This window comes from Eptesicus fuscus, chromosome 3 (genome assembly GCF_027574615.1).
Source record: "Eptesicus fuscus isolate TK198812 chromosome 3, DD_ASM_mEF_20220401, whole genome shotgun sequence".
Lineage (NCBI taxonomy): Eukaryota > Metazoa > Chordata > Mammalia > Chiroptera > Vespertilionidae > Eptesicus > Eptesicus fuscus.
In genome coordinates this window covers 24838147-24903939 of record NC_072475.1, presented here as the reverse complement: position 1 = coordinate 24903939, position 65793 = coordinate 24838147, and the positions used below count along the sequence as shown (strand labels likewise).

At 40.7% G+C, this 65793-nt stretch overlaps 1 protein-coding gene across 1 annotated transcript; it reads right to left on the bottom strand.

Moving 5' to 3' along the window:
- Positions 1 to 30982: 30982 nt before the first annotated feature.
- Positions 30983 to 60563, bottom strand: NMD3 (NMD3 ribosome export adaptor). Its single transcript, XM_054713699.1, has 16 exons — positions 60469 to 60563; positions 59846 to 59908; positions 58560 to 58694; positions 57154 to 57250; positions 53928 to 54008; positions 52247 to 52375; positions 51897 to 51987; positions 50966 to 51044; positions 49680 to 49776; positions 47323 to 47440; positions 45040 to 45185; positions 36352 to 36464; positions 35509 to 35581; positions 33915 to 34021; positions 32804 to 32874; positions 30983 to 32385 (listed from the first exon to the last, which is right to left on the bottom strand). Exons 2-16 carry the CDS (start codon positions 59887 to 59889, stop codon positions 32255 to 32257), a joined length of 1512 nt encoding a protein of 503 aa, XP_054569674.1. The 5' UTR covers positions 59890 to 59908; positions 60469 to 60563; the 3' UTR covers positions 30983 to 32254.
- Between the last annotated feature and the right edge of the window lie 5230 nt (positions 60564 to 65793).

Here is a 65793-nt window from a genome sequence, read left to right as displayed (position 1 = left end):
TGGCCGACCACTGGTTTAGGGCTTTGTTTTGAACAGGATTTTCTGGCTCTTGGTTTGTCCAGGTGTGGCTGAGATTAAATTTCAGTCTCATCAGAGCTGCCAGGAGCTGAAGATAGTGAACTCTCTTGCTGGCAAAGACTTCTCTCTCTCGACCTAAATGTTTTCTAGGGTTCACTATTATTCCGTTCTCACATGGTGATATTATTATGGATTGGAAGTGACATAATATGGAGGGAAGAGCCTTGAAATGATATCCAAATCATGGATTTATATGGATCTGCATCCCAAATCATGGCCTTGGCACTACTGCCCTTGGGAAAGGCAGTGACCTTATCTAGATGCATTTCCCCATCTGCATGTTGTGAGATATTTTTGACATACACTCATATCCTGTAATTATCTCTGCCCATGTAGCCCGCTCATTGACTCAGTAGCAGCCATCCTTTGGGAGGGCAGATACCACCTAGACCTGTGGTTGGCAAACTCATTAGTCAACAGAGCCAAATATCAACAATACAACGATTGAAATTTTTTTTGAGAGCCAAATTTTTTAAACTTAAACTTCTTCTAATGCCACTTCTTCAAAATAGACTCGCCCAGGCCATGTTATTTTGTGGAAGAGCCACACTCAAGGGGCCAAAGAGCCGCATGTGGCTCGCGAGCCGCAGTTGGCCGACCACGGACCTAGACCAAAGGGTCAGCATCCATGCCCAAAGCTGCTTCTTGTTAAAATGCATAGTAATACGTAGTAATTCTAAAGTTTCTAAGTTCTTTCAGCTTCCTTTATATAACAAAAGCAAGCCTTGGAGTAGGGTGACCAACTCATCTCGCTGTGCCCAGGATTTTCCCAGTGTTAGCACTGTCAGTCTCACATCCCAGAAACCCCCTCAGTCCCAGGCAAATTAAGGTAATTGGTCCCTCTACTTCAAGATCTGCACCTACAGTTTAATTATGAGCCATAATGTAGAGATTATTTAAGATAGAAGAGAAAGCCTGGTAAGAATGTGATATCTAGGAGGAGTACTCCAGTCATCTATTAACAAACCACCCAAAAGAGTGGCTGAGAACAAGGGCAGTCATTTATTTTGCTCACGAATCTGACCATTGAATGGACTTAGCTAGGTGCTTCTTGCTCAGGGTGTCTCTTCAGGTTGAGGGCGACAGTGGTTGAAACTGATATGATCTTGAAGCCTTAACTTGCATGTCAGCACCTGGGCTGGGCACACTTAAGCTAATAGCTCAAGCTCCTAGAATCCCTCCCCACAACACATCTCTCTCTCTCTCTCTCTCTCTCTGTCTATGATCTCCCTGCATGGTGGCCTCAGGATAATGGACTTCTCACATGAGGGCTGAAGGCTCCCAGAGAAAGTCCCAGAAGAAGCTGGCACAGCCTTTTCTAATCTAGCCTTATGTCATGCTGCATCACTTCTGCCATATTCTTTTTATTAAGGAAGTCACAAATGTCCACCCAAGTTCAAGGGAAGTGACATTAGATTCCACTTTTTTTATGAAAAGAGTATCAAAATTTTTGCAAATATGTTTTGAAACCAACATAAGGAGGAAGGACACTACGCCTGCCAGCTCAGAGAATTTACTAGAAAGAGAAGAGAGTTGTGCAGGGAAAGCAAACTGTCAGATGCATGTGTTATGGATCAGACGACATGCACCACCACACCTACCCAGACCTTAAGATGAGAGGGGCTGGTGTCAGACATGACAAGGGTCAAGAAGAAAGCCAAGAGTAGAGAAGCTGCTACCACTTCCCGTTTACAGCTCTGGGAAGATGTCACCACATAGGACGTCAATAGTGAATGTCTGCAACGAAGTGAAAATGGCAGCACATCCCGGTTATGCAGTGAGAGTGCTTAGTCACCCAGAGCCTTCCTTGGCTCTCACGTGGCACAAAAGAGACCTAGGGGTTCCTGCCTGCCTCTTGAGGGATGTGAGAAAAAGATGATGCCACAGAGCACTGGTGAGGCGACTCTGAAGTGCCTCAAGTTGGGAGTCACAGGAGCCCTCAGACCTTAAGGAGAAGGAACTGTGGCATCACAGTAAATGGAAGTAGGGGGTGAGTCTGCGGGAAAGACCTTCAGGCCAACCAAGCCCAGAGAAGAGACTAAGAGTTGAGTTCTCCAAAGATGGTCAACAAAGTGCCCTCAACCCCATCACCTGACTAGACAGACAAAGACACGAGACAGGAGGAGCTGAGGGCAGTAGACGACTGTGTGGAGCCGAGGCCTTTCTGTTCCCTGCCACCTTGCAAATGCAATGGAGTCATCTGAAAGCGATGAATGTGCCATAAATGGACAGGTTGAAATTTCTCCCTTTTTTCAGTCTCATCTCCTATTCAGGATGTCGGTTGTGAGGAAAATCAGGTCAGTTTAGATGGAGAAAAAAAGCAGTATTTCTTCTTTCTCATCTAAGCTATAGTGTTAAACCTATTCCTGAGCAACGTGAACAATAGCATCCACTCTCTCTGGGTGCCTCACTCCCTGCGCTGCAGCCACCGCAGCTTCTGCGGCTACCTCTGACTTGCCATTTCCTCCCTGTGCCTGTGCACCTGTGGTTCCCTCTAGCTGGAATGTTCTCTCAGCTGGCTCTTGGCGCCTCTCAGGCCACATCTCAGATGCTAATTTCTAAGTGAGGCCTTCACTTACTGCTCCACCAAAATGGATCTGCTCCTGTTTTTCCAGATCTCAATACCTATTTTGTTTTTTGGAACAAATGATTCCTCCCCACCCACACTCTCGGCAACCCATTCCCTTCCAAACTCCCCTTTCAGGAAGTAGTCTTACCCAACTGCTTAAACCAAAACCCCAGTCCTGATTCCTCTCATTTGGCCTCATATCCACATCCAATCCAACCTTAGTTCTGAAATATATCCCAAGTCCAGTAGTTCTGAAATATATCCCAAGTCTCATTTGGCCTCATATCCACATCCAATCCAACCTTAGTTCTGAAATATATCCCAAGTCCATTCACTTGTCTCGCTCCCTTGTGTCAACCCTCTACTCTAGGCCATAAGCTTCTTGCATGGCCTAACTGCAGAGCTAATCTCCTGCTTCTGCTCTTGCCTCCCTACCACTCTACATCACACTCAACAAAATATTTTAAAAATATAAATCATATCCTGCAACTCCTGTGTTTAATCCTTCGTGCCTCAGAAGTCTTCTCCCAGGGCCTCAGGCTCATCTCCCTCCCTACCCACTAGTCTGCTTTTCACTCTTTGAACCTGCCAGTCACCTTCCTGCCTCAGGGCCTGGGCACCTCCTTCACCTGTGACAGTCTCCCCCAGTGTCTCAAACAGATGGCTTTTTCTAGTCATTCAGGTCTCAGCTTAAATGTCATCTCCTCAAAAAGGCCCTCCCTGAGCTCCTGCCACCTCCAGGAGAGTTCCTTTCCTACTTTTCTTTATGGCACTTAACACTGTGATGGAATTGGCAGGTAATTTGTTTATGTTTTAATTATCAAGTCCCACCTTCACAAAAATACTTACGAAAGCTCCCTGGGAGCAGGTCCCTATAACTCTAATACCCAGAACCGTATCTGGCTTATGGTGCTCAGAGGGTATTAAAGAAATAAACGAATGAATGAATGAATGAGTGAATGAATGAACAGTTTGAAAACCACTTATTCACTGAAGAAGAAGGAACATTTTTTTCTGGTCTCTGTTTCCTTACCTGTGAAATGAGGCTGTTGAATAAGGTGATCTCCAGGGTTTCTTTCAACCAAATGCCTGGGGTTCTTTCTATAATCGCCCATGCACTCTAATGGTTGGTCCTGCAAGAGCGTCTTTTCTCAACAGCTAATTTAAAGGGCTCTTTCAATCTTCTCCTGAAGTATGCATTCATGTCTGCCAAAATTTCAGAGTAAAATTTCACGAGGTACATAATACAGTTCACACTTGCCAATAAGGTAAAGCAGGGCCAAGTAAAAGATAAGTCCCTTATCACAACAGATGATGGAATAAATTGCCTGGGCTCCAGGTCTATTTATATCTGACACATAACTTTCCTTTGAAATTTGGCTTCTCTGGGCTGGAGCCCAAATTTAAGTAAATGCAAGAAAATGTTGAATCAAGACTCTATTAACTGCAAATGGCTGTTGTGCCCCTACCCTACCAGGAGGTGGGGGAATATTCTTTATTGTCAGCAGTACTTGGCTTTCCATTTCAATTCATTTTTCAAGTTCTTCTTAATAAAAAACTATGAGGGTGAAAAAAAATACTCTTTTATTTTGGCAGGGTTCCTAACTATATGACTGCAGCTTGGTACCTCCAGGCAAATGGCAATGGAACCCAGGACTTCAAGTTCTCCCACAAAGTAATTCTGTTTGAAGAACTATAAAGTGACTCCAAACAATCTTTAAACTTCAAAACAAGCACGTTTCAATCCAGTTCCCATGGTGTATTTTAACCATATAGAAACACATCTAGCTTCAGAGGCTAAAGGCATGAAAGAATAAATGTGGAGAGAAAGTAGAAGTTTGATTAAGAAGATCCTAATCGGGCCCCAGCTGGGTAGCTCCAAAAAATCTAAGATGTACATGAAATCCCTCCTTACTCTCTTCTGGACCTTCAGCCTCAGACTCGGCCTTCAAGGCTCACTTCCTCCTCCAAGAAAATTTTCCCCAGTCTCTCAGGCCACTCTGAAGCCTCTTTCTCTCAATTCCTGTCACACTTGGCTTGGAATTACTAAATTTATTTGACTCGATTATACGTGTGTGTTTGTGAACTCACCTCCCAGTAGACAATGTTCCGCTCACTGAGTTATGTTCACTGAGCCATCTTCCCCACTGCCTGGAAGCACCTCTACCTCCCCCAGAATGTTCAGCCAGGCCTAAAATCTTACTCTCCTTTTTTATGTTCAAAATCATTATCACCTTTATTCAAATTACTAATAAAATGCAGTTTTTTTATAAGCACTTTTACTTACTACTTAGTTTTTTACACTTTTTATTTGAAACCAGAGGCCTGGTGCAGGAAATTCCATCACAGGTAGGGTCCCTAGGCCTGGCCGGCGATCAGGGTTCAGGGTCAATCGGGGGTCTTCCACTGTCAGCCGGGGCCTTCCTTCGTTCCGCACCGCCCCCTGGTGGTCAGTGCACATCATAGCAAGTGATCAAACTCCCAATCTCCTGGTCAAACTCCCAAGGGGACAATTTGCATATTAGGGTTTTATATATAGAGAATATTTATAGTGCCCTTCATCCTGCTTCCCCAAATGATAACATCTTGTATACAACATAAAAATAGAACATTTCCATTGGTACAATACTATGAACTAGGCTACAGACCGTGTATGGCTTTCACTAATGTTTACATGCATTCATTTGTGTGTGTTTGTGTGCAGTTTCTATGCAGCACATGCATATGCAATCCCATGTACATATTTACATAGCCACCACCACAATCAAGATACAGAACTGTTCCATCAGCACAAAGAAGCCCTATCATCCTTTCCATGTATATTCAATCCCCTCCCAACGCCTGTCTGTGCCCCATCACAGCCGCTAATCTGCTTTCCATCTCTACAGTTTTGTCATTCTAAGAATGTTATAGAACTGGAGTTACATTTATATAACCCTTTGAGATTGACTTTTTTCAATGAGCATAACACCCTTGAGACCCATCCAGGTTGTTGCATGTATCAATAGTTTCTTTTTACTGTTGAGTAGTATTTCATGGTACAAATTGCTAGTCACAAAACAATCCTAGGAGTGTAAAGTACAGCTTAGGGAACATAGTCAATAATACTGTAAAAGCTATGTATAGTGCCAGGTGGGTACTTAAAATATCAGGGGGACCACTTTGCAAGGTATATGGTTGTCTAATCACCATGCTGTACACCTGAAATTCATACAAAATACCATATTTTTCCATGTATAAGATGCCCCATGTATAAGAAGCCCCCCACTTTTCCAACCCAAAATTAAGAAATCAATATTTTAAACTGCTGGTTTTCGTTTTAAGGCCTTCTTTTTTGGCCTCTTAAGGAGTTGTTCTTCCTGTTTTCTCCACTGTCTGATCATACACACAATGGGAGGGGGTCCAAACTGTCTCTCTGAAGCTCTTTTCCATGCTCTTTTGCATAGCTGATCACATTCAGTTTGAATTTTGCAGAGTAAGACAATCGTTTACTGGTATTTATCTTTTTTTGACATCTTTATGGTCTCAGAATGCTTGGGTCCCTCTTGCATTTGCTCACTCTCCACCTCCAATTATGGCATCAACTGATTCATGATTGGAGGAAGCCTGTTTGACAAGGTAGGGGCAACTACACACCCACACGGCTCCCTCCTTGCCTGACTTCCATGTATAAGATGCCCCTCGATTTTCAGTCTAATGATTTTAGAAAAAAAAAAAGCATCTTATACATGGAAAAATACAGTAATCCTACCTAATAATAGACAAATATGCAAATTGACTGTACCTTCGCTCTGCCCGTGATTGGCCAGGAGGCGCGGGGGGGCGGGACTCGGGGTGGCCGGGGGGCCGATTGGGCCGGCGGGATGCTGAGCTTGCGTCGCCAGCGGCGGCTTGAGCTCAGCGTCTGCGCCATGGCTGTGCTGCGGCACAGAAGGGGCCTCTGGGGCAGCGAGCTCACGTCCGACCGCAGACCATCAAAAGCGGGGGAGCTGGGTGCCTGTCTGCTCAGCTGGGTGCCTGTCCAGCGTGGCGGAGGCTTCTGAAAGGCCTGGTGCACCAGCAGACAGGCACCCAGTTTCCCCGCGATCGAAAGCGAAAGCGTGTAGGGGACCCTACACATGCATGATTCAATCATGCACTGAGCCTCTAGTATTGAATATAAACTATAATTGAAAAACAAAATAAAATTTAAAAGATTGATTGTGCCAGACATATAGTAGGTACTTAACAAATGTTTCTTAAATGAATATACTTATTAATTCATTATCTTATAAAATATATTTCTTGAACACCTATTGTTTCATACACTTTTCTATGTGGGAGTACAGCACTTCACAAGGCATACATAGTCCTTTATATTATGATAAGGAAAGGAGACAGACAACGAATAAATACTTACATACATAAAAAGGTTGCAAGCAGTGATAAAGTAGTATGTTCACAAAAGCAAACCAAAGTGAATGAGTGAATGAATAAAGAACTCAGATCTGGAAATCAGGCCGTTCAGACTACTGCCACAAAAGCCAACTGTACTGCGATAAATTCGAATTTGAAATTACATGGATTTATTTCCTAATTTGTATATATCCTACAAATATGTATTGTCTTCTATACACCAGGCATTCCTCTAGGTCTAGAATACAGAAGGGAATTTTTATTCCTATCCTTGTAGAGTTTATATGGGCGTGTTAGCAAATAAATAGTGCTATCAGAGGCCAATAAGTGCTCTGAAAAAAAATCAAGCAAAGAAAAAGGCAAAAAAATCCTTGAGAATCTATGGGGGCGGGGGGTAACTGGTATCTATATATATAAAAGCCTAGGTGACTGGCTGACAGGCTGACCAGCCAGCCAGTAGCTATGACACGTACTGACCACCAGGGGGCAGACGCTCAATGCAGGAGCAGAAACCATAGACATGGAAACATGGAACAGATGAATCTCAGAGGGAAGGGAGGAGTGGGAGGGTGGGAAGAGATTAACCCAAGATCTTATATGCATACTAGAGGCCCAGTGCACAGATTTGTGCACTGGTGGGGTCCCTCGGCCAGGCCTGTGCCCTCTCGCAATCCAGGATCCCTCAGGGGATGTTGGAGAGCCGGTTTCGGCTCGATCCCCACAGACCAACTACCCGTGCACAAATTTGTGCACCGGGCCTCTAGTTTTAAATAATCAAGAAAGAACTCACAAAGGAATTGACATCACAGCAGAGGACTGAAGAAGGTGAGGGAGCAAGCCAAGGGGGTGTCTGCAAAATGAACAGGCCAGATGCAAAGAACAGAGAGTGCAAAGGCCCGAGGCAGGGGAGGGCCTCTAAACCTGAAACCTGCTCCTAAAATGCAGTAGAAATGCAGGTTATAACTGAGAGTGAACTATGACTGAGAGCAGGACAGACCTAGCTGTGAGCCTCACAGACCCCACTTACTGATTTTATGGCTTTAACCACGTTTTTTAATCTCAAGTCTCCAAGTACTCATCTGTACAATTAACACCTGACTAAAAGGGTGGCCATGCTACTCCAGCATCACGAGGGACCCATTAACTGTGCTCTGTAAACTGCAGAGCATCTCAAGTGTCAGTTTTAATTATCTTCTCATATCCCTGGTCTTCTAAGATTGCCAGGAATGTTAACTAGATAATTTAATAATGCAGCTATCATGATCTGGTTATGATAAAGCAGCACTTGTTATATCTAAACATGAACTTACAGAATTTTCAGCTTCTCATGGTTGCACTATGTAGCTACTTGTTATTTATATAATGTAACTTGTTTAACATGTTTGCAATCTCAGCATTTATTGAAAGAGCTATCATTTGCGATCACTAACAGTCTCTAGACTTCCTGTGTCATTCAGCTAAGCATTTTTAAAGACTGATATTTGGGTTTGTTGCTGCAGTATATGTAATAGTATATCCTCTGTCAGACTGACATTGATCCCTGATCCTAGATATTGATCAGATTATGCTTTTCATAACTTTGTGATTTAAAGTTGAATCCAGCTATTTATTCCTTAAACTCTATGTGGAAAAGAGTCCCTATCATTTTAAGTCAGATAAACAGCACAGAGGAGTTTAGATTCAAGGAGCTGGGGTCAGAGTCTTCTGGACGCCTGGGACAGGCCTGACAGACAAACCTGGTTTCTGCTGGTGCCTGGAGCAGTGGGAGCTGGTGGGACAGTTGCCTAAAGGGTGGCTTAAGCTTTCATTATAATTCCACATCAGAGTTTAATCTATACTAATAAAAGAGTAATATGATAATTAGACCAGACATCTTCTGGATGTCCTTCCAGACAAAGCCACGGTGGCAGGGGCCTAGGCAGAGGCAGTCAGACTGGCAGGGGAGAGCAGTTAGGGGGCGATCAGGCCAACAGGGGAGGGCAGTTAGGGGGCGATCAGGCCCGCAGGGGAGGGCAGTTAGGGATGATCAGCCTGACAGGGGCAATCAGGCTGGCAGGGGAGCAGTTAGGGGGAATCAGGCCGGCAGGCAGAGGCGGTTAGGGGTGATCAGGCAAGCAGGCAGGCAGGCGAGCAGTTAGGAGCCAGCAGTCCCAGATTGCAAAAGGGATGTCCTGGATTGGAGAGGGTGCAGGCCAGGCTAAGGGACCTCCCCCCACCCCGTGCACAAATTTCGTGCACTGGGCCTCTAGTCTATCCTATATAATAAAAGGCTAATATGCACATTGCCTGAATGGCAGAATGACTGGTCGCTGTGACATGCACTGACCACCAGGGGGCAGACACTCAACGCAGGAGCTGCCCCCTGGTGGTCAGTGCACTCCCACAGGGGGAGCACTGCTCAGCCAGAAGACAGGCTTATGGCTGCCGAGCACAGCAGCAGTGGCAGGAGCCTCTCCCGCCTCCACAGCAGCGCTAAGGATGTCCAACTGACAGCTTATAAGTTCAAAAGTTGGACATCCCCCAAGGGCTCTCGGACTGAGAAAGAGCGCAGGCCAGGCTGAGGGACCCCCCCCCCCCCCCCTTCTGTGCATGAATTTCGTGCACTAGGCCTCTAGTATATATATAAAAGCCTAATATGTAAAGTGTCCCCTCAGGAGTTTGACCGACCGGGAGTTCTATCACTCACTATGATGTGTGCTTACCACCAGGGGGTGGCGCGGAATGAAGGAAGGCCCCGGCTGGCAGCCGGCAGCTGGAGAAGGGTGACCCTGGCTGTAAGCCAGCAGCCGCTAGGGACCCTACCCAGGCACGAATTTTGTGCACTGGGCCTCTAGTACTATATATTATGACATATATGTATCACAATATAGGTTCATATGCAAAGCTACATTTGTACATGTTATGAGGGATTTTTAAGTGTAACTTTATACTGTACAAGTTCTTCAGAAAACAACCCAGGTATTCATGAAAAGACAATTCACAAAACAAGGCAGCATGTGATGAGTGACAAATGAGTAGCACAGACATTGGAGGGTGGAGGGACTTCAGAGGAGGGAGGGTAGTCGACTAAATTGGACAACCAGGAAAGGCATGCATTGGGTTGGGACATGATTTAATGACATTTGATTCAGAGGAGGAAGATACTTCCAGGAAGGCATGGCAAAGGCCCAGAGATGGTACAAGGAGGATGTTGGAGAGACACTGAGCAAAACAATGGAGCCGAACTGAGGGCAGATCTGAGGTAGAGACTTTACCAGGTGTACCAGTTAATAATGCGGATTTTGTAATCAAAGAAAACATGATAATTCCAAGAGAAACATCATAAGTGCTTTATTCAAAGTAATGTCCATCACTAGCTACACATTTCCCCCATCTTTCAGGTAATTTGTGGGTACCATCCCAATAGAACTTTCCTTGTTTTGAGACAAAACATTCAGAGACCCAATTTTTCCCTTCTTCGTACGTTTTGAAGTGCTGCTCAGAAAATGTGTGTGCCATCGATTGAAACAAGTAGGAATTTGAAGGAGCAAGGTCTGGTGAGTACAGTGGGTGGGTTAATACTTCCCAGGCAAGATCTTTTAACGTGTCTTTAATTGGTTTTGAAGTGTGTGATGGTGTGTCATCATAAAGCAAAATTACTTTGCTGTGTCTTCTGGCCCATTCTGGTCATTTTACGATCAAAGCATGGTTCAAATTGATTATTTGTTGTCAGTAGCAATAGTATTCACGGTTTCACCTGGTTTTAGAAGCTCATAATACACCACACCTTCCTGATCCCACCAAACGCAGAGCATTGTCTTCTTTCTAAAGCAATTTGGCCTTGCAGTTGATGTTGATGGTTGACCTGGATCAGCCCATGATTTTGTACATTTGGGATTCTCAAAATAAATCCACTTTTCATCACCAGTCACAATGCAATGCAAAAAAGACTTTCTTTTGTGCTGTTGAAGCAACATCTTACTGATGACTTTTCGGTTTTCCATTTGTCTTTTTCATTCAGTTGATGTGGCACCCATTTTCCTTACTTTAAAATCTTTCCTATTGCTTGTAAATGATTGGAAATTGTTTGCTGAGTAACGTTTAATCTTTCTGCAAGTTGTTTTTTAGTTTGACATGCCTCTTCATCCAATAATGCTTGTAATTGTTGGTCTTCAAACGTTTTCGTTGACCTGGACATTCTTTGTCTTTCACATCAAAACCATCACTTTTAAAGCATTTAAACCAGCGTTCACAAGTATCTTGAGATGGAGCATGTTCACCATAAGCTTCCTGAAGTATACGATAACTTTCAGCAGCACTTTTCTTCAAAATAAAGTAATGAATTAAAACTTCCCACGCAAATACTCTTTTTTTGGCATGAAATTTGACATTTTTAAGCGTAAAAATATCTATGATGTTAACACCTTCAGAAAATTTGATATATGAAGTTTTGAAGCTTGTTGTCAATACAACAAAATGGCATACATATCAAGTGGCATATATATCAACATATGTGTAACTCCATCTATTGAGAAAAATCCTCATTATTAACCTGTATACCTGGTATATAGGAATACATTCAGAATAAAGGGTGAAAGGAAAAGTTGGTTAGGAGAAAATGTGGAAGCCCTTGAATGATTACTGATACATATGCTGTTGGTGGGAATAGTAGATTGATAAAACTTCCTAGGGGAGAGTTCAGCAATATTTCTCAAAATGCATATACCCTTTGACTTAGAATCCAACTTTTAGGAATTTCTTTTAAGAAGATAATTAGAGAATATCTCAAAAGACTTTTGTAAAAGGATGTTTACTGAATATAATAGGAAAATAAAACTGTCTCCCATACCAAATTGATAACAAATAATATCTCCATATATGGAACCCAGTGCAACCATGAAGGGAGATTTCTCAGGGTTACTAAGGAGACGGAAAGATAACGTAAACATGAAGTGAAGACGGCAAATCACAAAAGGTCTTCATATGATATGGCTCTGTAGAGATGGAAAAACTTTTCCCTTCTTCCCTTTTAGATTTTCTGACTGAACTAACAATTCAATTGACCTAAGACAGAGTAACAACAGAAAAACAAATTTAATTTTGTACACACATGAGCCCATAAAGGAAATATGAGACCAAAGCAGGCAGCTTTTTTACCTGCCTAGGAAAAAAAACAAACAACAACAACAAACAAACAAAAAACAACAATAAATTTGTGAAGAATTGGGCTTGGGGCAGTAAATTAATGAAAAAGTAACCAAGTCTGTTTATACAATCTCCTGGGCCCTAAGTTCCCCCCTCTGGTTGTAAGGATGCCTTCCACCCTCCTGGTAGGGGTCGGGTACCTTTCACATGGGAGACTATTTCCTGCTTTCAGGGGGAACAAAGGAGGGTCAGAGAGTCCTTGTACTGTCTGTTTCTTTAGGACTTTTAATTCAAAATAATTAATATGCCAAAGTGGCATATGTGGGGGTGGCATATTCTCCTCTCCTTCAATTAATTTTTAAATACATTTTTATTGATTTCAGAGAGGAAGGGAGAGGGAGAGAGAGATAGAAAGATCAATGATGAGAGAGAATCATTGATCAGCTGCTTCCTGCATGGCCCACACTGGGGATTGAGTCTGCAACCCGGGCATATAGAACCGAATTGGAATCCTGGTTCATAGGTCGACGCTCAACCACTGACCCATGCTAGCCGGGCCACTTTTATTTTTTTTATTAATCAGCCAAAGATATTTCCCTCCTGCCCCCCCCCCCCCCCACCCCCATTGATTTGCAGAGAGAGTGGAAGGGGGGCAGGAAGAAAGAGAGAAAGAGAGAGACATTGATGTGAGAGAGACACATCAATTGGTTGCCTCCCATACGCACTCCGATTGGGCCAGAGATCGAGCATGCAACCGAGTTACTGCCTTAGATCAGAGTCTAATCTGAGACCCTTCAGTCTGAGGGGCAATGCTCTAACCACTGAACCAAACCAGAAACCATCAATAGTCACCTGTCTCATGCTCCATCACCTCAGGGCTAATCTGATAAGCAGTAATAACGTGGTGGACCCTCAGTGCAGTGCAATGCGGATGGCTGCCTCTCCCATGGGACACCATTCTCTTACAACAGACCCTCCTGAAACCAATGCCTGAAGCCCAAGGCACAGTGGCAGGCAAGCAGTGCAGACTGTTTCAAGGGAGGTAAGCTTTCAGTTTCTCAGATCACACCAAGGGTTTTAGTTGTCATTTACTTGGGAGCCAGGCCTTGTGCTTGCCATAGATGGTTTCATTTAAACCCTCAGTCCTATGAGTTAGGTTCCGGTATTCTTCTCATTTTACATACGGAGAAACTGAGGCACAGAGAGGTGAATTAACTTCCTCAAGTGCACACAACTAGCAAGAGATGGAAGCAGGGTCCAGATATAGACAATGGCAGAGTCCATATTGACTACTACATTCTCCCACTCCTTTGAATAGAAGACAGACAGAAAATACCCATCCTACACACACACATCTCTTCGTGTAGGGGCCCCACTACAGTGTCCTTGGTGGGGAGTTAGGCAGCATACCATCCAATAGGAAAATTCTGGATGGCACCTCTAGGTCTGGCACTTATTAGCTTTGTAACTTTGGGCAAGTCATACACCCCCAGGCTTGACTTTCTCATGCATAAAAGGGAAATAATATTATCTGATCTGCAGGCCTCCCAGGATAGCTGCAAAGATCAAAGGAGACAAGGCACATGAAAGCCCTGTGAACACTGTCGAGTGCCACACAAATAAAAGGTATGTTAGTCATAATACCAGCATGGAGCTCTCAGAGCAGTGAGATCGGACTCCTGATTGCTCTGAGAAACTCCCCAAGGATCGTTCTCAAGGACTCTGTCATACAATCCCACAAACAGTCACTCCAGCTGTGGCTTGATGAGTGTGATTTGCAACAAGGCACCTGATTTGCACCACGATGCACATACTGTGTGGAGACACAGACCCGCGGGTAATGGACACTGAGATGAGCTAAATAACGATTCACACAACCCAAATCCTGACCTGGAAAGCCAGTCAGAGAACTTACTCTGCTATTCTGGCAGAAGGTCTTTTTGATTCTTGAGACAGAATGATGGTAACAGGCAGATAATGATGTTGCCCACCACATACCAGGCCCTGCCTGCGCTAGGCCCCTCATAAACATCTTCTCTAAGCCTCGCAGTACACCTGCCATTATCCCCATTTCACAGTTTAAAACACTGAGGCCCAGAGAGGGTAATGCACTTGCCCTCCAGACAACTTAGGGATAAAGAGAAAATCAACGGATGATGACACAATTTTGTTCCTCCATTTCTATTCCTATAAAGTTATCTACACTTTTTTTTTTTGTTCAGTCCTTCCAAAATGTAGATAATTAATAAATCATATCATTTCCAGGTTTTCTGTTGACATGTTCCATGATAAAACTGACATTGATTCAGAAGATTTTATTATTATATCATTATTTTGAGACAAATGCATTTCTGCTAGACTCTTATGAAAATTATATGAACTTAATAGAAAAGAGTTTGATTTTTTTCTCAATTAAGAGGGAAAGGTTTTTGATTTTTAAGTAGAGAAATGAAAGACATATTTACAACAAATATGACACATTCTTCATGTCAATAATAAATAAACAGCTTATGTAATTTTATGTTTGTTTAACACATAAACAAATTGCCCCCAAAAATGAGCGAACAGCTCACAAAGAAAACAATATATAAATTTTTATCAAATACATAGGAACTCAATAATAAATTTAAAGTAAAACAATGAGAGCCCACATTTTACATACTAAATAAGTGGAGATTTAAAATGGTTAATATTTAGTGTTGGTGAGTGTGATCTTGGGTTTGTGAGTGTCAGGTGAGTGTCTGGTAGAGCTGCATTTCAGTACAACCTCCTGGAAAGGGATCTAGTGACATATAAAGACCCCTCAGCGATGCTCTTTTATTTTGCCAGGTTAATAATGGCCACAAATTATCTGTCACTTCCCCCTGTACCTCCCTCTGGGATCCAGCTTGTGACTGCTTAGATCTAGAGAGCATTCTGGAAGACAGTCTGCGCCAGTTCCGGGCCTAGCCTTTGAGAGACCTGGCAGTTCCCACCTCCTCCATCTTAAAACCCCTGGAAAAAACCCACCCGGTGGAGAACCAAGGCCCCAGCCACCAGCCGGCACCAACTTGTCAGCCATGTGAAAGAGTCACCCAGGAAGTGGGTCCTCCAGCCCCAGGTAAACCACCCAGCCAGCTAACCTCGTATTGAGCAGAAACAAAGCATTCCCAGATTACAAAACTGTGAGCCAATGAAAGATTGCTGGGGGTTACGTGACTAGGTTTTAAGTGTTGAGGACATGTGACACAGCAATAGACACCTGAGACTGACCCAATAATCTTACTTCTAGAAACTGATCATCAGGCACCAATCAGAAAAGCACACAAAGGCTTACATCCCCAAACACTGCTGGCAGAGAAGCTTGGAAAGCCTTACTGTCTAAATTAGGAAAATAAACATGTAGATCGTAGTATCCATTATGAAAGTGATTTAAATGTTAGCAATATGGAGAGTACTTACGATACACTTTTAGGTGGAACAGGTCACATAAAGAAATATGTGTACAAAAAGGAAAAAAAAAAAATTTAATAATGGTTATTTCCGAGTAATAAAATGATGAGAGATTTAATTCTGAGCTTCACATTTTTGTGGTAATTGCACAATCAGAAAAAAAATAAAACTTAAAAATGAGAAAACTATCAACTTGTGAAATCTGTCCACAGATAAAATAAACTTAAAAAAATAAAACTTCATTTTAACTATAGTTTTAAACTTTTTCATAAAACCATTTTACCAAGGCATTCAGCAATATTGATGTTGAATCATCTGCTATTTCTGATCAGTGACAGGCTGACTGGCAGTTACATTGCAATTTTAAAAATCAACCGGAGACAGACTTATTAGCAAAGGACTTTGATTATCCATAAACTGGATGTTAAAATCCTCAATAATTAAGCAGTTCTAATGATGTGGCAGAAAGTTAAACAATTAAAGAAAAAGCTTCAAAAAATCAGACTGACATCACTGAAAGTTGGTTACCTGCTAGGAGCTTTCCCACAACCAAGCCACTTAATTCTCTCAACAGTCTTGTGAGGCAGGTGCTGTTCCCATTTTACAGATGAGGACCCGCTGCCTTGACCAAGGTTCCCACAGCCGAGTATTGGGCCCAACTTCCATGTTCTCCCCAAGCACCGAGCCACTCCACAAAGGTCAGTGTTCAACATTCCTATGGGATAAAACAAAATGACCAAACATGCAGATATGGTCTGAAAAAGCCTTTTTTTTTTTTTCTAACACCACTAATTAAAATATATTTAATTGGACTTCTTAGCAGGATCATTTTCTTCTTGCAGAACTTGAAGCAATCCTAAAAAGTCAATGCCAATTTTATGAGAAGCCTAGACTATTTGTGAGCCATTGAAAGGGGCTCAGGGGAGCCCGGCTGGTGTTGCTCAGTGGTTGAGCGTCAACTTCTGAACCAGGAGGTCATGGTTCCATTCCCAGTCAGGGCATGCCCGGATTGAGGGCTTGATCCCAGAGTCGGGGGTGTACAGGAGGCAGCCAATCAATGATTCTCTCTCGTTGATGTTTCTCTCTCACCCTCTCACCTTCCTCTCTGAAATCAATAAAAATATATTTAAAAAGAAAAGAAAAGAAAGGGGCTCAGGGGAGGGGACTGGCTTACAAAGCAGAGGTAGGTATGACGCAGCTCCTCTCCTCTTTGTCCTCTCTCCTGTGGCACCTCTGCGAAGCCCTGGCTTTAGCATGACTGAGGCTTTTAGTGAGTTGGAGCCTGGCGGTGCTGGTTGGTTTTATTCTTGATTCATATTTGTTTTGTTTTGTTTCCAATAGGCCTTACCCATTTGGGGAGCCAAGCTGTGAGTGATCAGAGCCACCAAGAAGCCCCACAGGGCATTTGACAGTAAGATGGAGAGCCAGGTCCCAACCAAGCCCAGTGGTTTTCTGTTTGTTGTAATTAAATAAGAATAACTATAATAAACAATAACAGCTAAAGTTCCCACAATGTTACATGCAATCAGCTCTGTGCTGCGCACAGTACACATGAACATGATCCTACATAACCCTCACAACATGAAGAAGTAGGCACTATTATATTATTATTATTACTACTACTACTAGAGGCCCAGTACATGAAATGTGTGCACTCATGGGGGGTCCCTCAGCCCAGCCTGCGCTTTCTTGCAGTCCGGGAGCCCTCAGGGGATGTCCGACTGCCACGGAGGCGGGAGAGGCTCCTGCCACCACTGCTGCACTCGCCAGTTATGAGCCAGCTTCTGGCTGAGCGGTGCTCCCCCTGTGGGAGCACACTGACCACCAGGGGGGAGCTCCTGAATTGAGCATCTTCCCCCTGGTGGTCCGTGCGTGTCATAGCGACCAGTCATTCCGCCAGTTCTCAGACATCCTCTGAGGGTTCCCAGATTGCGAGAGGGTGCAGGCCAAGCTGAGGGACCCCACCTATGCATGATCAGGGCCGGGGAGGGATGTGGGAGGGCTCCAGGGTGTGTCCAGCCCATCTCGCTCTGTCCCGATCGGCCAGACCCCAGCAGCAAGCTAACCTACCAGTCGGAGCGTCTGCCCCCTGGTGGTCAGTGCACATGATAGCAAGTGATTGAGCGACCTTAGCATATCATTAGCATATTACACTTTGATTGGTTGAATGGCCTACTGGACAACTGGACACTTAGCATATTAGGCTTTTATTATATAGGACTAGAGGCCCGGTGCACGAAATTCGAGCACAGAGGGGGTGATCGGGGGGAGGTCTCTCAGCCTGGCCTGCACCCTCTCCAATCCGGGAGCCCTACACTTTTTTCTTATCCAGCTAACCTCTTCACATTTAAAATTAACTGAAATACCACCTACTCTAGGAAATCCTCTTTGAATCTCTTTACAATCTGTATTAAGTATTTTCATAGTACACCATTCTTTTTCTTTAGCAGCAACTTAGAGTGGATGCAATCTGATTCTCATTCTTGCCTCTGAATTCTTTCTTGTTGCTCTTGTAATAGCAAAGCTTATCCAATTTACATTTGCCCTTCAAGGGCTTATATTTGGTTCAGTTTCTAGTTGACTCCCTGTTGTTGTTTTTTAAGCAATAAATTTGAGTTGTGATAGTAAACCTCACTTGTAATCAAGCCTGTAGGTCTCCCTATCTGAATATTTCTATAATACCTATCACTTTAGCATACCAGAGATTGTATTCATTTATAGAAAATAATAAACATTGCCTGATCCTTTGATCTTCTAGTAATATTTTATAGCAAGATGTATTATTCTAGTAATTTAACTATTACAAAACTGAGGCATACAGAAATAAATCACATTGAACAATAAAGAATGTCTCAAATATCATAGCATAGTACACAGTTCACACGGAACTCAGCTTCCTTTAAAATAGGAAGGGATGCCATACTCATGAAGCAACTACTTCCACACATTTTTTAATTCATAGCACATACACTTTGTACTAATTGTCAGAAAATCACCCTAGCAATTGCCTCTGTTCCTCTCGGTATTGTTGCCTTACATTCTGATGTCATTACTGCGCTTTTATCATCCACTAGCTGTAATAAGATTGTGAATTATTTAAGGGCAGAGATCATGACTTGTGCTTCTCTGTCATGGTGTCTAGATAAATACTCAAATGCCATCCAGTCCAAATGACTGTGATGAGAGAGGTCCACCGGATCAGTTGCTGGAGACCTCTGATTTTTATTTGGGGCCTCACTTGTTCTGTGCCTTTACAGAGGGGTGAGTAGGAGCTGAGGAATTTGGGGAAACCCAGAGAGAATTCTCCTCCTGCAAGATTTTGCTAAGCTGGCGCCCGGGACCACGGGCAACCTCTTCACCTGGGACCGCGGGTGGCCTCTTCGCCCAGGCCGACCGCGGCAGCTTCTTTGCCTGGGCTGACCGCAGCCGCAGGCACCAAGGACCGCGGGCAGCTTCTTCTCCTGGGCAGGCTGCAGCCGCAGGCGCCTGGGCCCTGGCTTTGTCAAGAAGGACATCTGGAAGGTCGTCTGGAAGACGTCCGGTCTAATTAGCATATTACCCTTTTATTAGTATAGATTATTATTGTTAATCCTCACCAGAAGATATTTTCCATTGATTTTTTTAGAGATCGTGGAAGGGAAAGGGAGAGACAGAGAGAGAAACATCTATATGAGAGGGACACATCGATTGGTTGCCTCCCACATGCGCCCCGACCAGGGCTGGTCCCAGGGCCTAGGAATGAGCCCACAATTGAGGTCATGCCCTTGACCAGAATTGCACCCGGGACCCTTCAGTCCACAGGCTGACACTCTATCCTCTGAGCCAAACCGGCTAGGGTGGTAGGCATTATTTTTTATCTTCATTTTACAAGTGAAGATGCCAAGGACCTGGACCCTGGACCGGAAGTGGTCAGGGAATGAAGTTTGATCTCAGTCCATGCTCCTAACTGCCACCTGGACTGCAGCAGTCAGTGCTGGGGTTTCAGAGAGAAGCTGGCTTCTCTTCTCTTTTACCAGCTCCTGAGGGAATCAGGAATGGGCCACAGGGGTGGGCTGGGGTGAGCAAAAGGAGACATGGGCATCCCAGTCATGAAGGTCGAGCTGGAGAGCAGCTTCTCCCAGAGCCTGGCTTCCCATTTCCAAACTGCTAAGCCTTCCTCTAACAGGTATTTTCACTCATTCATCATTCCCTAGATCTACAAGGATATAGTTTATAATGACACAAAAATAGAACATGCAGTAATAAAGAAAAAGAAATGAGTAGATCTTGAAATACTCAGCGGACAAGATAAATAAAAACATGACGAGCAGTGACCAGTGTTCATTATATTAAAAAAAACACACACAAAAAAAAAACCAGCAACTCAAGACAAGCATAACTGATACCCACATTAAGGTCAGGGAGATATTTTCTTCTGAAAACAAAGTGGCCCAGTGCAACATGATGAGCAAGCCCTCACATCTGCAAAGGACTAAACACCCAGCTGCAGAGCAGCTGAGCATGAGGACCCTGGAGCCAGGCGCCTGGGCTCTCCCACATTCCAGCCACAATCCCGAGCAAGTTACATAACCTGTCTGTGCCTCAGTGTCTTCATCTATAAATGGGAGCTGGGAAAACATGGAGGACTACACAATGGATATAAAGCCTTCAGGCATGTAGAAGCTGTGTCTGTGCTACTGTCATCACCAGCCTTGTTTGGAACATACCAGACTGGGCCTACCCCAGGGCCCCTATCCCCACTGCTCCCTCTGCCTGACACACCCTCTCCCCTCATACAAGGCTCACTTTTTCCCCTCCTTCAAGCCTTTGCTCAAATGTCACTTTCTCAGCAAGGCCTTTCCAGACAATAATATTTAAAACTAGTGGCCCGGTGCACAAAATTCGTACACGGAGGGGGGGTGTCCCTCAGCCCAGCCTGCACCCTCTCCAATCTGGGACCCCTCGAGGGATATCCCACAGTGATAGGGCCTAAACCGGCAGTCGGACATCCCTCTCACAATCTGGCTCCTAACCACTTGCCTGCCGATCTACTCACCCCCAACTGCCCCCACCCATGCTGGCCTGCTCACCCCAACTGTCCCCCGCCGCCGGCCTGCTCACCCCCAACTGCCCCCCCGCCAGCCTACTCACCCCCAACTGCCCCCCTTGCCAGCCTACTCACCCCCAACTGCCCCCCCACTGGCCTGCTCGCCCCAAACTGCCCCCCCTCACTGGCCTGCTCGCCCACAACTGCCCCCCCCTGCAGTCCTGCTCACCCCCAACTATCCCCCACTTCTGGCCTGCTTGCCCCTAACTGGCCTCCCCCTCCCCCCGCCGCCAGCCTGATCACCCCTAACCGCCTATGCCTTGGCCCTACCACCATGGCTTTGTCCAGAAGGATGTTGGGAAGGTCTCCTGGTCTAATTAGCATATTACCCTTTTATTAGTATAGATGGAAACACTTTCCCTCCTTCTCTCCCCCAAACTAGCAGCCTACATTGCCTGCCACAATTCATTTTTTCCTTCTCATGCTCAAATAACCAATTATTTTATTTCCTTTGTGTGTGGTTTTTGTCTGTCCTCCACTAAGTGAAAGCAGGTTTCTGTTTTATTCACTGCTCTATTCCCAACACCTAGAACAGAGCATGACAGAGAGTAGACACCTGACAAACATGTGTAGAATGAATCAACCAACAAACTTTTGGTAATAATTCGGGAAAGACTTTGAAAATCCTCCAAATTTTGTGGGGAAAGAGGCAATCTCATTGATACTTTAGGTGAGATGTGCTGTTTTACACTCTTGGAGTTTAAAGGCAGTGACTGGGAGTCACTCCCAGCAGGGATGAAATAGTCAGGGCAGAGGAAGAATAAAGCATGATTGGAATCAAACTGTTACTCTGTCAGTTCTTAATAGAGCCCGTCCAAATAAATCGTGGGTCTTACTCTCCTGGCAGCAATGCAAGGACAGGAAAGCCAATTATTGATGAGGACATCTTATCTCATGGCCCAGAGGAATTCAAAAAAATTAACAAAGGCTAGTGTTCCAGGTGCAGAACTTGGGGGGAGACCCCGGGAAATGTGGGGCTCCCACACAGTACTGAGAGTTATGTGCCTGCACAGGCCACGAGCAGCCGTCTTCTCAAACAGTGAAAGGCAATCTAGCAGAACAGAAAACATGCCACAGAAGGGGCAACAGAGGCCAACAAAGTGAGTCATGCCCCAGGGGAAGCTGGGAAAGTCTCCCAGGCACAAAGGCCGATTGACCCGTGTCGTCCACATGTGGTGAAATGCCAGCCATGTAGCAGTGGCCATTTCTCTACACCACGCTTTGGCCAAACAAAAGGAGCCCATGCCTGAAGTGTGAGGGCCAGTAATATTTCCACGGTAAATGCGATTTCTTCACAAGGTATTCAGAAGAAAGCTGAATTGACTAAGGCTGCATTCTGAGCATTCTGCTGTTGTCCATACCTTCGTTTGTGTCAGTTGTGGCCTGAGCACAGACTGAGGTTCCCAGCATGAGAGGGAACTGTGAGGCCTGGATTGCTGGTTGTGAATGAGCCAGTGCTTCAAGGCTCACAAGCCCTCCCAACCCTCAAATCACAATGACCCACCGCTGTCCACTTAGGCCTTCATCCGCTGGTCTTTAATTAAATTCAGGCTTAATCTACTCTATTCTGTTTCTTTTTCGTTTTAAGTGTGTTTCTTCCAAACTACGGATTCCTTAAGGGGCAGAGATTACATTTTAAGATTCTTCTTTTGCACCCACAGACCTGAGCATTGTTGAGCCGACAGTTAGCACCAGGTGAGTTTAAGGTGTACAATTTGTTGTTTGATACTCTTACATACTGCACAGTGATTACCACAGCAGCATTAGTGAACCCCTCCATTCCTTCTGTTTAACTTTTCAAAAAGCAGCTCTTAGTTCCATTGATCTTTTCTACTGTTTCACTGGTCTCTATTTCATTTATTTCTGCTCTGGTCTTTGTTATTTCCTTCCTTCTGTCAACTTTGGGCTTAGTTTCTTCTTCTTCTTGTAGTTCCTCGAGGTGTAAAATTAGTTATTGAAGATTTTTCTTTTCTCTTAATGTAGGTATTTATCGCTTATAAATTTCCTTCTTAAGACAGTTTTTTGCTCCATTCCATAGGTTTTGGTATGTTGTTTTTTCCATTTTTGTTTCAAAATAAATTTTTTCCTTTTTATTCCTTTGACCCATTGGATGTTCACAAGTATGTTGTTCAATTTCCACATATTTATTAATTTTTCATCTTTCCTCCTGTTATTGAGTTCTAGACCATGCCATTGAGGACAGGAAAGATACTTGGTATGATATTAATCTTCTTAAGTGAGCAAGATTTGCATAGGATCTACCCTGGAGAATATCCCATGCGCACTTGAGAAGAAAGTGTATTCTGCTTCTGTTGGGTGGAATGTTCTGTATATGTCTATTAGGTCCATTGGTCTCAAACAGAGGTGGGAGATGTCTGGTCCTTGGGCCATATAAAGCCCTTGAAGTCATTTTAGCCCTTTTCCAGATTTCATCTGCCAGAAGCTTACCATCTGAATGTCTCCGGAGATGAATTCCTATAGCTGAGTGACTGACCAGCATTCAAAGCACCTAACTTCTTAATACCTTCATGAAAATGTCCCGGGTAGTGGTAGTGTTTGAAACAAATGCTCCTCATCTTTCTTTTCTTTATCATGCATGTTTCCTTTTGCATATAATAAGAGGAATGTAAACCAAACTTTACACCAGGCTTGTAAATGTCTAAAATCACGATCTGGATAACTGTATGTAAAGGGCAGAAAAAAACATGCTGATAAGGAGTTCTAAGGAACAATTCATTAGAACTGAGACTTTAAAAAAAAACATTTATTGCCTTATTTTAAAATCTGAATTCAGGAATCAGAAAGGATGCCAAGTAAGTTATTTACCTGTTGGCCATTGTATGGCAAGTGCCCAGGGCCTAACCCTGAGCAAGCAGGCACTCCCTTGGCACATGCCCATGGTCCGCAGCACTTCCTGGGCAGGTCCCACTGCACCACATCTCTGGTCACCAATGAGATCACCACCACCCTCTCACCCAGTGTCCCGCTTGTGGCTCTGCCTGGAGTTCCAGCTCTGGTCTCTCTTATTAGTTAGCACCACCTTGAGAAGAAGCACTGCCCCATATGTTGGATGGGTAAAAAATTTACACAAATGTCACCAAGGGACACATGGAAAACCCAGCAAAATGGCTTCATGAAACTTGGCAGCAAGCATCAAAGACAAATGTCCTACTCCACTTTTAAAATCTTTTTGTTGTTGTTGTTGCTATTTGCTGCTTATATTACTTAGATTACAGCTATAAGCAAAGCCAAAGAAGGACAGAGGAAGGAAGAGGAAAGGAAAGATAGAAGGAAGTTAGCTGACCAGAAAACTCTACCTCACCTCTTTGGAACTTTGCTCAAAACTGTGATGCCGCTGATACTTGTCTGTCAATTAGTTTAATACATTAGTCTTTTAAGAATATTGTATCTTTTTAACAGTTGAACCAGGAGAAAACTCAAAGGTCTGATACTTAGGGATGGAATTTAAGAGACTTTGACACCTGAATGGAGGGACGTAGAAGTAGAAAGTTGTTTATAAGACCTCTTATGCCATGACACCCTTTAGATTTCAAAATCAAAGCTCAATCTTGGTTATATGTCTTCAAGACAAGTTCTCACAACATTCATTCTAAAAGAAAATCCCAACACTCCAGCTGTCATGTTCTGAGTATACCCCAGTCTATCCTCTTTGGTAATCCACATTTCCTCTAATGCCAGAATGCCCAGGTTCAAATCCCAGTTCTGTGATTTACTACATGTAAGCTGTCGAGCAAAGTACTGAACCCTTCTCCCCACTCTTCTAGCTGTATAACCTTTAGTAAGTGATTTGACCCTCTTTTGCTTCAGCTACTTCATGTGAATGAAGATAATATTATTACTTACCTCATAAAGTCTTACCTCATAAAGATTACATGAATTACTATACATAAGGCACTTAGCATGATGTCTGATATGCAGTAAGCACTGTTTGCCATTATTATTTCCCCTTGAGGATAAAGACATCCTATAATAGGCCTGTGATCTCAACTAGAATTGGTTATGCAAATACCAACCATAAGCCCCAGGAGTTACTGAAGATAATGGGAAAACAAAGTAACACAAAGCCATGCTAAATCACAAGTCGCACATTCCATCTGGCAGTTTTAACTTTCTCTCCCTTCCCTTGATCATCCCTTTGATCTAAAGATACAAGAAAGGCAAGCAGCAAGAAGTAGGATAAGAAACTGGTGCGCTTCAGCCTGGATGGTCAGCCCCTTACTGTGGAATGTTTCACCTGCCCCAGGGCTGCTCTAAGGCAGAGTTCGACCTCTCCCCCACCTACTCCCAGCCACAAAAGCATGGAGGTTGGAGAGAGTTCTGTGCTAGGACTGGCAAACGTTCAGAACCACAAGATGTAGAAGAAAGGGGACCAGGCTTCTCATCTGAGTCTCTGCCAGACCTCTGAGTGACCTAGGAATAAGTCACCTGAATTCTCTCATTCCGTCTACAGGATGAGAATGCCTATGCTATGCACCTCAGAAAATGTTAAAATAGGTTGACATAAGGCATGTGGAAGCATTTTGAGAAATATAAAGTACTGCCCTGGCCGGTTTGGCTCAGTGGATAGTGTCGGCCTGGGGACTGAGGTGTCCCGGGTTCGATTCCAGCCAAGGGCACATGCCCAGGTTGAGGGCTCGGTCCCCAGTGGGGGGTGTGTAGGAGGCAGCTGATCAGTGATTCTCTCCCATCATTGATGTTTCTATCTCTCTATCCCCCTCCCTTCCTCTCTGAAATCAATAAAAATATATATTTTTAAAAAGAAATATAAAATACCATATAAGGTTTTATTAATGGCAGGGTTTGCATTAGTTTAGCTTTCCCTAGAGTTAACAGATGTTACACAAAATAAAGGTTCTATTATCCAATTAATTTAGCAAATGCTGCATTAAGAAAATTGTCCAGATTCTGTACTTAGGATAGCAGTTCCCAGCCCTATCAGATACATGGAGCCCTTGTTGTAAACATGTATCTTTGTAACATCTCCTTCACCATCCTAAAACAAATTTATAGTTATGTCCTACACAAATAGAATATCCAGAAAGCCACCACCACCACCAATGTATCCTTTATACGTAAACTAGAGGCCCGGTGCATGAAATTCGTGCACGGGGGTGGGGGTGGGGGGGTGGGGGGGAATCCCCTCAGCCCAGCCTGCACCCTCTCCAATCCAGGACCCCTCAGGAGATGTCCGACTGCCAGTTTAGGCCCGATCCCTATGGACATCCCTCTCACAATCCAAGACCACTGGCTCCTAACTACTCACCTGCCTACCTGCCTGATCATCCCTAACTGCCCCACCTGATGGCCTGGTCACCCCCAACTGCCCCCCCCCCCCGCTAGCCTGGTTGCCCCCAACTGCCCCCCCCCCCTGCAACCTGGTCACCCCTTTCTGCCCCCCCCCATGCCGGCCTGGTGGTCCCTTACTGCCCCCCCTGCCAGCCTGGTCACCCCACACAGCCTGCTGTTCAGTTGTTTGGTCATCCCTCACTAATCCCCCTGCTGGCCTGGTCACCCCACGCAGCCCTCTGTTCTGTTCAGTTATTTGGTCGTCCCTCACTAACCCCCCTGCCGGCCTGGTCGCCCCATGCAGCCCACTGCTCAGTCGTTTGGTCGTCCCTCACTAACGCCCCTGCTGGCCTGGTCACCCCACACAGCCTGTTTGGTCGTCTGTTCGGTTGTTTTGGTTGTGACAGTTGCTTAGGCTTTTATATATATAGGTGCTTGGGACTGACTAAACCAAAAGACATAAGTAGTCAGACGCTTGCATCTATCATGTTGAAGAATCGTGGTGAATATGACAGCTACTCACTGTGGAATATTTCACCTGCCCCAGTGTACAAAGTTGTGCTGTATCAGCGACTCAATTACATGCAGTGGCATCTGCTCATAATGTGCTTTTCTGAAATAGTAAAAACAATTATTTGTAAAGCTCCAAACAAAATGAAATCCAACCTTTCCTTAACTTATACGGTCATTGTATTCCTAAGACATTCAGTGTCTACAATGATAAAATCACAACTACTTTGTGCTTATACATAAAACAGCTAGGCCAGAAGCTCAATGATTAACAGATTTTCAGCTACACGACTATAGGTACAAGTGTAAGTCCCAGGGAGCGAGGAACAACTCTTGCTTTTATGGGACTGTCTTTTACTGCAGTCTATCTAGCATCCATGACCTCTTGGCCAAGCAGGGCAACAAAAACACTTTCACAAATTTATAAAACATCCCCAAGGGGGCAGTACCACTCTATTGAGATTCACGGCTTATAAGGCTTCAAAGAGTCTTTAATGTGATAACGTGAAGACAAAAGTAGCTTGCCAATGCTTAACCATAGCATACATTTTCCCCCAAATAGCTTCTGGAAAGACTATAGTTTCAATAATCACACTTTGGTAGTAAGCATTTTTAAAGAGTGGTCGAACAGTGAAAGCATACGGAGTACCTGCCACAAGTGAACAGCAGTAAAGAAGTGCTGGAGATGTTTTCCAGGGATGAAAAGCCTGATGCTTGGCTGCGTCTCTCAATGTTATCAATAATGCGGAAAAGATATCCCCCAGAAGATGAGAGGGAGCTCATAGAAACTTCCCAAAGATACACAGCACAGACACAGAGCCTGACTCATTAGTGCCATTCAGGATAAATGGTATTAAAGTTTTATATTTGGAATCCAGGCTGTTGCTTGGAAGTCACTTTTATGGTCCTTGAACATATTACTTCATAAATTTATTCTTCAAGGGCTATAAATTTCTCTATGTCCTTTTCCCAAAAGGAAATGGATTTACAGATCAATCCAGTGAATGAGGTGAATAATGTTGGCTATTCTTTTCATTATCAATTCAATATACAAAATTACAGCAATGAAATGTTTATTTCCGTTATTCCTCCAAACCTACAGGTTTCATAAGCACTGAAAGATGTTTAAATTGGAGCCAAACCTGGCTTTAACTCAAAACCTAATGTTTATTAAAAAAAATAAACAAAAGCCCCACTATTCAGGGTCTAGTGAGGCTAAAAATGTTCTCATTTCTACCCCAACTGAAAGACAGAAACTGTAGCAAATAATTAGATAAATGCTATTTAGAGCAATCAGATAAATGCTATTATAAGACCATAGAACCTTAATTACACTGTCAATATATTTTTATCTCAACAGATTTTAAGATAAGTGTGAGAAAAATGCTTCTAATTTTCCTAAGTATTTATCATGCATTGGTGCCATCTGGTGGACATTTTTAACTAAACTTAAAATGATTGTTTAAAAAAAATTGGGGGCTTTTTCCCCTCACTAAAAAAAAAATAAAAAAATAGAAAAGTACATTTTTGTTATTTTGCTACATACTTATCTTATAGTTTCTGTAATTTGGGGACCAATGCATCAGTTCTATCAGCCTGAGGTCACTTACCACATGGCCATACCTCATCTTTATGCACACTTATGAATGGATTAAGTTACCACGTTATTTGTAAAATAAATACTTAACAGTACTTGAAAATTTAATAAAATGAGTGAAGATATATGCAATGTCTAAAATCAACAAGGGCTACTTATGCAAGACATTTCAATAGAAAAGAAACAAAGCAAAGACTATGTATAAGCCCTGACCAGAGATATGAAAGGATACTCAGCATGTTATCCAATAGTTAAAATGAGATATCACTTTACACCTATTAAAGCAAAAATTATTTTAAAAGTCTGATATTAGCAAGTGCTCGTGAAAGTATGAACAGAAGCCCCAAGTATTGCTGGTAGGAAAAAAATCTAGCCGTACTTAGTGAAGTATGTGTGCATATATCCTACATCCCAAAAATCACATTCCTAGGTGTAACACATTACCCCAAGATTTAGAGGCTTAAAATGACAAACATTTATCTCAATGTTTCTGTGGGTCAGGAATCCAGATGTGGTTTAGCTGGGTGCCTCTGGGTCAGGGTCTCTCAAAAGTCGGCAATCAAGGAAGGGTCAGGGGGGCTGCAGTGATCTCCGGGATAAATGGGGAAGTGCCCAGCGTCCAAGCTCACTCAGAGCTGTTGGCAGGCGTTAGGGCCTCACTGGCTTTAGGTCAGAGTTCCCTGCCACGTGGACCTTTCCACAGGGCATTTTAAAACATAGCCCTCTTGCCGAAACCAGTTTGGCTCAGTGGATAGAGCGTCGGCCTGCGGACTGAAAGGTCCCAGGTTCGATTCCGGTCAAGAGCATGTACCTTGGTTGCAGGCACATCCCCAGTAGGAGGTGCGCAGGAGGCAGCTGACCGATGTTTCTCTCTCATCGATGTTTCTAACTCTCTATCCCTCTCTCTTCTTCTCTGTAAAAAATAAAATATATTTAAAACAAAACAAAAAAATAAAACATAGCCCTCTGCTTCCTCCAAAGAGAACGAGAAATAGCAAGAAAAACAGAAGTCACAAATCTTTAGTAAACCTCCGATGTGAGATCTCATCATATTTGCCATATTCTATTCATCAGAAGGCAATCACTCAGTCCAGCCCACATTCAAGGGAAGAGATTAAACACAGGCATGCAGATAGTAACTAAACTTATTGTGGTGATCATTTTGCAATGTATACAAATGTGAATCATTATGGTGTACATGTGAAACGAATATAATGTTCTATGTCAATTATACTTCAAAAGAGGGGACATGAATCACTGGAGCCATTTTAGAGGCTGCCTACCACACTGGGTATACACCCCAGAAACTCTCAACAGATCAACAAAAAAGGGATGAGACTGTTCATTGCAGTATTGTGTGGGCATGGGTGACAAAAAGGAATGGGCATGATGATTTACATGGGCCAAAATCAATATGCCATGAAATGAATATAATCAATTCAATTCTGTGACTCTTAAGGGCATTAAAAACAAAGCCCAAAAGACAAGGAGTAAAACAAATATGGCCCTGGCCCTGGCCAGTTTGGCTCAGTGAGTAGAGCGTCAACCCTCAGACTGAAGGGTCCAGGGCTCAATTCCAGTCAAGGACATTTACCTGGGTTGCAGGCTCAATCCCTTGCCCTGGTCAGGGGTGTGTGAGAGGCAACCAATTGAACAGCAGGAGGGGGCGGGGGCATAGGCACCGCCTTTGGTGAGTGAGCCCAGCCTGCCTCTAACAGTGCAGCAGCAGGTCAACTAAGGGCTGCAGCACCTGCAGCTTCTCATCTCTGGGTATCACCCCTTCATCTTCCTTTTTATTGCTCCATTCATCTTCCTTTTTGTACTTTGTCAGTACAGAGAATAAAGACCATCTGAAAAAACGGCTTTTCTATTAACCTCATAATAGGACCCACAATTTTAAACAACTAGAATTCCCATTCCAGAGAGTGATTCAGAAACGGTAAGTACTTGCCTGAGAGTCACAGCTGGAATTTGAACCCAGTACACACCTGGCTCCTGAGTCTATATTCTATACTTCCTTTCACACACATATATTTATTTCCCCATGATGTCATATAAAAGAAAGAAGTGTGACAGCATGGTAAAGATAGCTAAATAATGCCAGTGGCCCTTTTATTTTGTATCCTCATGCTTAGAAGAGGAAAATGTGAAAAAAAGTTACACAACAAAGTAAATGTTCCTTGGACTAAAAATACAGAGGAAGTAATTTAAAGGATAAATTAAGAGTGTAGAGCAAACTCTAGCACTGATTCAGTACTGACCAGATAGATGTGTCCCAGCGTACAGCCTCGAGTTCCAGGTTCTGCTGTGGCAAGCAAATAAGCTTGATGCTGTTAAACATCGGAATTACACAAGCAACTCTCTCCCTCAATTGTTTCCTGGCTCTTCGATTGATTTTTGCCTATAAAACAGCAGTTTCCAGTGCAGATCTGGCTCCAAAGAAGACAATTAATCATACTGACTTAGAAATTACTCCTATCTATAAACTGGGTTATCAATCAGCTTTCTGTGAAATTCACTAATACCAGCATGCCCAAATTGTAGCAAATCTGCAACATCACAAGAGTATTTTGAGACCCATAGCCTATACACTATACTCTAAAATGGCAGATTTATCAAGGCCATATAGCTGTGCAACTCCTGACAAACAGCTTTTCTCTTAGCTACATTGCTGCACCTGTCACAACCTATTTCAACCGGTAAGTTTCATTACTTAGAAAGACATGGCATCCAAAAGAGAAGACTACACAAGGTTAGTGGCCAACTATATTTTTTCAGTGGAAAAATCTGACAAATACTTAAATAATGCAATTCCAGTTTGGAAAACCACATGAGATATTGTCATTTAAATATGACACTGATGAAATCACCTCAAGGACACAAAGAAGGGGAAAATTTTTTTATTTTCATGCTTTTTAAAGTCTTGACATAGAACAAGTAAACACAGACCACAAGTGAAAACTTTAAATATGGAGACAGAAAACAAGCCATACAGTAAGTTCAGGCCTTTATTCATAACTTCAGAATTAAGGAGTTCGATTTAAAAAAAAAAAAGGAAAATGTTCCATTCAGCACTTACTCAATTTCCTTCTTTAGTGGTATACCTAGAATTTTTAAATTAGCTCTTATTCTGGCATATTTAGTAAGTATGATCTCGCTTACAAAAATAGGATCTTACTATTTCATTCTGAGAACACTTCACAACCCCAGCCAGCTCTTTTCTTTCAAGGATGTGGAAGGCGTTCCTCATTCAAATCTGATTCATGGTTTTATAAAGCATGAAGATCATTCTTACTACTTCATCATCTATATGCTGGCTTTAATATTCTTTGTGATGGTTATGTGTTCAATGATAGAAACTTATATAGAGAAAATCCCTTCCCTCTCAATTTGTAAACCAAAATTTTAAAATAAAAATCATTGAAATGAAAGGAAGACACTTTAATGACATAAGTAGCTACTGCCCTAAGCTGCTGGCACAGGCAAAAATAACAAAGGTACAAATTGTTATTTAACCTTTAAATAATTAGTCTATGTTTGCTACAAATCCACAAATAATTTATATATTTTCTTCTGATAAATTGCCAGGTCAATTTATCAACTTTTAAAGGTGTTAATAAAAATTATTAATTTTCCTCCTGAATGTCCGTCCAGTGATAAACTGAACCTTAACTTCCCTACCTACCCCAAGGACATAAAACTGATCTAAAGTGGATCAAAGTGCATAACAAGTTCATATTAAAAATGATTCGTCATATGCTCTTTTACTAAAGCAATCAATATAAAAAGAATGTAAAGGCTTGCTTTATGCTTTCAGACTTAGGTAACCTCCAAGGAATCACAACTTTTACGGTAAGCTTTTAAATCCCATGCTAATGTTATGTAAAAATACTGTGTAAGAAAAAAAGTGAACCAATCAAATCCTACAGGTAAAATAGCCTAAATATCAGTAATAAGAATATTCTCCATAATCTTTTATCTAAAATTTCTAAGCCATCTTTTTCAATGCTTTGAGAGGGCAATCAAAATAGTCTTATTTATTTAGGTTTAAAACTAAATTTCTCCTCTCTAAATATGAAGGCATAAATGAAATAGAAAAGGTTCTTTTGTCCAACATCCTGAGCCTACAGATATGAAAACCATCCACATGATCTCATTATGTCATCATCGAGGCACCTTCTTCCCCAGTAGCATCTTGAGAAATGTGAAGGTCTTCAAGCATCTCAGCCAGACTAATTCGAGGTGCTCCCTCATCATCTGTCTCACTTTCCACAGGAATGGTGGGATCTAAGAAAAAACCACAAGGAGGATTTCAAATGAATACAAATATGGAAATATGCAAATACCAGCCCCTACCATCATTACTATTGTTTAACCATATTATATCCACAGCTCTTATATCATATCTAGAGCAGACATTTAAACATTCATTGAATGACTGAGCTGCATAAATATATGAGTAAATATCTACTAGTATAGGGGTCAACAACTTGAGAGATCATCCTAGGATACAAATGTGATATAGCAAACATTCTAATAAGATTTACTGTTCTGCAAGTTTTTAAAAAATAAATGTTTAACTAGAGTAGTTTAAAAAACACACAATAAAAGTCATTTACAGAATCAAAGTTTAAGGTACCAGAATACTCACTGTGGGGGGATACATCTATATAATATAGAAGACACGAAACATTCAAATACCAACCTCTGTAAATGTTTACATTTTTTCTAATTGCCTCATCTTCTTCAAGATCTTCAAGAAAATCTTGGTATTGCCTATAGAAGAATAAAGAAACATTTAAATATTTCATCTTTACCAAGAAAGTATAAAGTCATATTTTCTTTATTTTCAGAAGTATAAGGTAAGGGTGTTACAAGTATTACAATCTTTAAAATATTATCTGACTTTCAAATATGCGTGTTAAATATTCTGATGAGTTTTTTTTAAGTTTTTCTTTCACCTGGCCAGTGTGTGGCTCAGTGGTTGAGCATCAACCTATGAACCAGGAAGTCATGGTTCAATTCCCGGACAGGGCACATGCCCAGGTTGCATGCCAGGTTGCCAGCTCAATCCCCAGTAGGGGGCGTGAAGGAGGCAACTGATCAATTCTCTCTCATCATTGATGTTTCTATCTCTCTCTCACTTTCCCATCCTCTCTGAAATCAACAATATATATATATATTTATATTTTTAAAGTTTTTTCTTTCAAAATTACATCATATACTTTTAAGACTATAGATGAAATAGTCAAATGTGTACTTATAGCTACTTAATTTATGAGTACATATTTAATACATACTTACTGGTATTTTAAATTACGTGAGATTATGTTTTAGAAATACTGCTGTTTCACACACACTTAATGACACAATTTTATTTAAAATCTTCATTTTTTTAGATATCAGTGTCTTTACCATTAAGGCCACTTTTCAAATTATCCAATACACTTTACTAGAACACAGTATCTCCATTTCTCCTTAAGTTTTTTTGAAAATAGCATATTTGGTATCAATGACCCATTTTCTTTTTATCCCAAGTCATAGTACTCATTTGCTATTACTATATTTTGTCTTTCCAAATAAACTGTTTACAGTAACACTGCAATTATTACTGTTTACAGTAACACTAGATCTGTGTTAAATGTCATTATAGTCTGTTATACTAATTCTAACAAACATTGGTAAGAAAAGAAAATTAATATTGAGTGCAAGGATCAATTGTGTGATGACTATTTCTTTCTAATATAAAAACCATAGAGACTTATTATCATAGGATTTCCTTTGAGACAACACACAGGTTGAAAGAAAAGTGGGACCTTTCATCATCTGTATCCATGTTTTCTCTATCTCTTGCAAGCTCTTTCAGTTTCCAGTTTCTACGACGCTGACGTTTGGTACGGTCATAGCTCTTCTTAATTAATACCTATAAGTAACAAAAATATTTGCAAAGTTATACAAAATGGGAACTAGGTAACACTGCCTCAAAATCCAGCAAAAATAAAAAACAAAAGGTTATGGGAATGCCAGGAAGTCACCAAACTGATGACAGTGGTTATACCTTAGGGGAAAGGAGTAGAGAGGGATCGAGAGGCAGTGTCAAGAGAACTATTAATATTTTTCTGCATGTACTTATTATTTTATGAGAATGCATTCAGCCTTTTTTGTATAATTTTTAAAATTTACTAACTAAAATTTTTCAGTAATTGAAAAATGTTTTTCTTCATACCAAAAACTTCAGGTGTCTGGTATGTTTTTACAGCATCATTCAGTTTTTAGCTACCATTCACATAAGTCATTCTGAAACATTATCACAGACACTTTTTCTCCCTTTTATTCCCACTAATTACAGAACTATATGTATCATTCACAACGTATGTCCTAGAACAGTTTAATAAATTGCAGAATGAATAAATAAAATAATTTTACACAATACAAAACCTCATAAGACCATCATGATCTGCTTTTATGACCTACTTAGAAATATCAACTTACACCTAAGCCATGCTTCTATATCTTAATCTATTAACTAACAGAAGCCTAACTGGGTGGTGAGGAGAGGAGTTATACCATGACTTTATTCTGCCTACAGCTAAAGGGATCAATGTTTATTTTAAAAGATTAAGGAAGCAGGTCTTTCACATTCACTGTTGCTCATGGCTCTTATAAACTCATGCTAGAATTTAAGTTTTTTTTTCAAAGGTCAGATTCTTTCTCTAAGACTTGCTACTGTGAAGATCACTTTCAACTGTAATTCTATTCCAACCAGAAAAAGAGTTTAACTCTAAATGCCTTCCTAACTGAACATTACATGAAATAAGCTGAGCCTAAAAGAGTGAACCTAAATAAACTATAAAAATCATCGACTTTAGCTGCAAATTTCTTTTTTTCTCTACCAATAGTTATTTTGACAGAATATGAAAATTTAATTATAAGAGCAACAAAAGAACTCTCTAAATCTTGGGTTTTCCCTCTCTAAGAAAAATCATATGAAACAGCAAACTTCAACCTTTTCATCTTATGGCACATAAAAACTAGTTACTAAAATTCTGTGGTACACCAAAAAAATATATTTTTTGCCGATCTTACAAAAAGTAAGTATATTTTTGATTCAGTCATACCAGATGGCTATTGTGTTGGCTGTCATTTTTTTATTTGACAATCTAAGAGAATAGAGGTCAGTGCATCTGACTAATAGTCAGGTATTGCAAGTTTTAAAAAATCTTGTGGCATACTAGTTGAAAAGTGTTAACTTAAAATGAAGGCCTTTGCATTATACCTTAAGTGCAATTTCAAAAGAAACCTCTAAATTGATTTGTTATTTTTTAAAATGTGAACTTGTGCATCTTACACTTAAGAGTTACATCAATCCTCTTTAACACAAGGAAAAAAGAAAAAAATCTAAAGCCTTACCACATCTGGGACTCTATCGGAGTTCATTTTGTTGACATGTTCATCATTTACGTTACAGTTTGCCAAATCAAACCTGAAATGAAAATAATGAAACACTTAATGGCAAAAACATTTTCCCTTTCCATGTAACTTTTTATTTTATGGATAATCACCTAAAAGTTCCTCCTCAGATCAAACATTTAATATGCATTACAATTTCAAAAGTTTTGCAGTGTACGAATACAGTGAACAGGCTTCTACATATCATAGTAAAGATAATGCACACTATATCTGAGTTTCACATATCTATTACTCTCTATCTCACCATGTATTTGTAAAGAAGCGAAACAGACTTATCTATCAGTCTAAAGGACTGTTAGGTTGTTCCATTCAGTTTATAGTAAAACAAACAAAAAACACCTTCAATTCTCTAGTAAAACTAACTAAAACCCTAAGCGCAAAAGTAATGCTTAAGGCATGTTGATAAGCTCTGCATCAGAAAGGGCTATCCTATGCCTGTCAAGGCCCCTTACACACATGGCTGCCATTTTGTAAAAGTGAAATATCTGAGCAGCAGCATATGCATAATAAAAACTGCCCTCAAAAAGCTGTAAATATGATGTAACCATACTACCTCAGAGTTCAGTTACTCAAAATTTTGGAACAAATAATGCTTTAAGATGATGGCCAAATGGAATAAGTATGGGTTTCTGTCCAATCCACACTTTAATTTACTTATCAATAGCAGGAACTTTTAAATTATTTTTGGAATACACTTTAGTATTTTATAGATAGCTTTGCTGATTCCAGAAGAAAATCTGCAATGCAAACTGACAGCTGAAAATATTGTAAAATAATACAAACCCCAATACCAGGTCCCCGGGATTCAGAAGATGTCCCAAATGAGTGCGACAAAAATACTGTTTATCTGTATCCATTTCAGATGTTTTCTGTACCCAGACTTCCCCAAGGGTATGCTTAACAGGAAAGAAAATGGAACTCAAAATGCATTTCTTAGAAAATTTAAATACAATGATTTTGGTTTTCTAATTTTAATTTTAAAAACAAATTATTTTATTTTTCAGATCTTTGAAACACTGTCAAATTAAGAAATCACTTAATTATGAATATAAAAAAGATTCCTAAGAAATTCATAAAATAAATATTCTTAAGATTTCAGTCAAAGCTTTTATAAAATACTAGAGGCCCAGTGAATGAAAATTCATGCACTGGAGGGGGGTCCCTCAGCCTGGCCTGCCCTCTCTCACAGTCCAGGAGCCCTCAGGGGCAGGAGGTGACCCAGAGATCAGGAGAAGGTGACACCCCATCACACCTCTGCTGCTGCCACTGCCGGTACTACAAGCCTCGGCCAGCCCTGGTTACCTGAGCCTCGGGTGGCCCTGGGTAGCTGGGCAGCCGCCATCCGAGACTTGCCTGCGCCTCGTGCTGGCCCTGGGCGGCTGGGGGTCTGAGGGGTCTGGGGGACTCCGGAGGCAGGCGTGCGGGGCAGGCCTGGTCTTGCCGCATGCCTGCTGCCCCGGCGGGGCTGAGGGGACTGGGCACTGCCATCTTGTGGCTGTGGGTGCCACCATCTTTGAGGGCAGGGCAGTCAATTAGCATATTCCCTACTTATTGGCTGTGGGTGCCACCATCTTTGAGGGCGGGGCAATCAATTAGCATATTCCCTCTGTATTGGCTGTGGGCGCCACTATCTTTGCAACAGCATGAGGGTCAATGAGCATATTCCCTCTTTATTAAATAGGATACCAATGTCACCTAAAAACAGACATATGTAGAATTTTTTAAAACATTTTAAAAACTGATTTTTAGAGAGAGGAATAGAGAGGGAGAGAGAGAAACATCAATGTGAGAAACAAGGTTGCCTCCTGCACGCCCCCTACCAGGGAATTGAATTGGCAACCTTTTGGTGCACAGGAAGATGCCCATCCAACTAAGCAACACTGGCCAGGGTGACATATATAGAATTTTCATAAGAAATGTTTTCACAGGGAGATGGGCCAATAAAGACTGAGCAAAGAGAGTAACTGGGAAAGTAGGGGAATCGTAAGCCCAATATTCCAAAATCTATGGGACACAGCAAAAGCAGTCTTGAGAGGGATGTTCATAGCTCTACAAGCCTACTGCAAAAAACAAGAAACAATGGTAACCTAACCCTACAACTCAAAGAGTTAAAAAGAGAGCAACAAGAAAAGCCCAGTGTAAGCAGAAGGAAGGAAATAATAAAGATCAGAGCGGAGATAAATGACATAGAGACCAAAAAAAAACAATATAAAAGATCAACAAAATCAAGAGCTGGTTCTTGGAAAGGATAAAGAGGATTGATGAACCTCTAGCCAGGCTCACCAAGAAGCAAAGAGAGAGGATGCAAATAAACAAAATCAGAAATGAAAGAGGAGAAATAACAACAGACCCCGCCGAAATACAAAGGATTGTTAAAAAATACTATGAACAACTCTATTCCAACAAACTGGACAACCTGGAGGAAATGGACATATTCCTAGAAAAATACAACCTTCCAAAACTCAATCAGGAAAAATTTAAACATCTCAATAGGCCAATAACTATGGAAGAAATTGAAGCAGTCATCAAAAAGCTTCCAGCAAACAAAAGCCCGGGGCCAGACGGCTTCACAGGGGAGTTTTACCAAACATTCAAGGAAGAACTAAAACCTATCCTCCTCAGACTATTCCAAAAAATTCAAGAGGAAGTTACACTTCCAAGCTCCTTCTATGAAGCCAGCATCACACTAATACCAAAACCAGATAAAGACAACACAATGAAAGAGAATGATAGGCCAATATCCCTCATGAACATAGATGCCAAAATCCTCAACAAAATTCTAGCAAATCGGATCCAACAGTACATCAGAAAGATCATACACTATGATCAAGTAGGATTTATCCCAGGGATGCAAGGATGGTACAATATCAGCAAGTCAATAAATGTGATACATCACATAAACAAATTGAGAAATAAAAATCACATAGTCATATCAATTGATGCAGAAAAAGCATTTGACAAAATCCAACACCCTTTCTTGATAAAAACTTTCAGCAAGGTGGGAACAGAAGGATTGTACCTCAACATAATAAAAGCCATATATGATAAACCCACAGCCAACACCATACTCAATGGACAAAAACTAAAACTATTTCCCCTAAGAACAGGAACAAGACAGGGATGCTCACTCTCACCACTCCTGTTCAACATAGTACTGGAAGTACTAGCCATTGCAATTAGATAAAAAGAAGAAATAACAGGCATCCAAACTGGAAAAGAAGAAGGAAAGCTGTCCTTATTTGCAGATGACATGATATTGTACATAAAAAAACACGAAAGACTCCATAAAAAAACTATTAGACTTAATAAATGAATTCGGCAATGTAGCAGGATACAAAATTAACGCCAAGAAATCTATGGCATTTCTATATACCAATAGTGAACTTACAGAAAGAGAGACTAAAAAAGCAATCCCATTTACCATCACACCAAAAAAATTAAGATACCTAAGAATAAACTTAACTAAGAAGGTAAAAGACCTATATGGGGAAAACTACAGGACACTGAAAAAAGAGATAGAGGAAGACGTAAACAGATGGAAGAACATACCATGTTCATGGATTGGTAGAATCAACATCATTAAAATATTCATACTATCCAAAGCAATCTATAGATTCAATGCACTCCCCATTAAAATACCAATGGCATATTTCACAGACCTAGAAAGAACTCTCCAAAAATTCATCTGGAATAAAAAAAAGACCCCGAATAGCCACAGCAATCCTGAGAAAGAAGAATAAAGTAGGAGGGATCTCAATACCAGATTTCAAGCTGTATTACAAGGCCACTGTTCTCAAAACAGCCTGGTACTGGCACAAGAACAGACATATAGATCAATGGAATAGAATAGAGAACCCAGATAACGACCCAAACATCTATGTACAATTGATATTTGACAAAGGAGGCATGAACATACAATGGAGTCAAGACAGTCTCTTCAATAAATGGTGTTGGGAAAATTGGACAGATACATGCAAAAAAATGAAACTAGACCACCAACTTACACCATACACAAAAATAAACTCAAAATGGATGCAGGACTTAAACAAAAGACGGGAAACCATAAAAATACTAGAGGAATCCACAGGCAGAGAAATCTCAGACATATGCCGAAGCAATTTCTTCACTGATACCACTCCTAGGGCAATAGAAACTAAAGAGAAAATAAACAAATGGGACTACATCAAAATAAAAAGCTTTTGCAATGCAAAAGAAACCATCAACAAAACAACAAGAAAGCCCACTGAATGGGAGAACTTATTTGCAAATGTTATCACTGATAAAGGTCTAATCTCCAACATTTACAGGGAACTCATACAACTTAATAAAAGGAAGATAAATGATCAAATAAAAAAATGGGCAACGGACCTAAATAGAAACTTCTCGAAGGAAGGCCAAGAGACATATGAAAACATGCTCAAAGTCACTAATTATCCAAGAGATGAAAATCAAAACGACAATGCGGTACCATCTCACACCTGTCAGAATGGCTATCATCAACAAATCAACAAACGACAAGTGCTGGCGAGGATATGGAGAAAAAGGAACCCTCGTGCACTGCTGGTGGGAATGCAGACTGGTGCAGCCACTGTGGAGACCAGTATGGAGTTTCCTCAAAAAACTAAAAATGGAACTCCCATTTGACCCAGTAATCCCACTTCTAGGAATATATCCCAAGAAACTAGAAACACCAATCAGAAAGAATATATGCACCCCTATGTTCATAGCAGCACAATTCACCATAGCTAAGATTTGGAAACAGCCTAAATGCCCATCAGGAGATGAGTGGATTAGAAAACTATGGTACATCTATCTACACAATGGAGTACTACGCTGCTGTAAAAAAGAAGGAATTCTTACCATTTGCAGCAGCATGGATGGACCTGGAGAGCATTATGTTAAGTGAAATAAGCCAGGCAATTAAAGAAAAATACCACATGATCTCACTCATTTATGGAAAATAAAGAACATTATAACCTGATGAACAAAAAGATAGATACAGAGGCAGTAAAGCACCGAACAGACTGTCAACAGCGAAAAGGCTGGGGAGTGTTGGGGAGAGGGGGAAAGAGATCAACCATAGGACTTGTATGCATGCATATAAGCACAACCAATGGACACAAGACACTGAGGGGGTGGAATGAGGGCATGCGACAAGGGGTAGGGGAGGCTGGGGGAAGGTCAATGGAAAAAAAAAGGAGATATATGTAATACTTTAAACAATATAAATAAGTAAATATCCAATATTAAGCAACCCCATGTCTGAAATCAGGTATTTTTTACACATAAACTTAAAAAAAAAAATCAGGATTCAGACAAAACATTCTAGCAAACCTAGTGGCCACACTACTTACTAGAGAACCTAAAACTTTTCAAATTTATTTTTTGGATGCCTATTTTGAAGTGTAACACTTAAAAAAAAAAACAAAACACCATTGCAGAAACAACATCCCAAGTTTGAAACTTTAAACTAGAAAAACCATTCAAGTCCCCTTCCAACACAGAATTTTACAAGCAATTATAACTGACATTCAGACTTCCAGATAAGTATAGCACATGGCAAGACCTTTTACTAACAAAAACAGATCCATTAAGATCAAGAGCAATACTATGAGTTACAGATAGAACTAAGGAAACTCAAAGAACTGAAAAGAAGTAGCGATAAAAGGAAAAATTGAAATTTAAAGTCTTAGGATTAGGAAAAAAAAATTTTTTTTAAAAGTGAATCACCAAAAAGAGACTAAATCCTATGTAACAGGATTTACTTTCTGGCTACCAGACTGCTTCTATTTACAAGAGACATATGAACCTGTTCTAGTTAAGCATATTTTTGAAAAGCAAAAATATATACTATCCGGTTTTATATTTGCTGAAGGAAAAGTGGTATTCTACATTTATTGTAAATGATGAAAGTTTGCTCTTAATCTTATTACTACATTTTTTCATTTTAAATAAAAATGTTAAAAGTAACCTGTCTTCCCTTTCCATTGATTTCCCAAATTATCAAAGTTAATTTTGCCTCAAAACACAATATTACCTCTCTAGAAATAAGCAATGTAAGCACCATTAGTATACAGATTAGGGGTATCTAAATACTAATTCGCAGTAAAAAACAACAACAACAACAACAACAAACAGATTTATATCCTTGAAGAAATACCTGATTTCAGACATGGGGTAAGAAATTATACAATGTGATTCTAGAACACCTAAACACTGTGGTGCTGTGCAAGAAACTAAGAATGCTTTCAAGACCAGGAAAGTCATGTCAAAGGGACATAGGAAAAGACCTATATCTATTAAAGAAATTGAATCAATAATTATTAACTTTCGAAAACTGAAAGCAGGAGGCCCAGATGGATTTGCTGGCGAATCTAACCAAACATTTCAATAAGAAATTATACCAATTCTCTACAATCTCTTCCAGAAAAAGACGGAATACTTCCTAACACATTTATAAGGCTACCCATTACTGTAATACTAAAACCAGACAAAGATATTACCAGGCAAGCAAACTACAGACCAGTGTTCTCTCATGAACATAGATATAAAAATCCTCCACAAAATATAAAATAACTGTATGTCATGACCAAATGGGACTTACCCCCATGTATGCAAGGCCAGTTCAATATCTGAAATTCAATTAATGTAACCTATCAATCATACCAAAAAAATTATATGATAGTATCAATACAGAAAAAGCACTTTACAAAATCCAACACACCATCCATGTTAAAAACTCTTAGTAAAGTAGAAACAGAGGGGAACTTCATCAACTTGATAAGGAATATATAAAAAACACAGCTAATATACTTAATGGTGAGAAACTCGAAGATTTCCCACTAAGATCAGGTACAAGGCAAGGATGCTCTCTCTTATCACTGCTTTTCAATATCTATTAGAAATCCTAAATAATGTAAAAAACAAGAAAAGAAAATGAAAAATATATAGATTGGGAAGGAAAAAATAAAATTATCTTTGCAGATAATGACTGTGTATGTGGAAAATCTGAATGAACAAAGGAACAACCAGAATATTGCATGGTTACAGGATACAAGGTTATAAATGAAAGTCCACTGCTTCCCTATAAACCAACATGAAAAAGTGGAACTTGAAATTAAAAACACAATTATCATTTATATTAGTACCCCCCAAAATGAAATACTTAGGTCTAAATCTAATAAAATATGTATAAGAACTTTATAAGAAAAACTACAAAACTCTGATGAATAAAATTTTTTAAAAACCAGCTAAATAAATGTAGAGAAATTCCATGTTCATGGCTAGGAAGACTCTGATGGGGGATATTAAGAATGGAGGAGGCTATGCATGTGTAGAGGAGGGGTATATGGGAAATTTCTGAACTCCTCTTATCTTGCTAAAACTGCTCTAAAAAAATAAAAGCCACTAGAAAAAAATTTTTAACAAGACACTGAAACTATTATGAAGGGGTTCCCACTGGCAAAATTTGGGGCAATCTGAGAGGGAGGAAGGAAGGAAGGAAAGAACAAAGGAAGGGAGGGAGGGAGAGCGTGAGGGAGGGAAGGAGGAAGGAAGGAAAAAAGGAAGGAAGCAAGCAAAGAAAGAAGTCAGGCAGACCAGCTAATAAGGGGAAGGGGGGGGAGATCATAATATTACAATAGAGAGATCTAGCTATCAGTGAAATAGCCAAACGTTACTTCTCTCTTAATATATCATAGAAAATACACAGCATCACCACTCAAATGTTCTGGCTAAAAATAAATTTAAGCAAGCCTTTAGATCCACTTTCTTAAAGGAATTACTAGAGATTAAGTAGCAAGTTAAATAACATCATGAGGAAACAATAAGAGATCCACAAGATAAATGCCCTACTTAGGAAGGTGGCATCATTAAAAAAAAAAGGGGGGGGGGGGTGGAAGGAGCTATCACTAAATAAAAGATTTACATTCCATGTATGATGCCCAAATTGATACTAGTTTAACTCATGAAAGATACTTGGGGACAAATGAGGAAATTTAAAAATAAATAATAATGTTTATATGTATGTCTATGATAAATGGGAACATGGGCCCCTTCCCATGCTCCAAATCCCCCTACTACCCTACGGGAAATAGTGAAGGCCATCTGTAAGCAGACTGTGAAACCTTGGGAACCTGGCCAGCAACTCGACCTAAGAAAGGCCAAAGAGAAACTACTTCTAGATATAAGCCTGGATTATAAACAGTTACTGTTTTGAATTTATGCACGTCCCCCTCCCCCTGCATGCCCTGTTTTCTGTATTCTATAAAACCTTGTGTGGCAGCAAAACAATAGCACTGGCTGCCCCTTCACCTGCCCGTCCCCCCCACCCCATGTGGCCACTCTGAAAGTGTGCATGTAAGTCCTAATAACACCTGTCTTTCACAGCCAATCCTCCAGATTATTTCTTTGGAATCCACAAACAATATGCTGAGGTCTTCTGGGACCTCAGCACTTTGCATAACAGTATGTTAACACTTCGATTAGGTAGAGAATGTTCCCATGTTTTAGAAATGCAAACTGATGTATTCAGTATCCTATAAAATAAAGAGGTAATATCCAAATTGACCCTCACAAGATGACTGCCTACAACCAGACCGGCAGGTGGGTGAGAGACGACCAAACAACTGAACAACCAGGCTGCATGGGGCAACCAGGCCGGCAGGGGTGGGCAGTAAGAGGCGACCAGGGCAGGGGAGAGGGCGGGGGGGCAGTTGGGGGTGATTAGGCTGGCAGAGGGGGCAGTGAGGGGCAACTAGGCCAGGGGGGGGGCAGTTAGGGGTGACCAGGCCAGCAGAGGGGGGCAGTTGGGGGTGACCTGGCCGGCAGCGGGGGACAGTTAGGGGCAACCAGGCCAGCAGGGGGGCAGTTAGGGGCAATCAGGCCAGCATGCAGAGGCAATGAGGGGCGATCAGGCTGGCGGGGGGGGGGGGGGGGGGGGGCAACCAGGCAGGTAGGCAGGTGAGCAATTAGGAGCCAGCGGTCCAGGAATGTGAGAGGGATGTCTGACTGTCGGATTAGGCCCAATCCCCGGGATCGGGCCTAAACCGGCAGTCGGACATCCCCCAAGGGGTCCCAGATTGGAGAGGGTGCAGGCTGGGCTGAGGGGACCCCCTCCCCCGTGCACGAATTTCATGCACCGGGCCTCTAGTTTACTGATAATACAGCTTTCATAAAAGATTAACTTGTAACTTGGTCCTCTTGTACAAAAGTAAAGCAAGAAAATGTTTTTCCATAATAATAAACTTTTTTTAAAATGTTTCACATTAAACAAAAAATAAATTTACCAGATAGTGTAAGCCTGATAATAATCACCTCAATGACCATGTTAAAAGCAAACAATATACAAACATGGAACGCATTTTTAATCTAGTGTGGTGTTAGCTTTATTTGTAAACACATTTTAGAATTACTGGGACCAAAACAATAATTTGGGGGAGAAAAAAAAAAGATGTGCAAGATAGTACTTACCTTTTTTGATATCATTCCAGCACCTGCTTTGCGTTTTAGATCTCGGACTATGCTGCATTCCATCACAATAAACTCCTCTAGCTGTTTGGGATGGCATAAACTATTGAAAGGGTGACTCCAGAAAGTGCTCCCATCAACATCTGCCACTAAGAATAAACATAGACTGTTAAAGAACAAGAGAAATAACGTGTTTTAAAAGTCAACAGGTGTTATAAGTAGGAACAATTTGGTATGTACGAACTGGGAAGCATCAGGTCAACAGGAACAACAGGGGCAACTCACTCTCTAGAGCAGTGGTTCTCAACCTTTCTAATGCCGCGACCCTTTAATACAGTTCCTCATGTTGTGGTGACCCCAACCATAAAATTATTTTCATAAAATTATTTTCGTTGCTACCTCATAACTGTAATTTTGCTACTGTTAATGAATCGTAATGTACCGTATTTTCCGGCGTATAAGACGACTGGGCGTATAGAAGATTTTCCTGGGTTAAATCTTATACGCCGGAAAATACGGTAAATATCTGTGTTTTCCGATGGTCTCAGGCATCCTCAAACTACGGCCCGCGGGCCACATGCGGGTGTTTTTGCCGTTTTGTTTTTTTACTTCAAAATAAGATATGTGCAGTGTGCATAGGAATTTGTTCATAGTTTTTTTTAAACTATAGTCCAGCCCTCCAACGGTCTGAGGGACAGTGAACTGGCCCCTGTTTAAAAAGTTTGAGGACCCCTGCTCTAGAGCAACCCACAGGTTGAGAACTGCTAGCAGGGTCGCCTAAGACCTTCAGAAAACACAGATATTTACATTACGATTCATTAACAGTAGCAAAATTACAGTTATGAAGTAGCAACGAAAATAATTTTATGGTTGGGGGTCACCACAACATGAGGAACTGTATTAAAGGGTCGCGGCATTAGAAAGGTTGAGAACCACTGCTCTAGAGTCACCATTTATTCCTATAAATCAGCCCAAACTGCTCACAGCTCAAGAGACTATCAGGTGTCAAACATTATCTTTAAGAAGTTACTAACAACATCACAATACCACAAAGCTAAGTGCCTTTAATATAAAGTCAGATACAATCAGCTGTTGTTTCATGGGTTGGCATTTTATTTCAGAAACATTATCAGTTGTCTCAGGCACTTAATTTATGAAAAATTTATGGAAAAGTTTTACCTGACAGATGTTCATCCCAATATTGTAAAAAAAAACACCTATGCCTGATGAATTCTAATCTAATTGACAAGGATAATAAATGACTTTTGGGAAAATAGCAAAATAAACTCAATTTTTTATAACAGAAAACTTATATTAGAAATAAAAAGTGAAAAAGATCAAGAAGTAGGAGATGCATGCCGAAACCGGTTTGGCTCAGTGGATAGAGCATCGGCCTGCGGACTCAAGGGTCCCGGGTTCGATTCCGGTCAGGGGCATGTACATTGGTTGCGGGCACATCCCCGGTAGGGGGTGTGCAGGAGGCAGCTGGTCGATGTTTCTCTCTCATCGATGTTTCTGGCTCTCTATCCCTCTCCCTTCCTCTCTGTAAAAGGTCAATAAAACATATTTAAAAAAAAAAAAAAGAAGTAGGAGATGCAAACAAGTCCTGAGGAGACACCTATCAATATGGGATCTTCTTTAAAAAACAGTTTTTATCAAGGAAATGTTAAAAATTATGTATAGTAATGAAATTAGTTAAAATTCATATTTAAACTAAATGTTCTACTGAATTACAAAAAGTTAACTGCTCCAAACTTTAATTAGTCACAAAAGTAAAATGAGGTAAATAAGTCAATTTCAGTAAAAATAAATGGAGTATGCTGTGGCTGGTTTGGCTCAGGGAATAGAGCATTGACCTGTGGACTAAAGGGTCCCTGGTTCAATTCTGGTCATGGGCACATGCCCAGGTTGCAGGCTCGAGATTCTCACTAAGGGGGACATGCAGGAGGCAGCCGATCAATGATTCTCTCTCATCATTGATGTTTCTCTCTCTCTCCCCCTCTCCCTTCCCTCTGAAATCAATAAAAATATGTTTTTTAAAAATTAAAAAATAAAATAAATAGTATAAAACTAGTACATTTTTAAAAGTTCACAGAATTATTTCTTCAAGTAAAAAATACAAGGTAACTTATCAAAAGCTTTAAAAATTAGGGTTTTGTAAGAAACAATAGTAAAAATGTTAACTAGTTTTTCAGAACATTATTGAAAAATTTGATAAAATTAACAATATAAATTATTACTGCTTGCCAGATAGAATTGTCAAGGCAAACAGTTCCGAAAACTTACCTTGTAGGGTATTTGGATCTATGAGATGGATGGCACTGGTTACGCGAATACACACACAAATCTGATTCATATTTCCCAGGCTTTGCGCCAGTTTTGGAGACAGACAAACAACATTATCCTAGACATAAAAACTCACATTTAGAGTGAAGCTAATCTTAAGTAACAGTCTCCAAAAAACACTCATCAATGCATACCTGATTCAAATGCATTTGCTCAAATTAAAACATTAAATTTTTAATTCTGTGTATCAAACAAAGGGCCTAAAAAAAGGAATTTTTAGAGAAGCAGAAAATAAGCTATACCTTCTTAAAATGGGGATATTTGTCTTAATAAAAATGCTTTAATTTTTTTTCAGGTCATATTCATCAAGCTATTAAGTTTATTTCAATTTTATTGAAGTATGAATGCTTACCACTCTATGTTAACATTGTACATTCTAAGCAAAGTATTAAGTATCAGAAGGAGAGTGATTTTCTAAATCTACCTGTGACTTCTTTCAATCTCCATAAAAAACAAATTTCAGGGGAGCCGCATGTTTCTCTTTCATGGCTACATTAACAATATGCCCCAAACAGTACACCTCTATGTGTACGTTGGGAAATAATACCAGTAATGGGGTTATCTGTTTATAAACTGTATCCTATCTAATAAAAAGGGAATATGCTAATTGATGGTCACGCCCTCACAAAGATGGCAGCACCCACAGCCAATTAGGGAATATGCTAATTGACTGTCAAGCCCTCAAAGATGGCGGCACCCACAGCTACAAGATGGCGGCGCCCAGTCCCCTCAGCCCCACCGGGGTGGCAGGAGCGAGGCATGGCCGGGCCTGCCCCAAGGTGGGTCTGGCCACTCCGCACGCCTGCCTCTGTAGTCCCCCAGGTCCCTCAGCCTCCCAGCCGCCCGAAGCTCAGGTAAACAGGGCCGACCAAGGCTTGCGCTGCTGGCAGTGGCAGCAGCAGAGGTGTGATGGGGGTGTCACCTTCCCCTAATCACCAGGTCGCCTCCTGCCCCTGAGGGCTCCCCGATTGTGAGAGGGGGCAGGCCGGGCTGAGGGATGCCCCTCCAGTGCATGAATTTTCATGCACCAGGCCTTTAGTTAAAATATAAAAGAATATGGGTTATATTTTAAGCTGCATCTATTCACAATCATAGATTCCTCCACTAAAAGGACACCTGCGTATCCCTAATAGCACCTAGTCCAGTACTTCCTTTTTAACTTAAAAGAGTCTCCAAAGATGAATGAAAATACTACTTTACATGGTGCATGTATCCAGTTATCTGTATGAATCACTCCAAGTACTTTATACACAAGGCCTCAGATATGCCCTCACACCAAGATTTATATTTCCCAGGCTCTGCACCAGTAAAATGTTCAGTTTTAAATCAGGGGTTTGCAAAATATGCCCCTCAGACCAAATTTGGCCCACAGTCCACTTCTATGGAGCACATCCTCAGCCATTCATTTACCTATTATCTATGGCTACTAATAGCTTTAAAGCTTAAAAGTCACAGACATAGGTACAAATAAATCTTGGCTTCATCATTTTACAGTTGTGTAACTCTGGTCAAGTCATCTAATGCCCGGAAGATTCAATTACCTCATCTTCAAAATGCTAGTATAATTTACCCCAGTTATTATTAGACATAAAGAGGTGAAATATACTCAAGTACTTAGATATTAACTTATACAGAATTCTCAGAATAAATTATGGCACTTATTATTATTAGTTTTAAATATCAACATATAAGATCCTATATTTCAGAGACCTCTAGAGACAAAATCCTTAGCACACAGTCTTCTGTACACTAGACCCTCAATAACTATTTGTTGAATTTTAATCCACTTATGTTTTTAGAAGCAAGTTTTTACCTTAGTACAATTAAATGAAATGATAACCTACACATTTTAAGTGTTATTCATATTATGTTTTTAAATCACAAAAATGATTCTATGGTCTCATTTCTACAATACTATTTTCATCATGCTAAAATCCAATTTGAACATGTTCCAAAGTAGTTCACTGATATTTATTTTAATGTCATTTCTGTATTCAAAGTTTCATAGAATTGTCATGTGTCCACAAGGATCACAAATTTTAAGGAATAAGGACATTAAAAAACTGAAATAGGCCTTTTAATTAGTACACTCAAAGAAAGGGTATGCCAATTTTAAGTGTAATTACTTTTTAACATCTTTTTCACATGACTGCATGTGTTAGAAATCATTTATGAAGGAAGTTATTCTAAAATTTTAATCAACCCCAGAAGGAAACCAAAAGCTAATCATTACATATAAACCAATTAATTACTTGTACTCTTTTATGGGCATGGATTAATTAAATAAGAAAAAGTACCTTGCATATTGGAACAATTTCCATAGAAAAAGTGCTTTTGTAATTGTAAGTGTTACTATGGATATCCTGAGAGATGAGTCTCTGTGAGGCTTTGTATCTATTAAGAGAAAAAGTTAATAGTAATGAAAAGACAAATGTCTTACTTATAAGGTCTCAAAATATCAATTTTCGTCAAATCCTATCATCACCGGCAAAAGTCTGAAACAGCTTTCTAATGTCCACTATAGTGAAGCCTAATTTCAACCATTTACATTTCAAACCTTCACCAATATGACTGCACCCTAACTATTTTCAACTTTATCTACTAAAAACCTACAAACATTCCCTTGGCTCAGACCATTCTAATCCATATGCAGTATCTATTAAAAGGTACACTAATATCCATAAGTCTTTGTTCACACTAATCTCACTTTTCAACATAAATTCTACCTTTGAAAATTTCCCATTTTAGGAGTCCTTTCTTCTCCATGAAGCTTCTCCCCAAAGCTCTCTACCCCTTCTTTCTGTTCTCCTATTTAAAGATATTCAATCAATCATTTGGCACTCCAGTGCTTACCACAGGGTGAGGTCTATATCCCCAAAGTGATTCTTATGTGCTCTTAGGGTAATACTTCCTCCCTTAAAGTGACTAAAACAAATAAATGTTCACTAATTGTGTAAGTATTCCTCCTACAATTTTAAATATCTATATATCTAAAAGCCTAAGCAACCGAACAACCAAACAACTGAACAACCAGTCGACCAGTCACTATGACCACACTGATCACTAGGGGGCAGACGCTCAATGCAGGAACTGGCCCCTGGTAATCAGCGCGCTCCTCTCAGCTAACCGACGGGCAGCAGATGCCAGGCTCACGGCTGTGAAGCGTAGCTATGGCGGCACGAGCCTCTCCTGTCTCCATGGCAGTGCTACTGAGTGGCAGCAGCGGCAGGCGCAGTAGGGCCAGGATGAGCGGGAGTGGTGCGGTGCCTGGCCCAGGCTCAGGCTCCTCTCTGGCCACCTGCTGCTTCGTGCACTACTACATCCCTCGGGGATGTCGGACTGCCAGTTTAAACCCTACAATCCCCGGGGATCAGGCCAAAACTGGCTGTTGAACATCTCCCGAGGGGTCCTGGATTGCAAGAGGGTGCAGTCCAGGCTGAGGTACCCCACCGGTGCACGAATTCATGCACTGGGCCTCTAGTTTTAGCATAAGAGTGGCTGTTTCAGTGTAAAGCATGGATATGACCTATATCCACTCCCCACTCCTTGGATTTAATTAATCACATTTAGGTTCAGAACATACCTACAGGGAACTGTACACTGAAGAAATTCTACCATCTTCTGAGCGTGCTGCTTTGAAGAATAATAGAAATCCAGTCCATCTTAAAAAAAAAAAAAAAAAACACATGAAAATAATTCTGCAAAATAAGATTTTCCTCTACTAACATGACTATATAACAAATCCTTTAAGAATAGCTATTTCTAAACCTGTACTTTAGAGACTAGAAAAACAATGTACTGTCCACCAACAGCAAGCACTGTTAGCAAGAAATTTAAATAAGAGTGTGCTAAAGAATATTTATATTTTTTACTATTAATTAAAGAAATATTCATCCATCATCTAATTGTATAAGTATGCTACATCAACAGCAAGTGATAAGAATATGCTCTAAAGAGCCATTATAAAATTATGCAAAAAATTTTAAATTCCATCTTCAAGAAATCTAATTATATCATTTGTTTACCACTGTTTATTATTACTAAGTTTAGTCTTCTGATTTAATATATCCATAATAAATGCCTCTAGGCATATGAAAAACAAATACATTACAGAATAACTTAGTTCTCAAAAATAACTTTCTTCCCATCAAAACCTGATCTCTGCTTAAAACAAATTTCCAATGAATTTTCTATCATAGTATTTGACAATCTATTAATGTAGTTACTGGTTTACTCATCTGCTAGCTACTTAGTATACATTTAAATTAAAACATTAAAAAAATAAAAATTCAGTTCCTCTGTTGCACTAGGCACACTTCAAGTATCCAATAGTCACACATGGCTACTGGCTACATACTGGACAGTCCAGATAAAGAACTAAGATTTTTTTCTTCCTAACAGAAAGTTCTTTTAAACAGTACTATTTTAGATATTATCAGAAAAATAAAAGACTCCTTAGGTTAGCTGAAATAAAATTCTGACATCATTTCAAATGATTTTACATTTTAACTCACCATGAATTTCTTTGATACGAAGTGTATTCTGATGCATTCCATATTTCAAAATTAACTGTTCCAGATAGTAGAAAGTTTTTTTGTGCAAAGTCTAAACATAAATGCATTATTAAATTAATACATGAAATGCAAAAAAAAAAAAAAGCTATCTATAGATATAGCACACTGATTTTAAAACTAAAATAATCTTCAAAGATTATCTAAAATGCAATAGTAATCTATTTCTAAAGGTGGATGCTCCAGGGATTAGCCCTGGTGCATGAAGGATTTGAGAAAAAGAAGGTTTTACTAGCTATTTATAACTGACAATTATATACAAACTGGAGGATTCACTCCTCATCTTTCATTACCTTTTGCCTAACTTGAACCACAGCCTTCCAGAAATCCTTAGCTTCTACTCTATGGCAATCTCCACACATCTGGGGCTGAACAACATAATCCACCACGAACACTTGCTGAAGGATAGCACCATTCATCACCTGATTAAAAAAATTTAAAAAAAAATCATACTCCATCCTTTCCTTTTGTTTAATAACAAATCTTTTTCTTAAAAGAAGATACTTTTAATATTTAACTCAAAATCATTTCCATTAATGCTTTGAGAATATCAACAATTAATCACTTTAAATTAAGTCATATGAATAAGTTATACTATTTCAAGAAAGATATACAGGTTTACTTTGTAGTATTTATTACTATATTAACATTTCAAATTTACCTTTAGTTGAAACGGTTATGAGAATTTTTTTGCGGAATTTTTTACCTATACTAGAGGCCCAGTGCACGAAATTAGTGCACTGGCAGGGTCCCTAGCAGCTGCCAGCTGCCAGCTCAGTACTCCCTCCCTTCCCCTGGCCAGCCCCGCCCCCTGGTCGAACTCCTAGAGGAACTCCCAGTCGAGGGGACAATTTGCATACTACACTTTTATTATATAGGGCATCCTATATAATAAAAGGCTAAAAGGCTAATATGAAAATCACCCGAACGGCAAAACGACCAGTTGCTATGACGTGCACTGACCACCAGGGAGCAGATGCTCAATGCAGGAGCTGCTCCCTGGTGGTCAGTGCGCTCCCACATGGGGAGTGCCGCTCAGCCAGAAGCTGGGCTCACGGCTGGCGAGCACAGCGGTGGTGGTGGGAGCCTCCCCCATCTCTGTGGCAGCACTAAGGACATCCCCCGAGGGCTCCCAGATTGCAAGAGGGCTCAGGCTGGGCTTAGGGACTTAGGGATCCCCACCCCACCCCCGAGTGCATAAATTTTGTGCACCAGACCTCTAGTATTTGCATATGTGCATATAAAATTCATCCTTAGGAAAAAAAAATAAGACAAAAACTCTCTAAGTTAATTGTTTCCAAACATAGCCAATCATCTGCAATCACCTGGGAAGCTTTTCTCACAACCAGTAGAATCCATTTTGACTCAGTTACTATGAGTCATAATCATCAAACAAGTTTGAGAAGCACTGTCTTAGTTCATATTTTTACTTCAATCTTTTTCCTAATAAAAACAACTTTAAGCCCAGCCAGATGGCTGAGTGTCAACCTATGAACCAGGAGGTCATGGTTCAATTCCTGGTCAGGGCATAGGCCCAGGTTGCCGGCTTGGTCCCCAGTGGGGGGTGAGTACAGGAGGCAGCCGATAAATGGTTCTCTCTCATCATTGATGTTTCTTTCTCCTTCTCGATTCCTCTCTGAAATCAATAAAAATATATTTTAAAAAGTAAAAAAAATTAAATAAGTAACTTTGAAAAGATTATTTTATGGGCCCAAGTTGGGCCATTAAGCAAACCAAATAAATTGAGTAGTTAACACAAAAATAAGATTATCTTAGCCCACTAATCATAAGCAATGGTTGCTATTATTAGTGACCCAATCCTCTATGCAAATGATCCAAAAGAAAACAAAGGTTTAAATTAAGAGTGTATTCATGTCCTTTTAAGCTGTTCAAGTCATCAAGTAACTTACTAATAGCCCCTTCATTTTGACTACCTATATTTTAACAATGCTGAGAAAATTATGCACAACTTACTTCTTTCTGAACAGTTAGTTTAACTTTAAGTCTCTTAGAATGGGGCTCAGTCCAAACAAAGCCTGCATCTACAAGCCGAACCTTCAATAAAACACAAACAGAACAAAACATAAATTCCCATGAGGAGAAAAATATGAAAGAACAGTTCATTAACAAATACATTTCATAAGATGTTAAAGAAATCTGTAATTAGCATCGCTACCCAAACTAACGAGTAAAAAATCAAAATTTATCATGAAAGGTATGTCAACAAAAACAGCAAATAAAAGGACAACTGCCCTGTCCAGTGTGTCTTAGTGGTTAGAGCATCAGTCCTCACTCTAAAGGGTCACAGGTTCAATTCCCGGTCAAGGGAACATACCTTGATTGTAGGCTCGATCCCCGGCACCAGTCAGGGCGCATGCAGGAGGCAACCAATCAATATGTCTCTCTCACATGAATGTTTCTCTCTGTGTGTCTCTCCCCCTCCCATCCACTCTCTCTAAAAATCAATCGAAAAATATCCTCAGGTAAAGATTAACAAAAAATAAATAAAAAATGAACATTCATTGGAGGGCTTTTCATGCACATTGCTAAAATGGGTATTTTAAAGATGGAGATGAGAGAACAAGAGGCTGTTTCAATAATTTGGAAGGTGTAGGTGAGCTGAACTGAGAGGTGCTGGAAATAACAGAAGTAAAAAGATCCAAGAGCTATTTAGTAGATAAAATCTATAGGATTTAATTACTAGATATGGAAGGAGGAAAAGAGCATTCTAGAATGATGCTCAAGTATCCAGCTTGGGCATCTAGATAATGCTATTTTTCTGACACAAAAAAATCAGATTTAATAGGGAGAAGATGCTACATTTGGTTTCAGACATTTGAGTTTAAGAGCATTCATCTATGAGATGTCCAAGAGAAGCTGTTCAGTAGATAAGACATACATTTAGTCTGGAGCTCTATGGAGAAATCTGAGCTCTAGACAATGTATTTGGGAGGCATCAGTGGCAGGTGATAATTTAATCAAGTCCTGGCTCGTGAGAGCTAGATTAGCTAGTATAGCTGCAGCAATCCAGAATATATTGAGGTTTTACTGTACACAAAAAACTGACTCTAGAAATAAAGGAGACAAATCAGAAAATAGAAAAAAAAATTTTTTTAAACCTATTAACAAACCCTCAGTAAAATTCAAGAACAGAATGCATCAAGTCTGAAGCTTAAAAATATTACTCCTGGGGGGGAAAAATCAATACGAAGATAGGAAGATAAAGTAAAGAAAACTGCCAAGAACACGGGAAAAAAAAAGACAAAACAATACAACATTCCTCAAGGAAGGAACAACCTAAGACAGGCACAGTCGCAGAGGGGCCATCAGGATAGAATTTGGGGATCAACAGAGGTGGGGCACAGACCCTCACCACCCCCAACATTGCAGGGGCCTGAACCCTAGCCCCTTCTGAGGGAGGTCTCCTGCCCCCATGGCTGCTTCGTGCTTCCCATGCCCAGCTCAGATCAGGACCCAGGTGACCGACAGAGACTTGGCCGACAGCAGCTGCCCTCTTACTCCAACAAGAATTGTTTGAGTTATCTTGTACCCATGGTGTGGGGAAGTGGGTTTACGATATCTAAATCCAGCCTACCACCAGGAATGCTCAGGACCTAATCAAGAAGGCAAATAATCCCTTCCACTAATATATACAGGGTAAAATAAGATTGTTGTTAGAGTAATAAATTTGACAGTAAAATAGTAGTCAAGTTTTCAGGCAAATTTAAACTGGCTAGTTGAAACAAGCGAATATTCTAGAAAAATTAATTGTACTGGACAAAAAGGTGTTCCTAAAGTGTTAACTAAAATTTTTATTGGTACTTCATCTCATGATAAAATTGTGCACAATGTAATGAACCTAAAACAGTAATATTATAGTGCAAAAAATTAAAATGTAAAAGCCATCAAGACTACATTATAAAATTTTCAAAAGCCTCCTAACATTTAAATCAAAAAAGGAGGGTATAGTAGAAGAATATCATGTAAGGAAAAATAACCTGTAAGTAAATTACATCTAGAAAATTAGTACTTTAGAAAATTAATTGTAAGGCTAAAAGCAAGACACCCATGAAAAACACACAAGGAGTCAAAACAAGCCAGAGGAAAATCATTTGTGCAAAAAATGAAATAGGATCCCAAGTCAAATTTATAGAAAATATTCCTTTATTAACTTTTGGTCGAGAATATGTTTGTATATTTTCAGAAAACAACTCCGAGACCATGTGGATTCCAGCAACAGAGAGGAATCGACAGGACTACTCCAGCCAGGAAGACAGAAGAGAAGCAGTCCAGAGATGGAAGACGCTGACGTGGTCTTCCCATACTAGCAGTTAGCAGCTGTGCATCACTGCAGGTTGCCCAGGACCAAACCAGAGAGAGTCGGACCTGCATTACCATCATTTGTCCACCATCCAGAACTGTAATGTCAGTGCTGACATGTACACATAAGGAACTGTTGGGCATTGTAATTGGGTCTCAAAAGAACTGTTGGCCCAGAAAGAAACTCACTACAGACTGATTCATTTCCTGTCACCATAACCATTATTGCTTGTCTCATTTTCAGTTCTTATAAGTGTATTTCTAATAGCACATGATCTCACTCATCTAGTGGAAATGATGAACAACATAGACTGATGAAAAAGAACAGACCCAGAAACAAGGAGGCACGGATCAGACTGTCGGGCCTCAGAGGGAGGGTAGGGGAGGGTGGAGGTAAAGGGGAGAGATCAACCAAAGGACTTGTGTGCAAGCATATGCGCCTAACCAGCGGTTGGGGACAACAGGGGGGTGGGGGCATGTGTGGGGAGGGGTGTGGGATGGGAATGGGGGGATGAGGACAAATATGTGATACCTTAATCAATAAAGAAATTTAAAAAAAAAATACAACATAAAGATTTAAAAGAATACAAAAGGAAAAAGACAAAGTTTAGCAATGGTTTTATACAAATATTTCCCAAAAAATTAATTGCATGTAAAAGTTCTCTATAAATAATAAATGACAAATTTGATTGTATATTAGGTCTTTCAAAGCAGGTGGATTTTCACTTTCATAAAAAAGAATATATGTAACTTTAAAAATGAAATATTTGTATTTCAACAGTATCATTTAATAGTTACTTTTGAAAAACCTACTTATACAAGGATTTTCTGAAAATGAGATATTAAAAAGATATTACAAAAAGGTAGCTATTTGACCTACCTTACTCAGAGGGGCTTTGATTTTTTTTAAACACAAAGCAAGAAGTTCCCTGGATTCTAATGCACATTGTATCCAAGTTCCTGGTGGCTGGAAATATCTGAGAGAGAGATAATATACTGAAACCCAGCCATTCTCAAGGAAAAACAAAAAATTTCCATCTAAATATGCAGATATAATACTGATTATTAACCAGATATAATAACCCAGGGCTAATCTGAAGCACTTACCCCAATTACACTTTAATAGTTCTAGAAAACTTTCAATAAGAAGTGTAGCTTTAGTTAAAAAGATAAAATTCTGGGTATTTGCCAAAGATAAACTAAAATAACCTATTAAAGAGATCTTATTCTTCAAGCACCAGTAAGAGTTCCAGTGAGGATGACAAAAAGATCAAAAGTTCCATGAATCTCAAAATGCCATTAAAATTATTTGTAATGTACTTCTGTAATGTTAGGAAACTGATTATTTCTCACCCTAAAAAGATAAATTAGTACCACATACTATGTACCAATATAGTTCAGACTATTCATCTATTTCAAGTCCCTTTCCAAATTTAAACTGTAAACCTCAAGTTTTAAAATCTTTCATAAAACCTAAGTTAAAATTGAAATCCCTTATGCACGTGCTTTAAGTTTTTTAGCCCAGCCCACCCAGGATTTACAACAATGCCTAGCACATATTAAGTGCTCAATAAATGCTTGTTAAATACATGATACATTAATGTGCTATGCAAATACTTTTTTTGCCACACTTTTAAAGATTCATTCAAAAATGTTATACAGGTCCCTTGTTGTAAGCATGTTTTCAGTTAGAAAGGGCTTCATATATCTATATCTATATCTATATCTATATCTATATCTATATCTACACACACATTAATTTTCAGGTCTTCTGCCTTCAAATCCAGTTTCATTTCAGACCATTCCAGATATGATTTACTGAGCTTTTTTCCCCATAAACTAGTCATTTTAGTTACATGGGAACATTTATAGATGTAATTTTTAAAACACATTGCTAAATTACTAAAACTATAAGGTGCTTTTTTAGCTTCTAGTGACTAAGAGGGGGAAAACTACCATGATAATAATAGTATGTCCTTAAACTATTCACCCCCTAACAAACATCAACTCGTTATATATTCACTGTATACATCAAACCCACTAATCTCTGAACATAAAAAGAACAAATTTATATACCCTTACACATCTTTACCAGATTAGCAGGGAAAACTAAAAAGTACACTACAAAATTGCAAGTGCTAAAATCTTTGGCAACACTGACATAAATATAACTTAATTCTCAATTACATGCACTTTATTCATGTACCTTGGTAGACTAGCACATCCTGGTTGCTCTCCTATACATAAATCTCAACTGTAAGTAGGATGAACAGTACCGCACCATACCTTTGGCACTGTTTGCAGAAAGATACAGAGACCTGTTTCGGGATGCCTTGGCTGATGTCTACTTTACTTCGCAGACAGGCCACACAGATATTGGCAGGATTTGGACTGATTACAACACCACATTCGCAGCACAAGCTTAAAGAAAGAAAGCATAAAGTTTACAAATTAGATGTCACAAATGCACTGGTTACGTTTTGAAAACTACCAAACAAATAAACAAAAGCCTTCAAGTTAGGGCCATAATATCTCTGCCCTAAAAGCAGCAAATAAGAAAAAAAAAAAAAGCAATCTTCAAAGAGGCAATAAAGAACAACCTGGAATACTGAGGTTAAAAAAAAAAAAATCAAGGATTGCCAAAATTCCAAAAAGCCTCAAAATATATCCAAAGGGCCAAAACCGGTTTGGCTCAGTGGATAGAGCGTCGGCCTGCGGACTGAAAGGTCCCAGGTTCGATTCCGGTTAGGGCATGTACCTTGGTTGCGGGCACATCCCCAGTAGGGAGTGTGCAGGAGGCAGCTGATTGATGATTCTCTCTCATCGATGTTTCTAACTCTCTATCCCTCTCTCTTCCTCTCTGTAAAAAATCAATAAAAAAAATATATATATATATATATATATATATATATATATATAAATATATCCAAAGGGTCTAGAGAGTCTGAATTATGTCTAACAGTCCTCAGATAGCATTAGAGTCCAAAGACATTTTTTTTTAAAGCCTCAGCATAGCACAGGGACTGCCAAAATGTAAACATGTACCCAGAGCAGAAAACTTTTACAGGCTGCAAAGAGTATCATGTTTAGTGATTCAATGTAACCGGTGAGAGTGTCAGGGTCCTGGATGCATTGGGAGCAGATGATGGTTAAGAATCACTGATGTTGTCCAAAAAGAAATGTTCTATAATCTGCGATGTCCTGTTTGGAGGCACACGTAGACTACTGATCACTTGAAATTGTAGCTCAGCACGACTGAGGAGCTGAATGTTTCATTTCATTTCATCGTAATTACTTTAAATTTAAATAGCCACATCTGGCTAATGGCTATGGTACTGGACAGTGCCCACCTAGAAGAGGGTAGGATGAGCAAATATTTGCGATAACTTTCCAAGTAAAAATCAATTCTATTCCCTCAGAAAATAAGGATTTTCTTTTTTTTTTTTTTTTTTTTCCACTTAAGAACTGCCCCCTCAAAACAAAAAGGGGGAAAAAGCGTTTCTCACAGTAAGGCTCAGACTCACTTTAACATCTTTACACTTAAGGGGATGGAGGAACGGGGCGCGACTCACATGTGTCCGGGGGTGCGCTCGGCGGATTCCGTCAGGTACTCCATGGTGCTGGGGGCCCCGATTCTAAAAAGGGAGAGAACACCGTGGGATCTGTCATTTGTCCGTCCACTTCTTCACACACCTCTTCCTCCTGCCTCTCTGAATAAGGCAGCCACGCCTCGTAACGCAGCAAATAAGAAAAAACCAGTTCTATTTGGTAACTCTGAAAGAACTTCTTTAATATGAAAACCAGGGGAATTCCCCAGTCGCCCATCTGCGGTGACCCTCTCGGGCCGCTCACCTCGGCCGCGGACCCACCCCAACGTGTCACCTGCGCGCCAAGCCGGCGGACCGGGCCGCTCCGGGCACCCCCACGCCTCGGACCCGAGCCGCAGGAGCCCCCGAACGGCGCCGCGGGCCACCCACCCGGACCCGCGGGGGCCCCCGGACGGTGTCACTGCGCCGCGGGCCACCCACGCCCCCGGACCCGCACCCGCACCCGCAGGTGAGACCGCGGATTAAGACCCGCAGCGTCCACGCGGCGCGCACGCGGCCAGAGGCCGGCCGAGCCCCGGGAGTGCGCCCCACTCTCGCCCCAGGGACCCCGCGCCACCAAAGCCTGGGTCTCGGCCCCCAGAACCTACTTAGTTCCTATGGGCAGGACCCAAACTTCTCAAAAACCGCCACAGAACGAAGCCCCTCCACCCGCCCCAACGGCCTCCGCGGCCGGACCAGTACGGTGAAGATCTCGCGACAGAGGGATCCAAATCTCGCGGCTGAGAGTTGGGAGTTAAAGCGCTGGTGTGGGCGGGGAAAGGGGCGGGCACAGGCGAGCCGAGGGGCGGGGCGAGGGGCGGGGCGAGGGGCGGGGCAGCTGCAAGGATCCTGGAGGAAAGGCCGGGTTGCACTCTCCAAAGATGCTTGAGACTTATTTCTACTAATACTTTCCAACTCTCCTATTGGGGTACCTTCCTTACCGGTTTTCTTGGGCCCCAGTTAACGCCAACCCAACCTCGCCCACTTTTCAGATATCCGCATTGGGAGCTTGCTTCTTGGTGAAATGATTATATGAAAGCTATCTGTAAACCGTGTCAGATTACACAAAGAAATTAAACCCCATGAAGGGCAGTGCCTTTGTTACTGTGTTCACCACCTAATGCCTGCCTCATCCTAAATGCTCAAATGGATATTTGTTGAACAGATGAAAGGAAAAATGTAAGGCATAATTATTTGAGAAGAAGTCTATGCTGTTTTTCAGGCCACTCTAATTATTAGAATGTATTTCCTAATAGTGCACTTAATGTTTCCTTATAACTTTATACCTTGAGCGTAGAGCAGAACAGACCATGTCTATCCACTCTTTCTCATGGCAGAATTTCAAATATTTGAAGAGCACACTTATATTTTTTCCAAGTGTTCTCACCCAACTTTCAAGAAAAAAAGCAAGATCATCTTACAGCAGGTGATCAAAGAAGGTCTCTCGTCATTTCTTGCCCAGGTTACTTAAGTAGTCTACAATTCATTATTTTTTTCCAGACTCCAATCCATCCTTCTAAAATGCAAATCTGATTGTCACACTTCCCTGCTGTTAATCTTTCAGAGGTCTCTGACCACCTCCTGAATTATTTCCAATTTTCTGCATAGAAAGACCTTTCAGGATCTGACCCTGACAAATCCTGTCACATTTCTAAGCACACAGCCCACTAGAAGGTCCTCACAAGAACTAGTCTACCTTTGTTTGTGCCTGGGATACTCCACCTTAAAGGTTAAGCTCGAGCATCCTATGTACATTTCCTATTGCTGCCATAACAAATATCACAAATTTTGTGGCTTAAAACAACACAACTTTATTATCTTACAGTTCTGGAAATTATAGATCTAAAAATAGATGCTCCTCCTCCTTTACATATGGTTGTATAACATCTTGATAGGCAGTATATGCCTCTATAGTAGTGCTAGCAACATTAAGTTGGATCATACAGGTTCTATTCTGCATGTTCCACAGGCTCAAACTACTGGAGAGCAGGCTGGGTCTTGTTCCCTTTGGTATTCACTGAACCTTACACAATGCCTGGCACAAAACACAGCCTCAGTGTATCTTGGCAAATTAATTATCCATTTGATAAAAACTCATAAGAGACAGTGTTCTTTTTTTTTTTTTTTCATTCACATTGTCATTTCCCTTAAGTCAAATACCACTAGAAAGACTGCTAGTTAAACAGATGGTGTTTATTATTCATTGAAGTAAATGCAAACAGACCATGAGTAATCCTGGAGTGTGTTAGCAAGAGGGTGGTAGAAAGAAATGTATTATGGGTTAGACTCTCAAAGAGAGTCTAAGAAAGCAAGAATTTGCTGTAGATTAGATGTAGTCAGAAAGCAGGGATGCTTCTATTATTGGAAATCTCAATAAATCTTATAAATAGAAAGAGAGGCAAAAGGATAAAGCTGCAACTGGTAAAGAAGTAGCAGTCACTCCTTTTGGCCAAAAGAGGGCGTGAGTGTCTGGTATTGTGTGGGTAGCACAGTGACCTTGTATGTATTTACGCTCAGACAAAATTATGCAGTGGCTTTGCTTTGTCTGGTTTTATCATGGTCTCGGAGTAACCTTGTCTGAGGTTGGTATTCTGTGACATTTTTTATGCCTAACAGGAGAATAATATGGTCTACCTGTGAGTCCAGGCCAGCCTCTGACTGTCAAAGGCAGCTCTTTTTTTCTTTCTCAACATACTCCTTCAATACCCTATTTGATGTGGCACCAAGAGCCACAGTGCCAGGCCTGTTAGGCACCGGCTATACGACAGTGAACAACACAGACTTGGTCCCTGCCCTCATGGAGCTGACATTTTACAGGTGAGGCTGATATTCCGAAAGATTGGGTACTTTGCTGAGAGTTCTGCAGCAAGTGAGTGGCAGGACTAGGAACTGAATTATAGTTTGTCTAACTTTGTACCCGTGCCCTCAACACTGTGTCAGGCTGCCAGTCCTTCTGAGACTCAGGCTGTCTATTGTTATCCACAGGCTTTTTTCTTTCTTTCTTTCTTTCTTTTAAGAAACTATTCCTTTTCCATCAACCTTAGTTCCATTTTCTGCTTAAGAGTCTGAGGAAGACCAGCTTAAAACCACCCAATGGTTATTCCTAAGTAAGCAAGTTTGGATATCAGAAAAAAGTACTTTCTAAAATGTCTGGGTATGTAGCTGATATACTTTAGGGTACTTTTCAGTTAGTTAAACTGTGATCTTTCAATTAATTATGAAAAGCAGTAATATTGAAGAAATATTTTTCAGACTGAAAGGACATGAAATTCACAGATTGAAAGGGTCTACCATTGCCGAAACCGGTGTGGCTCAGTGGATAGAGCGTCGGTCTGCGGACTGAGGGGTCCCAGGTTCGATTCCGGTCAGGGGCATGTGCATTGGTTGCGGGCACATCCCCAGTAGCAGGTGTACAGGAGGCAGCTGGTCGATGTTTCTCTCTCATCGATGTTTCTGGCTCTCTGTCCCTCTCCCTTCCTCTCTGTGGAAAATCAATAAAATATATTTTAAAAAAAAAAAAGGGTCTACCATATTCTCATCAAAATGGGTAAAAATAGGCACCCACCTATTTTTAGATCGTTATGCTGAGGTTCAGGATGCTGGTGATGAAGAAAGATCCAGGAAGCTTCCAGGGAGAATAAAATAGGTCACATCCAGAGGATTACGATCAGAACAGCTTCACCCTTCTCAATAGCAAGACCAGAAACAAGAAGGCAATAAAGAAATAGTTTGAGCCCTAGCTGGTTTGGCTCAGTGGATAGAGCGTCAGCCTGCAGACTGAAGGGTCCTGGGTTCAATTCCGGTCAAGGGCACATGCCCAGGCTGTAGGCTTGATCCCCAGTGTGGGGCGTGCAGGAGGCGGCCAATCAATGATTCTCTCTCATCGTTTATGTTTCTATCTCTCCCTCTCCCTTTCTCTCTAAATCAATAAAAATATTTTTTTAAAAAAGAAAGAAATAGTTTGAAAATTCTGAAGGAAAAGTATTTCAACCTTGAATTCTATTCTAGGCCAAACTATCAATAAAGTGTGAGTGTAGCATAAAGATCTTTTCACTTGCACCCTTCTGAGGAAGTTACTGACAGATCTAAACCAAGAGAAAGTCAATGGAGGAAATGGCCCTTTCAACAAATGGTGCTGGAGCAAGTCGATGTCCATTCACAAGCAAAAAAATAAACCTCCTCAGCTTAAGTCTGACACTTCCTATAAAAATTAACTCAAAATGCATCACAGATTTAAGATAAAATGTGAAACTATGAAACTTTTACAAAAACTCAGGAGAAAGTCTCTGTGATCCAGGACTAAGGAAAGAATTGTTCTATATTTGACTCCAAAAGCATCATCCACAAAAGGAAAATTTGGTAAGTTGATTTTAAATGATCAAGATTTAAAGACTTGCTCTGTTGAAAGAGTGTTAAGAGGATAAGACGACAAGCTACTGAGTGGGAGAAAGTATGTGCAAACGGTAACTACCAAAGGACTAGTATCTTTTTTTAAAATATATTTTTTATTGATTTCAGAGAGACAGGGAGAAGGAGAGAGAGATAGAAACGTCAGTGATAAGAGAGAATCATTGATTGGCTGCCTCCTGCACGCCCCACACTGGGCATTAACCCCGAAACCCGTGATGGCCGGGCAGGACTAGTATCTTAAATACATAAAGAACTCTCAAAACTTAAATGTGAAAGAAAAAAAAAAACCTAATTAGAAAATGGACATACAACATGGAGAGACACTGCACTGAAGAGGATATCCAGTAGCAGATAGGAAGACGTTTAATGTCATTAGCCAGTAGGACTATGCAGATTAAAAGCACAATGAGCTATCACTACCCATCTATCAGCATGGCTAACCTAAAAAGTAGTGATAACACCACATGCTGGCAAGGATGCCAAGAAACTCGATTGCTTATACACTGCTGGAGGGCATGTAAAATGGTAAAGCCATTTTACAATTTGACAGTTTCTTTAAAAACTAAAAATGCAATTACCATACAATCTAGCCATTGTACTTTTAGCCAGTTATCTTAATGAAATGAAAACTTATGTTCACATAAAAACCTGTACACAAATGTTTATAGCAGCTTTATTTGTTGTAGATAAAATATGCCAGGTATCTTTCAATGGATGAATGATTAAACAAACTGTATTACATCCATACTATGAAATACCATTCAGCAACAAGAAGTGAACTGTGGTATTGTACAAACAACAACCTTCATGAATCTCCAGAGAGTTATGTGGATGGGGGGGAAAAAGCCAATTCCAAAAAGTTACATACTGTATCATTCCATTTATATAACACTAGAGGCCCAGTGCACAAAATTCGTGCACTGGTAGGGCCCCTAGGCTGCAGGCTGCCAGCCCGGGGCCTCCCTCCCTTCCCCCAGCTAGCCCCGCCCCCTGGTCAAACTCCCAGACAACCTCCCAGTGGAGGGGACAATTTGCATACTATGCTTTTATTATATAGGATTCTTGAAATGACAAAATTAAAGAGCTGGAGGACAGCTTAATGGTTGCCACAAATGAAAAAAGAGGCAAAGGGCAGGAAAGAATTCAGTGTAGCTATACAAAGACAACATGAAGGATCCTAGTGGTGATGAAAATGTTCTGTATTTTGACTGTATCCATATCAATATCCCAGTTGTGATCTTGTATTATTGCTGTACAAGGTGTTGTGTTTGGGGCGGGGGGGGGGGGGGGGGGGGGGGGTGGGGGGGGGGGGGGGGGGGGGGCGGTGGCGTGGCAGGTTAAAGCATTCAGGAATCTCTCTGTTTTGTTTCTTGCAATGGCATGCGAATCTACAATTATCAAAAACTTTTTAAAAGTTTGATTTTTTTCAGATGTAGGGTAAAGTTTTCTGTTTAAGGAAAGCAACTCCCTGGTTTTATCTTTTGTAATTTTTTTCACAAGGCTTCAACACTTCGGTCTTCATC

What these genes read in the sequence shown, in the direction of transcription:
- NMD3 (XM_054713699.1), bottom strand. Translation starts at nt 59,889, where the DNA reads ATGGAGTACCTGACGGAATCCGCCGAGCGCACCCCCGGACACAT. An exon ending in TTCTGCAAACAGTGCCAAAG is followed by an intron (nt 57,251 to 58,559) that starts GTATGGTGCGGT and finishes TCTCTCTCTCAG; the next exon opens with ATATTTCCAGCCACCAGGAA. An exon ending in AACTAACTGTTCAGAAAGAA is followed by an intron (nt 52,376 to 53,927) that starts GTAAGTTGTGCA and finishes TTTTTTAATCAG; the next exon opens with GTGATGAATGGTGCTATCCT.